Raw genomic sequence first — 72,089 nt, forward strand, 5'->3', positions numbered from 1 at the left:
GCCTGCTGCTCTGACACAGAGAATAAAGCTGCATTCCCCAGCCCTTTCTAAAACATACACATTGCACTCAGTGTGATATTTGCTACTTATTGGCACTATTCAGTGTTTTGTTCCAGTGCCCTTCCAATTATTACTGTATATTAACTTTGATTTGACAGGAGGCTGCTTTGTGAGTCTTGACTTCCTGCCAGTACAATCAAGTGTGAGCCATGGGAATGAGAAGCAAATGTTGCTTTCAAAACCTTGTGAAGAATATATTACTTCCAAGTCACAGTAAATATATATATATAATTTTAAAAAGAATAAATGTCTTTGTTGGTAGACCAGGAATTGAGATAGGGCATGAACCTTACCCTGAAAGGAGGAAGAGTATGTGAAAATTGATGGAGTATCTGTATAAACTATTTTGCTTATTTGTGCATTTTCAGTACTCAGACTTTGTACTATTTTAAATTTTTAACAGCTTTTTGCTTAATTCATCAAGCACTGCACTATAAATTAGATGAGTAGAAGCAATGTTAGGTAGGAAAAAAAAGAATGGCACAAGTTCCTAAACACCTTATTGTAAAATACAGTACAAGGAATTCAGGTAGAAATGTTTATTCAGGCAAGTTCTGTGGTTTGTGCTGTTGGGAATGAGTGAGCGCAGTGTCATCCCTCTCCTGTTGTTCCTTCCTCTACACCCTCCCTCCCCTCCCCAACGTCTTTGGTTTCATCTATAAATTTACAAATTCTGCAAGTTTAACTCTCAGAGCTCAAGAAAAAGCAATTGCGGCACATGGAGAGTTTTTGTGGGGCCCCAAAAAAATGGACTATTGAATGTCTTTTTTTTCTTGCTCTGCTTGTTTTTCTGGCTGAAGTAACTGTCCTTAGTCCCCTTGCTCATCTCACTCCTTTCTTTGGCTGGCGACTGCTGAGTTGTCATCAAACATTACTTACTCTTGAGAGGGTAACTCCTGTGGCCCTGCTTGTATGTAGCTCAGTCAGCAGCAGGTGCGGGAGGAGCAAAGCGTGTCAATATTTCATGCATTTAAAATCAAACACATTGACTCACATATGGCTGCTCCAACTAGCACTATATGTAAGTGTGCCTTCTCTATGTCGGTGTGCTGAGCTTCTCTCCCCAATGCACCTCCATCCTGGCAATATAAATGTGATTGTGAGCAAGCAGTGTGATAAAGAAGCCTTATCCAGGTTACGAAACTAAGTGTCAGAAAATTGCAAAATAGCAGATTCATAGTTGGGGGCTGAACAAGGGTTTTGTATGGATCCATTACTATGACAGAAAAACGACATGTGATTGTGGAACTACAGGATGAGTCATAAGGGGGCAAAGGTTTAGCATGGACAATTCCTAATTTTTTACCCCTGATTTTACAGCCGCAATACTACTTCAACTTAGCTTTCAGATATAATTTATGCCAATGGGAGTTAGAACACCATACACTTGTTTTTACCTTTTTCATTGTGCAATTGGTGCCCTTTCCTTGAAACTTTCCTTCAGAAGATGATCTTGAGCTCTGAATTTTTAATATTGCAGCATGGATCTCCACAGGCTGAGCTGCAGAATTAACTGCTCTAAATCTGGGGGGTAAGCAGGGGTGTAGGTCAGAGGGGACTGTTGAGTTACTGGCTGTTTGATCGAGAAGGAGTAGCTGTCTCATTGCATTCTTCCGTATGTCGCACGCATTTTAAGTATAGTTAAAATCTATTCTCTACATTTGTCAATTCCGACCTTGACTTAGCAGATTTCTGTACCTTTGTTCTTCTATAAGTTGCTATGAGGAAGGGGTCCGCTCAAATGGAAATGAAAGAATGCCTCACTTGTCAAATTGCATATCAAGAAAAGGTGCATCTGGCTAATGACTTCCACATTTTCAAGTATTTGGCAATAGAACTTAACCAAAAGACAAGCCCACCACTTTAGAGGAAACGTTAGGCTGACTGATTAGGTGTGTAGGAAATGTTAACAGTTTTTGCAAGAAGCAAGCATCCCTCCCCAAACCCCACCAACCAACCAGTCAATGACCAACACCACAAAGAAGAAGAATCACAAAATACCCCCCAAAGCCTTTTTTATTAATCATGCAGCAAAGACTAGCCTGCTGCTAGAAAAAAACCAAAAAACCCCCCAAAAAACCTAAAAACAAAAACACAAAACAAAACAAAACAACTAGGCTTTGGAACTTTGAAGACAGTTTTTAGTTTTTAATTTTGTTACTAAGGGACTGAGGCAGCTACTGAAGAAATCTGTGAATATTTAGCTACCCTGGGGAGAAATCAAAGCATAGTGCATTGGCATTTTTTGTCCTCAAATTATTCTAGCTGAATCCTTGTACCATCGATGGGCATGTAGTTGAGATTTAACTGTCTTCTGAGAATGAAGGTGATAGTGCAGAGTACATAGGAAGGGAAACAAGTGGAAATGTACTGAATGAAAATATTTTCTCTAGGAAGGTAAATTGCCTACAAGATTTTATTTTTCTGAGCTGGAATTTTACTTTAGTGTTTCTGTGTTTATAATGATTGAAAAGAATTAAACTTTATTTCCTTTCTAATGGGGAGGATATGTTATTGCCTTTTTACTAAAAAAAAAAAAAAAAAAAAAGAGAACTCCCAATTTGTTTTTAAGATACAATATACTAATTGTATTTCCTACATGCAAACTGGAATAGGTTTTTTTAATTGTCATTTCCATTATCTGTTGTAAAACTCTGCTGAAATCTTGAAACAGTCTTGCTTACAAAATAACTCTGGCAGCTAATGTTGCAGTTGTAAAGTAAAAGATGTATCAAATCTGACCCCTTTTCGATATATTTTTTTGCTTCTTTTTTCCAAATTTTGAACAAAATTACTGACTTTTCTCACACATCCCCCCTCTTCCCATTCCCTCTTTTGATCTGCCTGGCTGCAGGAGGTTTGGTAGTCTGAATAGCTATCTTCAGGGACACATACTGCAGCATAAATCATGTTGATGCTGTTGAAACAAAGTGTCTCTGCTTTGATTAAATTTCAAAACTACAGAAGATAAAACCAGAAACCAGGTAATCCTCAGTACCATGGACTGAGAGAAGGCGGCAAAGGATAGACACTGTGAATTAATGTAACAAGCAGAAAGCAGACAAAAGGGAGCAAGGTATTAGAGGCCTTATAGGCATGATATGCTTTTGGAAAAATTTTGAAAGTGTATTTTAAGGAATTTTATTTATCTCAGCTCTCCTCTGTTTCCTGAACCATGGGTGTCAATCTTTGCCTAGATACACTGTCATGTGAAAGCTCCCATCTGTAGATCCCGCCCCACTTCAAAACCTACAAATATATTTAGCCTTTCAAAATCCTTTCACAGAACCAGGAAACAGCAGCTCTCTATCACCAGCCTGCTCTTGTCTTTTAGAAGACATTTATTTTACCACCATGGATAGAAGCAATGGGTCTGATAGACGTTTGCAGGTATATTAAACAAACTCTGCAGCATATAAAATTTCCTTTTAATTTCCTCTAAGTAACAAGTGCCTGTGTAGAGGGAATTAGCAAAGAAATGCCTGGCTTTGTTGCTAATCCTTTGTTTTATTAGCAGTTGCCCAGGAGTAACAAAGATTCCCTCTCTCCTGCAATGCCCTTCATGCATTTTGCTAATTTGCTGACGTGGTCTTACAATTTATAGGCAGGACTTTCAAAAGTAAACACCTGGTATACAATTGAGAGGTATTTGTGCAACTCTGTGTACATTGTCATACATGCAGAGACCCAAAAATTTAATGTGGGTTTTTGGGTGCGTGACAGTATTGTTCCCATGACTTTCACAACTACTTTGCCAGCTTTGTCTGCAGGAATAAACCCCTGGGAAAATAAGTAGGTGATAAATATGTAAAGAGTTTACAATGTAGGTGGGGTGACAGAGATTATGGGCCTGACCTGCATTATACTCATTCACTGTACTTAGGTTTTGCCTTCCTTGGAGCAAAACCCTGATTGTTTTTATCAGTAAGTGATTGTCTTTTCTGCAAAACATGCAAACAAACCCCAAATGTGATAGAAATTTTAATAGTAATAAACCAGATATTGTCATCCCATTGTAGCTTTCTGAGACCAACCTTATGCAGCCCTAATTTTCTCAGGGTGGACTAGCAGGAAGGTAACAACATCTTTCTGGCTGTCTTTTCATGGAAATTTTCAACTATTGTTTGCCTAACACAGCCGAGGCAACTTAACAGAATAATACATTCGTTTATTATCTGTGTTCACTGAGACCACACACTCTGGAAATAATATATTCTGAAGTTTTATCAAGCACAAGGATGGTGGTTCCTGTTTGTCTATGCTCTGTAGAACAAGGAATGAAGGTTTTGGACTTTGAGTCTCTGTGTACAACAGCCTGAGGCAAGATCCATAAAGTATATCATGGAAAAGGTGTGGGATTTAAAATATACAAATAGGATTGAGCCATTTGTTTAAACCTGAAGGTGGGTTTGTACTTTAGTGTACCATAATGCAGTGGTTACAGTGCATGTCCAAATGTGGGATGTCTGGTTTGTAGATGTTAGCTGGCTTTGAGGTGCCCCCAGCAGGTTCCTGAACCTACACTTAGGTTCTGGAAAAGGCCAACTTCTAAGATGTCTCCTCCTAGCATGTCACAGTAACTGATTTAAGTGGATTTGCAGGAGCAAGGTCTGAATCCAGACCCTTCAAAACAAAATTCAGTTTACATCCAAGGATACTGAGATGCTTCAAAACAATCTCAAATATTAAAATCAGACTTTCACTATGCAAGAGTGCACCATGGCTGTAACCTTCCAATTTCCTGTGTTGGTCTAAAGCTGCTTCAAGTATTTTAGTGTGGCAATCTTTCTGAGACAGGCTGCTGTCTCATGTGTTGCATAATCTGAGGTTGGAGCTTTCCCTGAAGCTTCTGCTGGAAAGTTAGAAGCTGTAATGCTGTCCTTTTGTGCAGATGGTCTGTTGAGACTCCATTTCATCATGTCACTAAAAGTAAAGGATTGTTTAATCAGAATTGGTAACTGCTCAGCACAAGGGAGCATAAGTAAATCTTTAATGAAAATTGCAAATGGTTTGCTTTACCAGTGGATATGAATTTTGTCACTGAAGGATTCACTGAAAGCTATTTGAAAACCATCTAATTAAGTGAGAAAGACCTTTAGAACAATTCAAAATTAATTTAACAAACAGTCTAGAGCTCAACCTCAGTTGACAGCCAGTCTCATCCAAACTACTGACCTTCTGACTTCTATTCAGTCTGTGTCTTTCAGCTGCCACCAACTCCCTTCCAAAAGGTGCATGACTTTGTAAAAAGTGGTCTCAAACTAGCCAGTTAGGATCCTGTTTACACTTGAAATCTGTTCTTAGCAGTCAGCTCAGTTCTCTGACATTTGATTCCTTCAGTGTCCTACACAGCAGGTTTTTTTTTTCAGAATGTCTGCACTGTGCAAGTGAGGATCATGCAGAAGTACCTGAGGTGGATCAAACCAAAGCAGCAAAATCCTTGCGAATCCAAGCAGCGGTCTGCCAGATTCCAAAATGATCCTGAAATAGGTATATCTGTCTTTTCATGTTACCTTTTAGGTACCTCTTCCTTGGACATTGCACCACAAAGGTACGATTGCATTGTTTTAGGAACTAGAGTGGTCTGAAATAGCTCTACTGTCCATGTTATGATCACAATTTGCAGTTTAAGTGCGTTCTGTGATCAGGATAAGATCTTCTGTGAATGACAGACCTATGGGCTACTCCTCTTAATTATACTTTAAAAGGAGAAGGAGCAAATTTAAGCTATGATTTGTCATAAAATTCCATACTTGAATCCAGAACTACTCATAACTGTGCATGCAAACAAATATGTGGGGAAAAGTTTTCAAGTCCCTTCCAAAGAATCAGGATTTACTGGGGCAACACTGTGTGGCTGTGGAACTACTGGACAGGTTGTTCTAAGGCGCTGTTGTTCTGACTGCTGGGTGCATGAGGGCCAATCTCATTTTTGGCTCTCAAAATACTGCAATGAAAAGTTTATCCTTGAAATGACAGATCCCTAAAATATTAAAATCCTTGTATGTTCCCTGCTGTCCTCAGCTCACCCAGCCAGCTGGCAGAGAAAAACTGAAGGAAAATTTTTAGACACTCTCCCTCTTCACTAAGGAAGGATTTATGTAAGTGTATATTGGCACATATTCATGTATGAGCACATATACAAGGACTTGCTGAAAATACAATTGCGATGTTAGTTGACAGAAGCTCCTGGGAGTTTAGATTTGGTTTTCTGCCTCTGTACGAACATTAGAAATACTGGCTTTTCAGTGCTACAGACAGTTAGCTGTCTGTGACATTATCCTTTTGTGTGCAACTACACAACTAAAGAAGATTCAATAATTTCATTTTTAGCAAAAGGTGATTGAAGAAAGGAGTATAAATTACTTAGAAAAGCAGTAAAGATTTTCTTTTTCTTTACCAATACAGAAGATGTTCAGGAAGTCTGTGTTATGCAGTAGGATGTTTCATAGATCTCAGTAGTTATAAAAGTGTTACACTGCTTGCAGTAGGGTGGTTAGCATGCATACTTACAATATTTTCAGAAAGCTCAAGTATTGTTTTCCAAATTGATTTTAATTAAATGCACTGGGTGCTTAATCTCATTGTTTCTTACGAGATTAAATTACTGACAGTAGAGCAAAACATGAAGAGAAATGTTTATCTGGGTATATGAGGGACTGGGAGACTATGGAACTGAGAATCTTGATGTGGAAAGGAGCAATGAATTTGGGAACGGAATTGGAAAGTGTCAGACACTCCACGTGGTACCCTCATGCATGACTGCACAAGGTATGACAGGACATTGTGGAATATGCTGTGTAAGTTGTACAGATGTGATGTAGAGACAGATGGAACTACTGGTATACAATTAAATCTGAGATTAGGAAACAGTGAAGTAGAAAATTAGATAGCTAAAAGACCTTAAAGGCAGGACAGTAAATTCTGCTTTATACTATGTTTTAAGGAAATGGGGTTGCATTGATATCAGAAATAGGAATAAAGAACAGATTTATAAAAGTCCTGACCAGATTTCATGTAAGAAGTTCAGAAAGATTATCCAAGGATAGGGTGCCATTTTCACACTTACTAAAGGTCGTGGTTACTAAAAGCAAGGAGATGTTAGTGATATATGCATATGTAATATTTTGATGTTTATGATTCTTACAAATTTTAATTTTATTTGTGCCTCATGTTGTTTATGCTGTCTATTAATAACACAATGATGAGCTTTCTACATTTTGAAAGATTCTGGGAGAAAAATTTTCTTAGATATATGTACATTATTTCACTGTTACTCATGGTCTTTTTCTTTTGAATGTGAAGAATATTCTCCTCCTCATGGATTAGAACCTTTCCTTCTATAAGTTTCAGTATCTGCTCTTTGTCATACCTTCTGGCAAATTTAAAGAGGGGCAAATTGGATATAATAGAGATTGAGCTCTTTTTATAACCTCTTAAATAATTAAGTCCCCTCTACATCTGCACTGTCCAAGACAGCCTAGTCCTCTCTCTCAATAAATGAACCTTATAATTTCCCTGTGTGTCAAATTATTCCTCCAAGAGTTTTCCCTCATAACATATTTGGCAATAGACTTGTAAGCTTTCCTGAATTGTGTTTTCATAGGTTTTACTAGGTAATTGTCTAATTAGTATAATTTAAGATTACATAGTGAGAGGTTTATTTGAATTTTTCTTTCCATAGAAAGGATGCACCCCGAAATAACTTCCCTTGTTTGCTTAGTTTGGAACCCATAGAAAAAATTCAGTTCCAATTACTGACTTTATTTCAATGGCACATAAAAAATATGTTTATCTGCTGACCATTGAAAGGATTATTAGATGTCAGGGACAGAACATCAGTCAGATATTTTAGTATAAGCCGCAGGAGACAACCTTCAATATATTTGAATTATGCATTTCAAATGTTACTTTTTAAATAGGACATTATTGTGGCATGAATCTTCTTTATTAAAATAAAAATCTGGTCTTTAGAAAAGCATAACACTTTTTAAGACTTTAAAAGAGTGAGAATCCTTGAGTAGGTGCCAGCACTTACAGCAAGGAAGGCAGATGTGATTCATGTATGAAAGTTGGCTGTGAAAACAGAGGGCTTTCTCCAAGGTCTTATTATAGGTGAGTGGGGCTTCTAGACAAGTCTCATAGCATGAAAGGATAGTATTCATCTGGAGAAAAGTCATTTATCAGGGCATGATATACATAGTTCTGCTTTCCCCACAGTACCAACTTGCTGTTTAAAATGATCGTGTTTTATTCTTTTCTAGGGGCTGCCACAGAAAGAAGTCAGCAGACTGCTGTTCTTTTGCACTAGATTTAAGTACATAATATGCCAAGTTTTTCACTAATTCATTGTTAGAAATTTATCTGAAGATTTTCATTTTCTTTATTTCTGTAAGTTGAGCACTGAAATAGCATTGATAGACACTGTGCTGCTATAATTTTTATTTTAGGCTATGGGTGATATTTTGTGTGTCTGTTAGGTTTTTATCAGGCTAGACTTAATAAGAAAGCAAACAGTTTGGCTAGTTTACTCTCATTTTGAGATTTCCAGAGCAGTAAGATGCTGTTCTATCCCAGGATCCCACATATTTACTGAATTTGGCCTTATACCACACAGAAAACACTGCAGTTTTGATCCTGATATATGTGGACTGAAAAAGGAAATTTGCTAGTGGGAAGGCAAGATCATCTTTGCAGTTGCAAAGAAATAAATAGGTGATAGACAATAGGTAACGTGAAGCAAAGAAAGAGAAAATATGAGAGTGGAGTGGAAAAAAGATACTGTTTTCTTTCAACAGCAATTTACAAATAGAAGCAGGGTGCAGTGAGGAGGAAAGAACTCTTCAGAATTCTTTAGAGCTGGGAGATAAAAAAGCATTCCAAATCAAAAAAAAGGGGGGCATTATGACTGGAAAAAGGTGTGTGTTCCTCCCATCTTCAGCAAAGGCGAGAGTGACAACAGCCCAAATAGCCTCACCTTTATGTCATGAAATGTCATGTCCTTAGAGAAGCCACCTCAGGGTACATGATGGACTGTGTGGGGACATCTATCATCGATGTAATAAGGGCAAACTATACCTGACTGACATGGCTACTTCCTGTGGCGGGATTGGACCCTCTTTCTTGCTAACAAGGCAAGAACAACAGAAGTTGTATACCATAGCAAGACTTTTGTTGTGGTTTCTCACAGTATTCTTTTAGTCAAACCAAGGAGACATGGGTTGTAAGTGTGAACTACATGGTGGATGAGAAACTGGCTGGCTCACCAGCCTCAGTGGAGTGCTAGTATTTCAAAGCCTAACTGGTTGTTCTCTGGATTAAAAAGAAAAGAATTCTCCATTATTATCTCCAAGTACTGGAGCAGGGCCCAGAGTGTTTGCAAAGTCTTCATACTGGAGTTTTGACAGAACTTGACTAGACTTTATCCTGAACAACCATATCTAAAATTGAAGCTGGCCTTGCTTTGAGCAGAAGGTTGAGCTGGATGTCTCCCAGATGTCCCTTTGAACCTAAAATTGTTCTGTGATTCTCGGTTGTCTCAGTACTTTCAATAGTCACTCAAACCAAGCCTGATTGTTGAGTTTGGTCATGCCCACTCACTGCACAAATCACTCTGAATTCACCAGGGAAACAATATTAGATGCAGGTAATCACTTCAAATTCAATGTGCATGGTGAACAGCATATCATTACCAGAAACTGCATCATTAAATATGTAAAAGGCCTTGCTAATCACTGACCATTGTTAAAGATTCATATAGTCTAAATACTTTCTCAGAATTTTAACAACCTTCCTTTTTATTTAAATAAAATAAATGCATCAGAGCACTGAGAGAATCATCAAGTGCAGAAAAGTACAGTTGAAAATGGACATCCTTACTTGATTGAAAAAGTCACCTAATCAATGGGATCATTGAAGTAATGTATAATCAAGTAGCAGGGAATGTTCAACAGCTTTCCTCTGCATAAAAATTGTGAATAGAATTTAATTGTTCCTGGACTGAATTTTCTTTAACCACCTTGAGTCATATTTCAGCAACACCATTGAATGAACTCTGAGCTGTTACTACTAATCAACCTAATGAAAAATTTGCTGAAGCCTGTTACAGAAGTCTTCAGGAAGAAAAGAAGAGGTGGGTTTCATATAGGTATATAAGATTACCTTCATTCAGAGTTAGAAAAACTCCTTAAGAGCTAAAGGGTAGGACTTTAAGCTATCCAACCCAGACACACCAGTTGAGAAAATATACTGATGGGTACTTTTTGTGCTGGATCATTACAATATTTAAGAACCCCATAAAGAAATTATAATGGAGAATATCTTCTGTTGGAACTTATTAAGTTTTGATTCAGTGAAGGCCCTCTTGATAAATGCTCCTGTTCCCACCAATGGCTCTGGTGCTCCCTTTGCAGATGATTTTATGATGCAACAGGTTATATATTTGTTTACGTGACACAGAATCCTACCCTTGGAGTAAGATCTCTGGAACCAATTCTGCTGGTTTTCCATAGCTCTGCTACTGACTTGCATGAGACTTCGGATCCCCAGTAAATATTGGATTGGTACCAATGTGTGTTATTTCTGTAAGCCACTCTCTTCTGTAATGGCTACAGGAGACAACAGCAAGACTATAGTTACATTTGTCGGTTCAAGCAACAGAGATTTGTTTTGGTTTTGCATTGTGGTTGTTGTTTTTATAAGGTTCCCTGTTTTTCCAGCATTGAAGTAAGAAAAACTTCACAGTAGCATCATCGTACATTCGATCTATGAAGTCGTATTGATTGTCAGGTGTAAGCATTCTGACAGCTGTGAAATGAGTGGATGCTGTGGTGCTAAGGAATGAAGGATTTGTGACTGCAGGAGTTCTAGGGCAAGGAGTGTGCTTCTTATTGCTTTTCTGTTGAAAGTGGCAGATGTGTTTATGAGTGAAGATTACTATTACTTCAGTGTATCCACCCTGAAGTCTGTCACTGCGGACGAGGTGATATTTGAAAGAAAAGGTTGTTATGCACAATAGGTAAAGGTTCTGAGAAAAAATCATACTATAACAAGGAGTTAGCAGGCTTGTACCTGTCTGCCTTTTACAAAGTAGTTATCAGAGCTTTTAGAAGAGATTTTCAGATATGGAAATGGAACTGGGTATCAGGGGCATATACAATTTTTCAATAGGAGGACATGAATATTTGACAAACACATTTCAGTGAGGTATTTAATTTTGTCATACCTTGTCTTTCTTGTGAACTTAGCTAGCAAATGTTAACACTGTACTCAGATTTTGGTCAAAATCTTTCTCCTCAAGATTGCAAGTGGTGGACTTAGATGGTTCAGGATTCATTTCTGAATCTGAAAAGTAAACTGCAGCAGTCTCAGTTTTCAGGAAGCAAGAGAAGCCTCTTTTGTTATGTAAAAGGATATGTTTACTATCGTGATTAGATTGTTATGGAAAAGCATTGTAAAATGTAATGTAGAATCTTGTAAAATGCTAAAGCACTTTAAAAATGCCACCAAAAACTTGTTTCTAGTTCTCCAATTAAAAGTTATTACTCTCAAGTTTTACCTTGATTGTAGGGTAAATTCCTTGGAACCCTATTTGTTTCAGTCCTCTAAATTCATATAGAGTGCTCCACAACATGAATGACAGATGATCCCAAGGGGCCTGAACTTACTTTGACTGCTATTTTTACCCTATTGGAGACTTAGTGATTGAAGTTCAGTGTCATGTACTGAGAATGAAATCTGTCAAACAGTTTAGAAAAACGTGGCTAATTTAGCAGTGTTAGATAAAACAACTCCTTTCACTTTTCCCTCTGAGAGTAATAGCCTCTATTTTCAGCACAATTGGCCTTTGGCAACTGTTGGTAACATGGGAGGGTATTTTTGGAAAAGGAAGGAAATAAAAAAAGGATTAAACCACAGGGAATTGCAAGGGAGAGAGAATGCTGAAGAACAGAACTGCTAAGGAAGAAATAGCTTTACTGCAAGTTCCTGGACTATAGCTTTTTATTTCTCTTGTGTTCCCTATATGGGTTCAAAATAGGTCAGACACAAAAATGCACGCTTTATCTTACCATTGTGGTTTAACCCCACTCAGCAACTAGGTACCACACAGGTGGTTGCTTGCTCTCCACACCTCTCTCCCTACCCTTCCTTGGGGTGTGGAACAGAATCAGAAAACGTGTAAAATCTGTGGATTGAGACAAGAGTAGTTTAGTAATTGAGAGGGGGAAAAGTAAAATATAATAATAATTTCAATGAAGAGGAGAGGGAGTGAGATGATGAAAATCCAAGAAAAAAATTATGCACAGTACAATTGCTTACTACCCATTGATGGATGCTCAGCCCTCACCACAGCAGAGACTGGCACCTCCCAGCTAACCTCCCTCAGTTTTTATACTGAGCAGACAATTTATGCTATGGAATGTCCCTTTGGCTAGTACAGGTCAGCTGTCCTGGCCATGCTCCCTCCAAGCTTCTTTGCACCTGCTCTCTGGCAGAGGATGGGAAACTGAAAAATCCTTGGCTTAGGTAAGTGCTGCCTGGCAACAAGTAAACCATCAATGTGTTATCAACATTATTCCCATCCTAAATCCAGAACACAGTCCTGTGTCAGCTACTAAGAAAAATGCCAACTCTATTACACACCACAACAGTATCCACCTCTTATTCGATACCGCTTGTGGTATGCCAGTTTCCATGCTTTCTAGTACACCATCAGCTTTCCTGTCCTTCAATTTATATACGCACAGGTGTCATTCCCTTAGTTCATGGACCATCCTTACAAAATTCCATTGAGTTCATGTAGTCCATGACTTGATGCTCTATCTATCAGAAATCTCTCAGGGCAGGAAAGGTATTGCGTAGTGTTGGGCTGTTGCATGCTGAAGCCAGTTCTGATTCCATCACTGTTGTGCTTGTCCAGTTTTCATTCATTCATTAAAGTTCATCCTTCATTAACGTGGTAATTGAAAAGGAATTGTGTTCAGATCCCCATGTCTGGAATGGCAGAGACAGGTACCAAAAGGCACCCAGTGTGATGACGGGCAACTACCCACCATAAAAGGGCATAACATAATAGAAGTGTTATGTTTATTATAACAATTTTTATTGAAAAGTGTTATAATAAACATAACATAATGTGGCAACAGTATGTTAATAATGTTATAACATAATATTATTAACATAATGTTAATAATTATGTTAATAACAATCATATTATTATATAAAATAATATAATATTTTAAATAATAATAAAATATTATATTATTTTTAAATAATATAAATAAATTATAAATTTACAATAAAATAAAAGTGATAGCATACAGCATTATAGAGGAGTTAATACAATCTAATTTATTGGTTATTTTCACCTAGAATCAAGTCCCCTTGAGGCACATATTAGAATTACCCACCTAGTGCATCAAAGTCCTTGAGAAAAAGCAATCCCATGGGTGGGCAGCCTTTGCCTGAGGCACGAATAACCCAGCATATTTTTATGTGCACTGCAGGAACTTTATCCTCTCCTGCAGTATATGAAATTCTTGATTGGGCAGTGTAAGCCAGATTGGCAGATCCTGTAGTGTTGACCCTTCACCCATTGCTCTCAGTGTAATCTTTAGAAATCCATCGTATCATTACAATTTTTCTGGAGGTTGGTGTGTGACACACCTACTCCATGCCCTGTTCTTTAGCCCAGGTGTCCATGAAGTTGTTCCAGAAATGAGTCCCATTGTCTCGCTTTTTTCCTGGAGTATCATGTCACCATAAGCCTTGCTTTTCAAGGCCCAGGACAGTGTTCTGGATGGTTGCTTGGGACACAGGATCTGTGTCTGGCCATCCAGAGGCTGCTTCCACCACTGTAAGCACATGGCCCTGGCCCTGGTGGGTTGGTAGGAGTGTGTTACAGCCAACCTGCCAGGCCCTCCCGTGTTTATAGTGCAGGCACCATCCTGCACACGAGCTTGTCCTGCTTAATTGCAGCTCATGTTTCACATGCGTGGGTAACCTCTATGAGAGTGCCCATGGAGAAGTTCCACCCCTCGGTCGTGAGCCTGTCTGTGGGTTACATCCCTTCCTTATGGCCCAAGGTGTCATGGGCCCACTGAGCCAAAAGTAGTTCACACTTATGATACATCTGAGCCACTTAGCAGTCTGATCTTTTGGTTAATCTGATGTTCTTCAATGGCCCAGGTCTTGGTACATGAGCATTCATGTGATGTACCAGGTTTTCCACCTGGGCAGCAATATCTTGCCACAGTCATATAATCATTAAAGTTGAAAAAGACCTCCTAGACTGTTGAGTCCAACCAAACACCACCATGTCAACAAAAACATAGTGCTACTACATCAAGTAGTTTCTTGAACTCTTTCAGGGATTGTAACTCTGCTATGTTCCTAGGCAGCCTGTTCCAATGTCTGACCTGATCCCTCGATAAAGGACATGTGTGATAGGAATTAATGGATTAATTCCTATGGATTAATCTTTTAATAGTACATTTTTCATTGTCAGGATTCAGTATTGTAACTGGAAATGCCTTGAAAACTGAAAATTTGCAATGCAGGGTGATGACAGGAATCTTGTGCTGGTCATTTCCTAATTCTGTTTTACAGTATAGTACATCTCAAAGATATTTTTACTACTTTAATAAGTACTTTCATTAAGTGCATAGTGATGCTCATGGCAAAATCTGTTCAAATGTTGCTTATGGTAATCTCTCAGCCAAATTTAGTTCTGACTCACTAAATCTTTCTATAAATTATAATAAATAGCATGTAGATGTGTCACTTAAGGACATGGTTTAATGGTGGACTTGGCAGTGTTAGGTTTAGAGTTTTATTCAACCTTGCAGGTCTTTTTCAGCCTAAATTATTCTTTGATTATATCTTATGAAAAAAAGACCTGTGCTTTTTTCCCCCTTTTATTTGCCTTTGACAGATCTTCCAATCATAAAGAGAGTGTCGAAGGCAAGTAATTCAGGTTTGTTTCTTTTTGTTTCCACTCAGCTTTGAAGTTCATGGCAGTGTAGACTTAGTGTGGAATGTGAACAAAAAGGAAACATAAGAGAAACTAGAGAAATAAAAAGAAAGGAATGAGTCTATCCTTTGTTGTGGAGTATGCAACTAGGACTTCTTGAATTTTTAGCTCAGTAATGAACTTCTGGCTTAATTCATTTTTTATATGTTTCTTGGTCTTCAAAAATATGGATAATCTGATTTAATAAGATTAAATCTATTAATATTTGAACAGAATGTTAATAAAGAATTAAAGTCTTCTCTTGGCTCTATCAACATGAGTCCAAAATAACTCCCTTGATTTCTTAGAATATTTGTCCAGTAATGCAATGTCTCAAAGAAGCGAAGGTAAATTATGGCATACTGCTTTTCAGCTCTTCAAAAGTACTTTCTTGCAAGATTACATTTTTTTTTTTTTACTGGCTCACTAAATAATTATTAACTGCACTTCAGTTTACACTAGAGTTTTTTATGAACAGTGATTAGATTGAGCTTTCAGCCAGAATGATTCTTTCTTGTTCCATACTCAGTGCCTGTGACTGAACTTTGAAATTAGCTCAGGTCTGCAGAATGGCAGTTTAATGATATATCTACTGAGATATTCTTCCTGCTTCCATGCAGAAAAGTGGACCTGACTTGGACACTCTATGTAAATCTGGTCTGATGCCAGAAAAACTTGGATTCTTCAAAGTATTTTCATGTGAGGATTAAATTGCACTTAGGCTTTTATAAGGGTAATAAGGATCTGCCAATAAAAACAAAGCTAAACCCCCCAAAACCCCAAACCAAAGACAAGCCATGGGCAGTTCTCTTTTTCTAGGCTTTTTTTTATTATTATTTTTCTTCTATTCGTTATCAGAAGCAAGGCTTTGATATTGGCTTCCTCATTAGCCAATACAGATGAGTGTCTCCAAGATGCTCCTGGAGTTCTCCTGATTAGTTTCTTGTCATTTTCAGTTACTAATAATTTTCAGGCCTTTTTCCTTAAGGGGTCATATTCTACAGGTTAGGTTATAGAATTGGTTGGAGATGAAAAACTACAAGCGTGAGTTGCAAGCAAATAACTTCATAGGGCTGAGCCTGTTTTCAAAGTATGAAAGTGAACCTGCATGGCAGCCCAGTGCTGGCAACTCTGAGAAACACTGGCTTTTTGCACATTTACTGTCAGTTGACCTCTGAGGTAAACAATGTGAATGACTGACTTTGAAGTCGCTATTCTGCCTTATTCTACAAGCTGTGAACTATATGACCTTATAAAAATACTGTGCATTCACAGGCTATTCAACAGGATCTACACAACTGGCTTCTTGTCTTCATTGTGGATCAAAGGCATTTTTACAATGTAAATATTGAATATGTTGAAGAAGTAAATAATTCTGTAGCTTAGACAAGCAAAAAAAATGTAAACAGAATTTTGGCCATAACGAGTGACTGCTAACACTTAAAGTTGGACAAAACCATCATGACTTCAACCAGGGTAATCTGCTTTGTGATTAGAGGCAGAGTTATTGTCTCCAGTAAGAGTTAATGATGTGAAGAGTCATTAGTGCAGAGCTGGTTTTTGTTAAGAAGTCACAGTATAGTGAGGTGAAGGGGTATTTGTATATGACCTTCATTAAAATCTTCTGACAAAGTTACCTGCTATTTCTAGAAATTTAAATAAATTCAAAATAACTATAAATATGACTTGTAAAATATTTCCTATATATGTGTTCTAGATATCTGTCATAATTATGTGATGGATGGAAATGCACTGATCTTTGACTACTTCTTGAGCCTGGTTTTAAAACTGGGTGATGTCTTACTAATTTTTCTCTTTATTAGAAAAAGTAAATTCAATCCCCAAAATAGCCCATAAACTGGTTTTGCTGCTTATTAGAGGTTGTCCTAGTAGTTAGCTTCCCAGGGCTTTGCCTGAGGCTGAAGTGGTATCTAACAATCCATCATTAACTTCTATGACAACCACAGGTAGGCTGTGATTGTCAGAATTAGTCATGACATACTGTAGACCTCCTACTGTCATTCTAAAAAATGCAGTTACACCAGATTTTGTACCCTGCCTAAGTGACTGGGTACGAGAATGAATGTGAAATGAGTTTATTTCACACACTCTTGCAGGCAAATCTATGCTGTGTTTGTCCAAGCCCCTCCTCAATATCTTAAATATCTGCTGCTGGAATCATCTATTCTTCAATATCAATGTCTCATTGTTGTCCATGCATCACAAATGCTCCAGGTTTTAACCCCAGCTATGTGCAAATCCCTAGAGGAGAATCTGCAAATAAACCTGATGAACTGGAAATAGTTGTAGATATTTCATGAACTGTCACTCTCCTATTGAGAAGAAATTGTGGATACTCAACTTTAGCTTCTCACAGTTAAAATTCATTTTAAAGCATGTGCTGCTAGTAACACATTTCCTATGAATTGTTCCAGCTCCCAGAAATTCAGGCATTTATCATGCTGTATGTTAAAACCAAGACAGAGGGTTAACATTATAGACCTGAGAATTTCCCTCTCTTTGTTGGAATGTGTTTGTAAGAAAACTACGTTGTCTTCCTTTCAGTACCTCTGTGTAAGTCCCAAATACAATAAATACACCTGGTAATCTGGGTATTTATGTACCAATATGACTCCAATGTGATAAATCATATTATGTCATGCCAAAAAGATCTGGTGTCAGTTATTTGAATGGGAAACTTGCCTGAGAAAATGTCTTTATAACTGTATTTATACTGTGTCATACTATATTTTTACTTTGCCATTGTGCCGGAAGAAAACCTATACTTTTCTGACTGACTTCATTATTAAATATGCATAACATTCACACACAAGTTGAAGAAGAAGAATTTTAATTTCTGTGAATAAATGTTGGTATTTAAACTTTTTTTTTAAGTTGAGAATTTCCTCGGGGCAGAAAACTTACTATTGCTGTTCATACATTTAGTCAGGATTGACAGGAAGATGATGCCTTTCTATTCTGCTAGGATGCAGAACTTTGTAGTGACTCATTTGTTTGGGCCAGTTATGCACTCTGAATGGAAAATACCCGAATGTTAAGGAAGCTGTGGTATGATAAACTGAAGAACAACGCATGTGTTTGAGTAGAAGAGAACACTTCAAGGGCAAACTGAAGTATTACTTCAAATGATGTGCGACTGATGCAATTAACTGGAAATTATAAAAAGTAGACAGATCATGATGATACATAGCACTGCAACCCAGCATGATTCTTTCTGGGAAGATATGAAGAGGGAATGTGGATGTAAAGAGATGGCCTTGAAGACAGCCAAAAGTTCAACAGGCACCATTTTCCTATGTGTCTGTGTAACAAGTACTGAAGAATCAACTGCTTATCTACTAGAATTTTTAGTTGCAGTCCCAACTGTAGTGAGTGAAATTGCCAGTTCTGACTCACCTGAAGTTTCAAAAGGCAGCACAACAACAATGTAAGGAGAACTAAGGAACTGAAAGAACCTTTAAAAGGTCATCTAATTCATCCCTTTATCCCCAGAGTCCAACAAGACAATTTAAAATCATTCCTGAATGAACTTTATCTGATTTTTTTTAAAGACAAAAACATTTCCAGCTAGAGATTCCATAAAGTTTTAAAGAATCTGTAAAATCTACAACTACCCTTACTGCAACAGAGTTTTTTTTCTTTTGTTTGGTTGGTTTTTTTCCTTCCCTCTTTTTTCACTGTAACTTAAATTCTTCACTTACCCCATCTGCAATTAGAATAAGAAAACAATTTTTTCTTTCCTTTCTGCTATGTGTATTACATTATCCCACTTTTCAGCCTTCTCTTGCCTAGATTAGATAACTACTATTCCTTCCTTCTTTCCACATAGATCATGTTTTGCAGACCTCTCACTTTCACATTGATCTATTCTGGACTTTGTCCATCTGGAACATATAATAGAGATCTTACTAGCTGCACAATAAGCAAGATGATTACTGAGTATGACTTGCCAACAATAGTTTTATTTATGCATGTCAAGAAAATATTTGTCTTTTTCTTAAAAGTGCAACATTCTTGCCCTACCCTAGCTTGTAATTCATAATCACCGACATCCTCCTCATCTCCTCTGCAAAAGAGTTAATAAATCACCTTTCCTATGTTTGCAGCGTTTGCTTATTTTTGTAGGAAGTTGTCTTTATTGATTGGTATCCTTTGTTTTTAAATTCTAGCTTTTGAATATTTTTGAACTGTTACAAGGTTTCAAACGTGCTTAAATCAACTCTACAGTGATGTCACTTGCATGTTTGATGAGAATACTTCTTGTTGCTTCATACCAATTTGATTAGTTGTGATTTTCAGTGCCATAGGCAGAACACTATTGCAGAGTTTCATCTTGCTATACTTTGTTTTAATGCTGAGCCACTGATAATTATTTAGAGAAGTTTTTTTATCATGTAGCTATAGATGTATATAGTTATAACAGTTTCATTTAACCTGTTTTGGTTTTTATCCCATAATATAAAAATGTTATAGGAGAAAGTGTCAAAAATTCTACTAATAACCAAATGATAGCTATCTTCCCCTGTATTCCAATATTCCTATCTACATAGGTGCATATAAAATAAGATGGCATTTTCTATTTACATAGCAATTGCATAAAATAGGGAAGGGTATTCCAAGCAGAGTGTTCTTCTCATAGGGGACTTCTGGAACAGTTTTGTTGGTGTTTTCCTTTTCCAAGAGGTTAGGTGAAGTTGTTGAAATTTGCATCACACTGCTGTGTGAAAGGAAGCAGCAATCAAATAAATGGTGTCATTTTCATGAGAGATCTCTTTCTCTCTGCCTTTCTGTGTGTATTTGGAATTTGACTGAACCAAAGAGTGAGAAGTTATGGATTAGATTTAGAAACAATTTCTAATAAGCTTAAGACAAATTACAAAACCTTTTAAAACTCTCCTTCTTTTTCCTTGAGTTTGAAACAGTTTTAGCAAATAAGAAGTTGTGCAGAAAGAGTCTGAGAGATGCAGTACAGTGGGTTAAAGACTTTTCACCTTTGTACCTTTCTAAAAATAGCACACCTTGCACATTGACCGTGGGGTGTGACTGGTTTTAAGCAATGCAGGATAGACATAAAAACATAGAATCCTTTAGGTTGAAAGAGATCTCTTAGATTAACAGTTAACACAGCACTGCCCTGCCCACCACTAAACCATTACATCTCTGTGACTTTTAAATACCCCTAGGGATGGCAACTTAACCCCTTCTATGGGTAGTCTGTTTCAATGCTTGGCAACCATTTCCACAAAGAAATTTTTTGTAATATTCAATATAAACATCCTCTGGTGCTATTTGATATAATTTCCTCTTGTCCTATCACTTATTCCTTGGGAGAAGAGACCGACACCCACCTGGCAACAGCCTCCTTGTAGAGAGCAATGCAGCTGCTCTGAAGTGGCCCCAGGACAGGGACATTTGGCCATGTTTGCTGCCTCCTCGCAGCTGCTGACCCACTCAGGGGTTGCTAACTCTCCACAAGTGCATGTAATTTCTATTTGTCTGGATCCTAAAGTCTGATCTTGGTCAGGGAGCCTCTACTTGTGAATTTGTGCTGATACATCAGCATAGCTGAGCAGGGGAGTTTTCCTGATTAATTTTGCAAGGTAAAATGCTGCATATAAGTTCTTGCTCCAGATAGTCTTAATAAATATTGGAAAGGGGGAACTGTAACTATAGAGGCATGTATTTTCCAAGCCTTTTCAGAGGGATCTAAATGCAGAGCTAGCATCTTCACAGCAATCTGTTCCTCTCTAAAATTTCTGTTCTAGATGTGCTGTACTTTGTGCATATTTTTGTTAAATCAAAATATACTGTGAATTAGAATGCAAAAAAAAAGAAAAAAAAAGAGGAAAAAAGCCCATAAATATCATCTTTTTACGAAATATTCAGTGATGTAATTTGCAATTGATAAATGTAGTTACGAAATCCATTATTATTATTATCTATTTTCACTCAAGATGTACACAGCCAGGCACAAAATATTTATGGTTTTTTTTCTAATCTAGTGCTTTTGGAAACACAAATACTACCATACTCTTTCAAATTGAATGTCATAGCATAAAACTGGTCCAATCATCAATATTTATTTGGGACAAGTGGTTTGAAAAGTGCAAAATGACCTATATAAACTCTGATGAAGATAAAAGTGCTCTTGCTTATATGGTTCTAATTATAAAAATTAATTACAAGAATTAAAAACCCCAGGTGTTTCTAGAGGCCCAATATTGTTTCGCTACCATTCAAAAGTGCCATAGCAAGGGCAGGAATGTGTAAACACTGGATTATGATCTTGTTTCATGTAATATGCTGCGGGGTAAATCAGGTTGTTTACAAGGTAGTTCTGTCAAAGAGGTAAATTTATCTTTCTGCTGTGGACAGGAACATAATTTTGTCCAAGTAACATGTCAGTATTTAGCATGCGGTGGTAGTGTTGGGGGAGGACTCTCCTGAGGATGCATTGAGATGGCATTAGACAAACCTGTTGTTTTTTCTTCATTAATGTTCTCTTTCTGAAGAGGGGGTTATCTATGGGCAGAGGGCTTAGATGTTAAGGGGTAAGTTTGCTTTTTTCCCTTTCCTTGTCACATGAGCTTGCCTCAAGTATGTCATGTGGGCTTTACTTGTTTTAGACTTGGTGTGCAACAAACTGCAGGGAAATTCAGCATGGCACTTTTATCTCTCTGATATCACACAGGAGGAACTGAAGTTGTAGGATGGGATCATATCTCTGAAAGTGGTAATAAAACTGAAGAGGTTAGCATGGGGTTAAACCCTGTGATTAAACCCTAATATTGGGAGAAGGAAGTACTTCTGTTCACCTGTGGCTCTTGGGGTCCCTATCTCAAATTGTATTATATCTGACTGGTAGAATCCCTGGTGTGAGTATACCTTGTCATTATTATTATTATTGATCATTTTATTATTATTTTAAGAAGAATACTTTCTTTCCACACTAGGGCAAAACACAATTTTGGGAATGCAACACTTCTTTCAAAGTAGAATTGAGCTTGAATTTCCCACTACGCAAGTTGCTATGAATTTGCAGAGGGACTTCTATATGGAAGGAACCAGCCTCTACATGATGTTTAAAAAACGCCTTTTTTTTGCCTTTGATCCATGTCTGTATTCCCCAGACTCATCCACAAGGGGGACATAGTTCTAAACAAATACACATCTTGTGGTTATTTTTGAACATGCACATTTCTAACCCTTCTTATTATAAATGATTCACTTGGAATGCCTTGGGACAATCTCAAAACTGCGCATGCAGTCACTAAGGAAACTCTTTGACTGGAATAAAGAAAAATGCTTTTATTTTTTAATGATTATTTTTATTTTGGGGGGCCTTTTTTTTTTGTTTACTGATGGAGATGAATTTGCCCACCTGAGTGTAATAAGTGACCTCTTGATTACTTGTGTATATGCGTGTGCCAAAGAGATCATTGTGTTTTGTTGTTTTCCAAAGAACGCTACTTTGGCTTTCTTGAGAATGGATTGACATTTCTCCACTTGCTTCAGACATAGCTGGAGCTATCTGGTAATTAATCTAGAGGATGTGGTAATGAGCATATCCCCCTCCCTATGTCTATCTTCTTTCCTAATAATTAGTTCTGTGTGAAACAAAGATTTGAATTAGAGGACAGCAATATGTGGGCTTATATAACAACTTGGCTCGATTTCTGAACTTCAGAAACAGAGTTTTTGGTTTTGTATTACAACTATGTTCTAGGACTCCTGGAAAAATGAGAAGTATGATTGAGAGCGAGTTGACTGTGGCATCTGAGATTATTTCTAATCTTCTGATAACAAAAAAATGCAAGTCTACATGCAAGTAGACGCTCCTGAAAGGGAGAATAGTCAATCTGAGGATGATATCTTGTTTTATAACCAATTTTTAGTGGAAGAACTCACTTTGCGTTGTCTGGCTAAGTTTGAATTCTGGAAAGGCAATTTGGTACTTGGTTGAGCACAGCTGCCCTGATTATGACTAAAGAAAGGAAACTGTCACTGTAGCCTCTCTTTCATTCACTAGAAAGCCTTGACTTTTCCTGTAAGATGTTAATACCAAATGTCTTTTTATGCTTTGTATTTAAAATGTAATTCTGCTTGTATAGCTATCCAGTATCAGAAATGAAAGAGCAAGATATCACCTCTCTTTTCACCTAGCTGTAAATATATTGATGAACATTATTTTGCAGACTAAATTGCTGTGAGTTTACCTAAAATGACTCCTCAAGCCCACTCAGATGACTCATATCATCCACAGGAGACCAAATTAGATTGTCATAAATAATGTGCTTCACATTTATGTTTATTTCTCAGCATCTTTTTTGAAATTGTTCTTGTGAATGAGTGACATTTTTCCTATGTACATTGGAAGCTTGCTTTATTAGTTCATTTTCTACTTAAAAATCCCAAATGCCTAAATACAGATTTTTCCATCAACTCAGCCGGGAAAACACGGTATTTAAAGATTTCTAGCCATGTGAGATTTCTGGAATCTTTTGTAAGTTCTGGAGTTACCAGTTGTGTCTAGAATTGATACCACTTTGGCAAAGATTTGTTAAGTCTATTCCCAAAATCCCTGTAGGTAAAAATTTGTAGAGCCCTGAGTATTTTTTTTTTAATCCTTTGTAATCCTTGCAGTTAAAAAGCTTTTTCCAGTGGCTAACCTAAACCTTATCTGCTTGAAATTTAGCTAATCTTTAATTTCTCTGTCTCCCCACTAGACGTGGGAATGACTGGTTACCTTTCTCTTCAAAGCAAGCCTTTACATTCTGTCATCATATATCTTCTCCTGTGATCCTCTTTAGTTTCCTTTTTTCCCCTCACAGATCTTATATTTTCTGTAGCTTCCCTCTGCTCTCTTATTTGGCTTCATCCTTCTCAAATCTGAATGCAGCATTGCAACTGAAATCTCAACAGTATTGAAAAGAATAAATAATTGTCATTCTTTTCTTGCAAAGGGTATTTCTGTTAATGTATCTCAAAGTGATAGCTGCCTTTATATATCATCCTAGAAATGAGTCAATGGTCTGTATTCCTCTAACACTTCAAATCCTTTTCTTCAGAAGAGTTGCCTACACTAATTTCTCAGTTTTGCACTTGATTTAGCCTTAATAAATGCAGTCCTTTGCATTTGTCTTTATACATTTTTTTATTGGTGACATTGGATTATTTTTTCTTTCTTTTACTGTAATAGTGAACAATTCCAGCTTGATGGCATCTGTATGTTTCGTGTGTATGTTCTGTGTGTGCTGACCTAACTTCTTGAGAAAAACTTCTTGAGAAGAACAAACAGAACTGGACTTCTGCAGGGTCTGAGCTGAAACAGCCTCCCTTGAAGCAGAACTGCTGACAAAAAATGTTTTAATTTTGGCCCTTTATTATCAACAGTAAGTGCTGTACAGCATAAACAATTTCAAGCTGGCAGCAACAAATCTTCAGTTTATGTCATTTATGACATGTCGTGCAATCTTTCAAGATGATGTTCTGCATGAAAGTACATTTTATGGTCAAACAGAACAACTTGATCTAAATCTCCGTCACCAATGGGTTGTTTGCTCTGAAAAAGCATCGCTGGCAATCCAAAGACACTCAGTCAGCCTAGATGTTCTCAAGGGATTATATGATTGACACATCTGTGTAAAATGAAGACTTGGCTTACTGAAATGATTCTTCTATACCAAGTTCTAAAAAGTCTTCCACCGCTTCTGTTTCCCTAGCACAATGATGGAGGCAGCTACAACACGGGGAAATAAGGAACAGTTGTGCCAAGGTCAGGAAATGTGTTCCTCTAGCCCATGATCCTGTCTTCAGTGCTGGTCAGTAGCAGCGCCTTGGTAAAATCACAAGTACAAAAGCAAGCATACAGCAATTGTTGCTCCTCCTCACCTCTTTTCCCCAGGTAATTTCTCAGCTTACAGTGCTTTTTGGTGTCAAGAGCTTTCCTAAGCAGAGGTAATACTGTATAGAAAATTATTCCTGCTTTTGTACAGATGATTTGATTGATTCAAATCCACAATCTCACATTTATCTGGATTAAGCTTTGCTCATGTTTTTTTTCAATCTATGCTAGATTCAGAACAAAAGGTAGGATGTAGAAGTTTGGCATTTTCAAAGTAGGCACTGTCAAAAATCTTTCCACCCTGCAATTCTTTGCTCTATGCACTACATACTGCAGTCTCAAATTTTGCCTATTGATCTGTCCTGTTTTATTTAATCTGAGCACAAGGACAGCAATATTGATGAGGAGAATGTGAAATATTTGCCCTCTATATGGCAGCTGTACCAGTAACTATACTCCCTTTCTTCAAAATGTATCTGAATAGTGTCACTGTAAATCCTCATTCATTGCCAAATGATTTCATTGATACTGTTGCTGCTTTCCTCCCATTTTTTAGCAACAGCTGTAAAGGGAGTGTTTCTTATTGCATAAATTTTAGACACTACTTTGAACTTGTTTTTTCTTAGTTCTAGAACTTTTTTGAATAGTATGTGTCATGCATTTCACACTGACCTTAGCACGCAAGCTTGAATTATCTGTGAGGAACTTTTTTTTCCCCCTTTGTTTTTTCGTTGCTTTGTTTTTGTGGATTTTGGGGTTGGTTGGTTTTGGGGGCTTATTTATTCCATGGGAAATTAACAATGAGTTAGGATGACAAATGTTTGTCTCTAGCTGCTCCCACCATCGCAACCACATTGGCAGAATCCTCCTTGCAGTGCTACCACCCAAACCAAGGGAAGCAGACTGTTCTAGCACAACTGTATGCCACTTTTGACTGATATAATTTAACTAAATACTAACATTTTGGAGGTATTCCTTTACTGGTGGGCATGTAGGGGTTGGTTTTGGGTTTTGTTTCTTCCCTTTTTTTTTTCCCCCCCTACAGGCTTGTAGCTCATAAACCTATCCAGAGAAAGTTTTTAAAAAGGACCTGATATAAGAACCCCCATGTTGAATACAAGATTGTTTTCACATTACTGTCTTCTCACTTTTTTTTTTCTTATTAGTTTTCTGCTGGATTAGCTAATTGAACAGGCCCATTGAGGGCTCAAGGAAGTGTAGAGCAGAACCAAAGCACGAGCAGCAAAGTGTGATGGGGAGAAATGGAGGGAGCTGCTTGCTCCCATGTCTATTTTGGTAGCAGTAAAACTACACAGGCTATGCAATCTTGCACCCTAAAATATGCTGATTTACATGTTGGTTTTCCGAGTCACTGGAAATAAGGATCATCCAGGGAGAATTAAGCCACAGTGAACTTTAGGACAATTTATTTCTGAATGAGAGCATTTCCACAGGTATATAACATGCTTTGGTTTCTGCACATGAATTTCACGCCTTTAGCCTCCTTAACTTCTCAGTGGTCCCCCACATCCATCTGTACCAACTACATTATTGTTTTCATTGTTTTGAATTTAAAAATGCAGGGGAATCTGAAAAAAGCAAATAGGACTAGAAAAAGTGCCTCAAATGTTTGCAGCTCTTACACATCTCATCTTCCTCAGTGCCTGGGCACTGTGACAAAGTTCTCAACAGAGCAGTGGCAGATCTCTGCCATCACACTCTTTCTAGACAATTGTAGGTTTCTGTTCAGCACAGATGCACATTACAGCAACTGCTCGGGCTATTTTGACTTGATGCCATGCACCCTCTCTTACAGTGGGATTCCAAGGCAAGTTAATCCCAGCACAACATGACAAGAGCACTCCAAAGGCAGGACACTCGCTGGAGGTCGGTGTTGTGCTCCTGCTCTTCTTCCCTTGCACTGCACCCAAGTGGAGGGGGTGGGGGTGGTGGCAGCGGGTAGTGAACCATGGTGACAGATCTGACAGCTGCAGAAGCAAGAAGCTTAGGCTTTGAGACAAAGCTCTGCATCCCAGCCATCTGGGAGGCAGCTCCTTTTCCTTGGCTTTGCTGGTGGGTGTTGCCACTCCGACTGCTGGGGCATGGTCTGCTGCCTGTGAGAGTGTGCAGGCTCTTCATCTGCTATTAGGTTGTGAGTATCTGCTTGCTACCATATGGCTGCATTGAAAACAGGCAGAGAGGAGAATAAGCTGTAAAGCAACAGTAAAAATTCTGTTCAATGCTCTTCCATGGTGAGAGGGCTGCTGGCTCCCCCTCCTATTCACCCAAGTCCTTACAGCTACTGGTTTAAGTAGGTACACCTGCATGCATTCAGGCCCTGTCACTTCCCCACTGAACTGATCCAAGCCAAGGCACGCTTCCCTGCTTGACACTCAAAATACTGTATAATCAGGGTGCTCTTACCCTCTGCTACTGGAAACAGGAGGCTAAAGGAGGAATTAAGAGACATGGGGTTTGCTTTGTTTGAGATGCTTTGAAAAAGTTGCCAGGCTTGCTGGACTGATCTGGTGAAAAAGTGGAGGCTCTTCTCTCCTCTGAAAGAGGCTAATTCCCTCACACCGCAACAGGAGAGAATCATGTAGCAGCATCACCAACAACAGAAAGAGGATATTTTGCAATATAATTGTCTGTATGGCTGAAGAAGAACAAATGCTTTCCTTGTTCCCCATGGAACTAATAAACAAAGGCAAGTTGAGGAGTCTAGGATAATTATTTAGTCATCTTAAATATTTATGAGCTACAGAATGTGCTACATGCAATTTAACAGGGACTTGACAATTGCAGCATACATCATCTTGTTTCACAGGGGCTAAAAATACTTAATCTTACTCCTTTAAAATAAAAGCATTAATCCTAAATATGTCTTAAGCTAAGAATGAAACTAAAAATTGTGAAAGGAAGGAAAAGAATTTTTTTCTTATCATTGCAAAGGTGCAGGTTGGGGAAAACTCTGTAGGAATAAAAGTGTTCTTGAGAAGATTTTACATGAGCTTTCTAGGAGTGGTGATAGTGGTAAGGGGTGTGTAATTCTTGATATTAAACAGTTTTCCATTGGCTTCACCAAGATCTGGAGAATTTTGTTCTCTTTAGTAGGCTGGAAAAGGCATAGACTTTCCAGCTTTGTTTTGGTGACAATGAAATCACTGTTGCAAATCCAAAGAATCAGACGTAGTAGAAGTCAAGTTTTCTAGAACATGTTGCTTTATTTTAGGCAATTCAAGTGCTAGAACAGACTTTCTGAATTTTGGATTTCATAATTTCTGTCTGCATTATAATCTCGAAATTAGTAACAGTAGTAATAATAAAACCTCAGTTTCATGGGCTTCTAGTAGGTAGTTGTTTATTTTGATGAGAGCAACACTGATGTGGAAGAGACCTCTAATGTCTCTGTTTCTTATTTCCTCACAAGTTGCGCAGTAGACAAATTTGTGAGCATGAACAGATTTGGTCCTATGTGATTTTCTTCATTTGCAATTCTGTGCAATCAGTATACTTGAAAATGCTTCAGTACTGCTGAATTTGGCAGCCTACTTAAATTTTGGCTCTCAGTTTTGGCAGTTGTCTTTATCCATTGTGATAGCTCAAGAGTGGCCAGGATTAGAGCTACCAGGCATTTGGGTTTCCTCAGACATATCTTTCTTTTTTGGGAAATTTTGTCTAGGACTAATTTGAATGCCTTGGCTTCAGGATAGGATGCATCTCTATGTGTGCACCTAGAGTAAATTTGCTTGCTTTGTGATACCTGAGATTCAGTGTGTAGGCACATATTAAATGCTCAGAGGCATGTCCAAAAAGCCAAGTGCTCTGAGAGCATCTTTGTTTAGCAGATGTGCCTTTGCTGCTCAGTGTCACAGGACACACGTGAGCTGTGTGTGTAGCACGAGTGCTGAGGAGTTGCCTGGTACTAGAATTCTCTGACTGCACACAGCACATGCACTGGTTTATTCTCAGAAATCCATGGTCATGCTCTGAAGACAGTCTCTGCGTTGCATCAGCTATAACTTATGCATATTGAAGAATCTGCATTGGAAATGATCAAGGACAACAAATTTTCTCCACCCTAGCATCTGAAATACTTGATATCTTTTATGCCTAATGTAAAGTGTCATATGCTTTCACAGAAATGCGAGGGTTTTAATTTATTGGAATGAATATGCAGACAGTGTAAAGGGTAAGACTGATTTTGACCCAGTGTAAATTGTATAGGTGGGCTGAGCGTACTGTATATTGAACATCTCAGAGCAGCAAGCCCAGGAGGTTGCTTATGTTGCAGCTCACTTTCCATTGCTACAAAGTGGAGGGCTTTAGAAAGAGCACTTGCTTGAGCTTATGCCTGCTGCATACAATGATAGATGCTCACATCGTTATGGCTCAGTGGCAGCAGCAATACTGGAATCTAGATCTTGCTGCAAAAAAAGAGAGACAGAAAAGATGAGGGAAAGCAAAATGTGTATTCCAATTAGATAATGGTAAATATCCCACTTGTACTTGTGGAGGGTCAGAAAGGTAACAGCTGAAGGAGTCAAATAATAGACAAATTGATGATGGTAACTAAGAAAATATAAAAGAGACTCAATCTCTCTCTCACTGATAAAGCTGTTTGAGGTGCAGTAGATCAATTTAGCCATGGCTGTTGTTAGGAAATTGCTCTTGTTTGATGTTCCACAAGCAGATCATGCAGTTTCCTAGGAAACTCTTTTTCCACTTAAAATCTAATTTTCTTACATTGCTAGAACTGATGAGTCACCCTGCCTGGCTTTTGCTTACTTCCCCTTACCTATTAAAATGTATTCACCAGGTAGAAATCCAGAGATTTATTAGTCTTTATAACTTGGTTCTTCAATTAACTCTTCTGGTTCCTCTCTGTTATCAGACAGTGTGCTTGATATGACAAGACAAATGTCATAGGTTACAAGACAATCGAAATCTGAAATAAATCATGGATCTCTTAATGGAACATGCCTCCTAAATTGCGATGAATTCCCATTCTGAATAATGTTTCCAGTATGACCCACTACGTAATTCCCTGTGTTCCTTTGCCAATAATATGCCATCATGTTTTTGATTACTATTTTGTTAATTATTCAATTATTCAGCTGATTTATAAATGAGCTTCAACTTAGCAATGACAACTGTCCCAGTGACTGCCAGAAAATAGGTAGGTTCTGTTAAATATTGCAAACTATGGTTAAAATCTAAAAGCCTCACTTCTTGGTTGAGACGCTGAATTTTAGTTTTGTGTAATGATTGGCACTTAGGCTGAGTGGAAAGTTGCCAGAGAAAGAGGCAAGGCTTATTCATGGCTGTGGTCAAAGGAATAGAGGTCAAAGAACAAGTTGGCAGCCTGAGTTTTCAGTGACTGGTGGAATTGATTCCAGTTTCCCAATACAAAGGCAAATGCTACAAATTTACAGTTGCCTGTTGTTTGGGCTATATATCAAATCCTTGTTGTTTGCAGATGCTTAATGAGCCCCTGTCGCTACATCATTAATAAAAGGTTGGTCCGGCAGAATACACCTTCCATAAAAATTCTCCATGGGCTAGAATTCTTACCCTTTTTCCGCATTCAGCTGTGCCATAATCAGTATTCCTGCTGCTTCCTAGTGCCTCGGATGGCTCAGTTGTCAGTATCCTATTGACGTGCCAAACCCTAGATAGTAATGCTGTGAAGCTTCAGCTGCTGACAAATGGCTTTCTATTCAAAGGGCAATCTCTCTGCAAGAGTAAGGCTCAATGTGACTCTACATCCCAAGAAGAGGGTGGATAAAATAATTCCCCACCCTAACTTTGTTTTAAAACTCATGAAACTTTTTGGTTTAAGATTTTGGTGTAGTTATTTATTATTGGATTACATACTTGTATCTTACTGTACATCTATTTGTCTCTGCTAACACATCTTGTTCAGCTGCAGCTGGTGAGTGGGTGGCCTTATACTATAAAGCTATGTATAATGCTTAAAAATTTTGATAGGCTTATCGCTTGCATTGGCTTCCACTGTTTTTTGCTTTTATTTCCTAAATATTAAAGATTAGAAGGAATGACCACAGCTTTCAAGTAGCAGTTTCAAAGTATGATTTCAAAGCAATTTTCTAAATTAACATTAGATTATGAAGTCTGTGGAAGTGGTTCTTACACACTTACCATCTTATAGACTGTTAAAAGCTGCTTGTCCTTTCCTTAATTAAAAGCTTTGACTTCTTATGATGAGTTCAATTAAAATAGGCCTTTCAGGCTAAATTTCAAATTATTGATGATAGTTCTGAGGATTTTAGGGACTAGAAGACTGAGTTTCAGCAGGACTTGGGCTAAAAAAGTTCACCTGGCCCAAAGAGCAGCAAGTTTCAAGCCATATGTTTCTAGTTTGACAGCTGTGTTTGTACCTGAAAGGCACGTGGAATATGAACAGAAAGTTGCTATGCGACTTAGACTTCAGTGGGTGTAAATTTTTCTGGTATGAAAGAACTGTATAGATTGCACATTTGCCTTGAAACCTTGCAAATGTGAAAGATGACCTTCATTCAGAGTCTGAACTCTTGGAAAATTTGGTGTGGAAATGTGTTGGTGGTTTCGATTTTTTTTTTTTTTTTCTTTAATGAGTTACAGGAAAGTAGAGGCCGTAGAGGCGAGGGAATAATAAAAAGGACATGCTTTAACGTTGTCATTGCTAAATGAAGTATTTGTCAAACATAAATATTCACCTGGGCTCTGGGACTTACCCTTGATGACAGAAAATATGTTGAGCCATACTCAAGCCATTGACTGCAGGCATTTGCTGAGGCCATTTGCCATAAATTAACTTTCTATGCTATGCTGCAATAAACTCAGTATAACTTTCCCACTCTTTTAAACAAGAAAACAGGTTGGATCAAAACTCTGGCAGCAGATTCCACTCCTTCCAAGTAAAATGATGAAACTACTGATAATTTAGGAGAACTGTCTGCTGCACTCCCCTTTCATTCTGCTGGTGATACATAAGTGCAGTTAGGTCTTTTCATTCCTGTTTCTAGCTCTCTTGTCTCCTCCTTGATTAACAGCTGTGGTATATCACTATATGCTGCCTTATGTGGCATCTGGTCCAGGTGTCTGTCACTTCAGGGGCTGGCTGCATCTGAATATGACCTAAAATGCCAACCTGATGTCTTTTATCCTAGTCAGTGGCTCTTCGTGGTCTAAGATGAAATGAGTTGAGTTATAGGTTTATTTATTTATTTCTAGTAATGTGTTGAATGCCTCAATAAAACATTCTTATTAGAGAATAAAGGCTTTTTACTGACTTATGGGTCACCAGAGTAATTCACAGTCCTAACCTCTGATCCACTGCAGAAGCTGTCCCCAGACCACAGTTTGTTATCAAGGAGTACAGCACAAAAAAGAGGTTAATTTGTAAAACTTACGCAAAACATCAGTACTTCTTAGTTCTCCAGTTCATGTAAACTTTTTCCCTTGTTTTGATTCACATGGGTCATGTCTGTCTGTTAAGGTCAAAATGAAACAAAATTTTCTCTTGTTCCCAAAGAGAGAAATATTTTTTTTATTTGTTTCATTTCTTGTCCAACCATTTAATAAGCTCCACATTTATGTAGAGACATGCAGAAGGCCCCAGCTCTACTGAGAATATTCCTGCAATAGTTGGCCAGTAACATACCATGAATAAGTGGGTATAATTTATACGTATAGAACATCTAAATCCTGTTAAGCCAACAAAGTCTATTGCTGAAAATTCTCACTGTTTGTTCCTGTTTCTTTGTCCTCACCTGGGCAGGAAATCATTTAGCCTAACCTTAGTGTAGCTCATGCCATCTCTGTATAATCTTTATCTCTCTTGCTTTTGTGTAGTGAGGAGTCATTCTTGTCCAGAGACATTCTTGAGATTCTGGAAGTGATGCCAGACTTTGCTTATGTACGCAGTATTGCTCTTGGAGAAAAATGGAACTATGCTCACTGTGATAATGGTATAATTATGGGGTCTCTCTTCCAGGACTACGCAGAAGATATTAGTTAAAATGTGCATGAACTTGGACTTCAATGCAAAATTTATAAAGAAGATACAAATGAATCATTTCTAATCATTTCTACTAAATAAGGTAGGTCTTGGAGAATAAAAGCATGCAAAAATATGCTCAATAAATGTAACCTTTACACTCAGAAGTGCTTTTATTTATTTATTTATTTATTTATTTATTTATTTATTTATTTAATGTTTGAGGGGGAATGTTGGAAGTCTTTTGCTGTAATGCCGATTATAAGTATTTGAAATGTAGGTATTGAAATTTCATCTCTCATTTAGAGGTAGCAACAGATCATATACTATTGTTTCCACTTCCTGACTCTATTATCAGAATTCTTGTAATCTGTGGGATGTCTTAAGATTGCTACTGGGAATTTTAATCTATCCTTCTGGATAACAGAAGAAAATAGAGGATTTGAAAAAATTGTCAACCACTTTGAGTGGCCAGGCCTTTCCTGAAGCATTGCACATAGAACATTTTATTTCTTTCTTGATATACTGGTTTCACACAGAGTTTAAAATTTACCTTGTCATCGTATTTGCACAAAAACATTACATAAGCAACTCTGGTCCTAATTGAGATAGATATTTTTCTACCTTTTTAATTAGTTCTATAAAGGTCTTTGAAGGGGTTTACAAATGTAGATTATGCAGTGTCCCAATTTCATAAAATCTATTGCTTGTCTTTTATTCATATGCATGCTTAAGATTACTTGTCTTTGTGTGCATATGAGAATAGGTATTGATTCTTTGACAGTCCATGTTAAGCAAATAAAAACCCAAAGGAAATAAGTTTTCAAGCCTTTGTGACAGGTTTTGCTGTGTTTGCTGTGTTTAGAGATGAATGATTTGAGATGAAATGGGGGAACCTCAAAGAATTAGTGAGATGTAAGTATTATCCAAGGTGAAAAAGTTGTGATATCTTTCTAGGTTTGTCCTGGAAGAAAACATTCTGAGCCCCTACAACTGAATGAATAATTTTCCAATTTTAAATGGGTATGATCAAAACTTCCTACTTTTGGGATGTGTATGCATCAGCATTATTCTTCAAAATTTCACTGTTTTGTTTGTTCCCCCTCCACCCCCTATATTTCTTTCTACCCTAGGGGGTGGAAAGTAATATGAAATATGATTTCACAAGAGCAACATGCATAGGTGCCATACACAGATTATGCTACCATAATGATATGTCAAAACAAGAATTCAGAATTAGAACATTTCAGAATTGGAAATTATCAAAATTAAGAATTTTCTAAGTTATGAGGAATGACTTTTTTAACCTCAATAATGCTATTTTAGTAGAGTCCTTGTTATTTAAGACATGTTTTTAAGCTGCTTAGAACAGCATCCATTCTCTTCCCTCATTTTGTTTTTGTACTATACCATCACACAAACAGCTATAAAAACTATCAAGAGAAACATGCTCTTCAGGCTGATGGCTCCAAAGCCTGGCACCAGAACAAAGGTGTCAGTTCTTCCCTGTGTGAAGGAGCACCCAAAAGGGGAATGAAACATTTTCTGTGTTGTGGAGATCTGTGGGTGATTTGGAGTGGTGAGCTTCAGGACTCTTTTTCTCTGATCCAGGCTGAGGAGGAATGTGTCACATGACCTTCTGCTCATTTTCTTTAGATAACACCTCCATGATCCCTTGTGCTTCTGAGTTGTCTGAGTCCTTTTATTCGTTATCATAGAATGATTTGCATTGGAAGGAACCTTCAGGATCATCTAGTTCCAGACTCTTGTTCTGGGCAGGGACAACTTTTTCCTCACTAGAACAGTGGAAGGTGCTCAAAACACCATGCAGCCTGGCCTTGAACACTTCCAAGGATGAGGCATGCACAACTTCTCTAGGCAACCTGTTCAATGCTTCACCACCCTCTCAGGAAAGAATTTATTCCTAATGTCTTATCTAAATTCACCCTCTTTCAGTTTAAAGCCAGTCCCCTTGTTCTGTCTTTGTGTGCCCTTGTTAAAAGTCGCTCTCCAGCTTCCTCATAGACCCCTTGGTGTGTACTGGAATGTGCTCTCTGAAGTCTTTTCTCCACCAGACTGAGCAACCCCAGTTCTCTCAGCCTGTTTTCATAGAAGAAGTGTTCCATCCTTCTGATTATCTTTGTGGCTTCATCTGGACTTGTTTCAATGAGTCCATGTTTGTCTTATGCTGGGGCCCCCAGAGCTGGATGCAGCACTTCAGGTGGGGTCTCATGAGAGTGAAGTAGAAGGTGAAAATCACCTCTGACCTGCAGGTCATTCTGCCTCTGGGGCACCTCAGGATCCTTTTGTCCTAGCTCTATACAGAGGACCCATTTTCAACTCTTCAGTGGGTGGTTTTCATTGCTAAATACCTTTCTTTTTAACCTTGCCTTGCTCCTATGAGCCTGGAGGTTTCACTTCTGACAATCCATGTATTGTTCCCCATGCCCTTCACCAAGTTCCTGCTCCTACTTCTCTCCACTCCTTCCTCTTGTAAGATGTGTCCCTTCCTTGCTACTTCCGTGTACCGCGCTAACCATGTTTCTGATTCCCAGTTCTCTTGTCAACCTCCTTCCCTGCTCTTATTCTATTACCTCCTCTAGGGAGATCTACCTAATACGATCACCTGTTCTGTGTGTGATAGATATTTATTCATCTACTACCCTATGTAGCTGGGTCTGATTTTAGTGAACTTGAAGGTGATCAAAATAAGAGACAAAACTTGTATGAATTATACAAAGCCATTTGCTACCTCTGAGAATCTGGTTACTAGGATTTTTTTAGGGTTGTTTGTTTTTGTGTTTTGGGGGGGTTTTTTTGGTGTTTATTGGTTTTGTTTTTATTTTTTTCAATTTGGTTAGTGGTTGTTGTTTGTTTGTTTTTTTGGGTTTTTTTTTCCCCCCCCAGAGTATTTCTTCAGTTGCATCATTTTCAGATATAAATATGTGGAGGCTGCTCTTGGTGCCCTCTTTTTTCCTGTGAATAATTTTGTTTCCCAGCCCAAGATGGGATGCTTGGCAAATGACCTTCCCCTAAGGGTCTTTTAATTTCTGCTGGAAAAGGCAGAGCTGGAATTAGAGTCAATCTAACTGTCAAGGCAGTACTGCACCTAAGTTAGCAGTGATCTATTAGGTAATGTGGCTATAATGCTATTTTTTTTCTCCTTATGGCATTGTGGTGAGGGGATAGTCTCAGCTATAAAGTCTTGCAAAGTGTGGACCATGGAAATTTGCTTCACCATAACTATTCACCAGCTTTAGGGTGAGTGCAGTAGCTGTGCGCTAAATGTCCACTATTAACAAATTATTTATAGGCCAGGTGAGTCTCCAACAAAACATCACCAATCTCATAACTGTGTGACAGGGAAAAATAGAGTCAAAATCTCCAGGGCCTTCTTATTTCCTGCCTGCCAACTTCATAATTTGGAGACCTTATCACATGGAGTATGACAATGCATGTCTTTCCCCTGAGCTTCCTTCCAGGCATTGGGACTTTGGTCATCCTTTTGCCCAGGGGATTTTATAGGCTTGACACCTTCGTTGAAGGGAGAGCATATGGAAATGAACTGCAATGCAGCATGTGGTATGAAAATGATTTTAAATTCTGTCATTATCACAGTTTAGCATTGTGGCCAGAGCTTTCGCTTAATTACTCCCTAGAGGGAAAAACTGCTGATACTATAGCTAGACTGAGGTTATCTACTAAACCTAATACCCTTTTTAATTCTGAAAATCAAATATTTATTGTTCACAGGAGCATTTTGTTAAAAAAAAAAGAGAGACAGAGAAAGAAACACGTTTGTGGGGTTTAGTTCATTGCCCCAGGGGTGTGGGTTGGCAGGTATGGATATGCATTGCTTCAACAGGTCAGACTCCCTGTTGGCAAAAGCAATCAGGTATCTGGCTCCAGATAGGTTGAAAAGGTAAATTTTAGTTATATATATTAAAAGACTGCATGGTTCTGAAAGTTGAATTTCAGGAGCCCAGCAGCAGTCATTTGATCTGTACCCTCTCACTTTAAAGAGACTGTGATTTTTTAAACCTCAACTGTAGAGGATATTTCATGTGAACTCGATAGACTTCAGAGCATCAAATTTGCTCTGCATGTCTTTGTGATAACTTAGGCCAGCATATTCTAGCCTTGGTTTTAACCTCTGCTTTCATGCGTCATCCTACACGATGATGAAACTTTTCCCCAACTTTCCTATGCTGCTCTGTTCATAACTTCCATTCCTCCATATTTCCATGTACTCTTTTTCTCCATCTTCTTTAAATAGTAATACAATGAATAGCTGCCTTAATAAGGTGCATGTACTTTCAAAGTGAAAGATGTCCTGTGGTCATTAGCACTTAGTCTAGCAGATGACACTCTAACAGTGATGAGATCTTGGTATTACTCTTTATCTTGCTTCTAATTGGGTGTACAATTTTGGGCAAATCTTGTCTGCTGGCATTGATTTCTAATCAAGGGGAGATTATAATTGGCAGTGGTAACTTGATTGAGGAATGATCTGGCACACAGGGCAAGAAGCCCCAACTACAAAAAGGGATTAAACTGGCTGAAAGCAGGAATGCCAGAGGTGGAACAGAGTCCTTGCAAGGGTGGAAAATTTCCCTTGGTGGTGAGAGAAGAAACAGCTTTCAGCATTGTGTCTTGTGGCTGCTGTGGATTGCAAGTGCTCAGGGGCCACCTTTGGGCAGTAGAGCCAGGACTGGGATGGGGTGCCCAGTGCAATAGCTCTCAGGATGGGTACTGGTGCAGGAGTACATAAGAGTCTGCTTGTGACACATTCAAACTGCATAGGTGGTAGGACTCTGCCAATGCATTGTTTATTACATTTTTCTTTTATGTTCAAGCACAAATGTGTTTTTAATTCATCTCGAGAGATACCATAAAAATTTCCTAACACTTCTCTAATGTTGGTCTCTTCCACATATGGTTTTTCAGTATGTAGGACTCTCTTACTGTATGATTTTGATGTGGTTTTACACAAGGAAAACACAAACATTTCTGGGGCTTAGTGCTGGTGGTAAAGGACAACTGAGCAAAACACACTGAAATAAGATTCACAAGATGAACTCAGCTTTTCACAAGTTAAAATAAACTCCCAGTTCAGCTGGCAATGTTTTCCAGGAATTCAAATGTTTCTGCAGATCTTTTTAAGCAATATAATACTTAGTAGGCCCTTGCATGGAGAGCAGACTTGTTGCCTGTCCCTGTAGACTTTGCCTATTCATCCTTTTTTGGTTTTAGCTTTGCTGACAGAATAACAAGTCCTATGTAGATAAACCAGTTTTGCTCAAGTTTAGAAAGATTACAGTTTGGGGATTAGCACAAGTGTAGGAAGGGTCAGGCAAAGTAAAATTCTCAGAGACTTTGAAGAATTAGTGCAAAAGGGAATGAGTGCAATCATATCCCTACAATGAGAGTAGGGATATCAGCCTTGCCTCTGCAAGAGTCTATAATTTTTGTACCTCTTGTGACCTATTGCAAGATGCAATCCTAAGGAAGATGAAGGTATAAATAATTTTTATTTTATGTTGTTAAGCTGTTACTCAAAAGCCTTCTTTCAGGGTTTACCTTGAGCTAAGAGGTATACAAAGAACCTTGTCCATATCAAGGCCTTTCTATAAAAAGGCTTTGTTTTAACTAACCCTAGACTTACTCATCCTGACACTTCCAACAACCAGAGCTTGTGTGCCAGACTTAATAGGCCTTTCTGGAAGTAGAGATAGGAAAGCTAAGCTTAATTGCTTCATTTAATTTTCATAGAGCTTGGTAATTTTCAGTGAGTGTCTTTATGCCAGCTCTCAAGCCAATTTTTAATTATTTAGCAAAACATTTAAGCACATACTTTGATCCATGCTATTCATCAAAGCACTTTAGAACCTGCTTATATGCCACTTGAACAGGTTGAAAGAGCTACTTAAGTGTCTGCTGTATAAGGGAAGTTTATAAAGTCAGGACCTTAAGAGGAAGCTGCTTGAATACAGTGATCAGAGATAGCAAAAAGTGTCCACCTCTGTCAGCATTGCAAAGACCTGAGACCAGAGCTGGGTACATAGCAATGTAAATTCCCCCCTCCACTTCCCCTCATATGCTTTGGGCATATTTCACACAGTCTTCAGCTGGTTTTGCTTGCAAATTGATTTTTGTGTGTGTGTCTGTGTAATTTCAGTGTCACCAGCCTGGTGTGCCTGACACTGCAGTCTTTTTCAGAAGCAATAAGCCATGCAGTCTGATGTAGAAACAAGTCTCCATGGAGCTAATCGGCTTTGGTTTTTTGCTCTGAGCACTTGCTGGTTTTTTCCCCTTGCAGTGGTATTGGAGCACTGCGTTAACTCTAGCAGAACTACTGATTGACAAAATAATGTCATGGAGTTGTCTTATAAGCTAAACTAACTTAAATCTTACTGTGTCAGAGGGGCAAAAGATAAACAAGCTCAGTTGGAGTTACAGTAATTTTTGGATTGATCATACTTTCACTGTTCAGTGTTTTAAATGTAAATTATTTTAGGAATTCTGGACCAGGGACTTGGCTGAGGGCATATCCCTGCTTTCATGTTATGCTGTTAATTGTCAGTTCAGGCCTAAATTTTTAGGCTGCCCTGGAATACAATGTGTGTTTTTATCAAGCGGCATGGTTGCAGCAAGTCAAAATAAGCCAGGCTAAGATGATATACTGAACTTACTTAGGCAGGTTTTCTGTCTGCAATCCCTGTAGCTAAAACATATCTTCAGAGAGCAGCACAAAACAAAAATTCTTTTTGCTCTTTTAGTATTTTCTTTTGTTCTCGTGATTTCCTTTGGAGAACCAGGGTGTTGTCTCTGCATATTATCTTTAAAATTCCAGAGAAATGAAGAACCTTTATTGACCAAAACTGCAATGACAAAATTCATTTCACTAAGCAAGGCAACAGGTCCTTGGGGTTTTGGGCAAGTGTAGAGCATCACATATGTTCAGGCAGGAGTTGTGGGGTATTTTATGAGGAGGCACAGATATTTTAAAGCACACTGGGCTGCCTATGCAGACTTGCTGAAGAATTTATAATGAAACTTGAATTTCAACAATTTTTTTCACAATAGGCGCACTGTCCCTCAAAATATGAAAAAGAAAAATAGGGGGAAAGAAAAGGAAAATAAAAGATAGGTTTCCAGAATAACAAAGGAGATCTGGAAGTCTATTAGTGGGACAACTACACCAGCTGACAGGCTGATAGACTGCTCCACAATCCCAACACACCTGTGTGGAGCCACCTGTCATAGGAGTGAAAAATGTATCCTGAGTTATAGAACTGCAAACTCAGCAAAAATTCTGCAAGGGATCAAGGAAGTGAAATGGCCCTCATGCTAAGGTTTTGTTGCCAGAAGATTTCTCTCCTAAGGGGAAAAAAACAAAAACCAACCAAAACCAAAATGCTAACAACTCACTCAGAAAGTAGTTTTGTCATTTTTACAGTATTAGGACTACAAGAAAACATATTACCATGGTAATGAAAAATGTCCACATCTAAATTATCGTGTATAGTCTCTGTAAGTTGGTTGAGTCATGTAAAAATACTCTCTTATATACTGCTTTACATTTAAAAAAAACCCAACAAAACAACAAGGGAACACAAGGAAGGAAAAGCAAGCAGAGGGACCAAGGAGGAATCATTCCATATCCTGAACTCACTGTGGATGGTAAATGCTTCCTAGATCTCAAACTAATACCACAAATGTGATATGTCGAGGGCTAGAATCTACATAAGAAATCTACTGGTAAAATTTTCAGAAGATTTAGGAAACTGAGGGTACCCCAATGGATGTGAAAGCAGTTCTTATTCATAGAATCATGGAATGGTTTGAGTTGGAAGGGATATTGAAGTCCATCTACTTCCAACCCCCTCTACTATGGGTGTTGATAATTGATCCAAGTAATCTGACTGCCGGGAAAATTCTTACATAAGCTGATTTCTGCCTGTTTCCTAAGCATATGAATTCCACTCTTTGCCTAAAAGAATTTAGTGTGTTTGGCGAGCCAGTTTACCCAATCCAGTGTTTTCTGCCTAGCTGTGGCAGCTGTAGCCCACAGTGCTGCAGTGGGAAGTGAAATAAAACCAGCAGAAACTAGTTGTGGAAGTTTTTTTTTTCTTGGTAATTGGTAGAAGGTTCAAGCATAATTGCTTGTAAAAATGATGCAAACAAAAGATGATTGAATCTCCTCCGAGGCACTTGAGTTATCAGCACATCAGGTACTAAGGACTCAAATTATAAATTTAATTTCTCATTGCTGGGATTTAGTAAACAGTCCCTTTCATAAATTTAGAAAACTCACATCTTCAAACGGCATTGATCCCTTCTGATGACTCTTCTTAGTAATTTCATCACTCCCCACATGATTAGAAGTTTCCTGTATTCATTTACCTCCAGCATAGTCTAGCTATTTTTTTTGGTTTACACTTTGCTGCTGTTTTCGTATTTACCCCTAGAGTATGCTATTAAGGAATTAGCACATAACAAGTCAGCCTTTGGATAAATTTGACAGTCAGCTCATATAACTTCATGTCAGATCTTTTGTATCATGGCTGCGCCCATAACCAGGCATTATACATTTTCTTTACTTGCCATAGTGTAAATTTACTTTTGTAACCATAGCTATCCCTAGCAAGTGCTCCCAAAGATGGCAGCATCTTATTCCATGCACTGTTACTGTATGAAATGCTTTTGTTCTTATAAATATTTTGCTTTACAAAAATATCTTAAGCCCACATTAATTTTCTCACAGCTGTAGTGCTGCGGTAAATGATGGACATTTCCTTAAAGCATCCAGCTGATGAGTCCAGTCCCAGATTTATATCTTGAAGTATTTATGTTCAAAGTACATTTACATTTCTTCATCTTTGAATGGATAAATTTGTTCTTTGGGCTGTTCAGTACTACTCATTCCTTCATTCTTTTAGTTGTATTGTAAGCCAGAAGGGAAAGATTTTGTGATCTTGTTCCCGTTCTACTGATGTTTTATATAAGGGACTTCTCCCATACCTCTGGATGCAAGACATGGAAGCTAAATATTGGAATGAGAAAGACACAGGAATGGGGCACATTTTATGGTTAAATCTTTTATTTATTGAAAAGTACAAATCTTGGTTAATCTACTTATGAAGCCAAATATACTTTGGTTCCCTATCCAACATTCACCCAGAAAAAAAAGTAAAAAACTAAAATGTTTAACTGAAATAAAAAAGATCCTTAAAGCTCTACTTTGATTTTAAATAAAATTGCTTTTGCTTTGAAAAAGAGCAGTGCTTTTCTAACTCAGAGACATAATGGGGTGATTTGAGAATTTTGACATAACCACAAATGTTTGCTTAACAATGCTCTCATTTTTACAAGAAAACCACACATTTTTTTCCTTTTGGGTAACCTGAAACCAAACTCAGGCAGCAAGTGAAAAACAATGGTATTTGTACAGCTTTATAATATTAAACTACTCCTATTTCTTGTGGTGATAGCTGTGCAGAGGGTTCATAGAAATCCCAGCCCTCGTGCCTTATGTTTCTTTTTGTAACTCATTCTTTGCTTAGTAGAAATAAATTTCATCCTTTCTAAGAAATTTTCTGATTGGTAGTTTTTCATAGAAACCCAAACATTGGTCAGAAACTGTAGAGCTGCTGATTATAAAATGTCTTCTTCAACACCTCATCATTTTTAATCAACTTCAGCCAGAGCTAAGGCTGCTTTCTGAAGGAGCAGCTTTTATGTTGCTGCAGTTGCTGAATATTCTAGGACATTGTACTTAGTCAGAAAGTCTTGCTCAGAACTGGGATGTAAGGTGTGACCAGCTGCAAGTTTTCTTTCCTTATTATTTTTTATTTGCTGTTAAGGGGCAAAATATTTATATTTATACATTCAAAACCTAAGTGTCTTGATAGTTATAAAGAATAAAAAGTGTATGGAAAACACTTTTGTCTGGAACAAAGCAAAACTGGTTTCAGTTCTTGTCTATAACACTACTTTCAACTGTGTGACTTTGGTCAGCACAGTAAATCACTCTGAGCTTAGTTCCAGTCAGCTGTAATGCCAAGAGAATAGTGTTTCTTTTTTTCCACCTTTTCTGTAATTTATTACAAACTCTTTGAGGCAGCAACTGATTTTTCTTGTATGCCACTTTCTGTGGACACTTAGCCCAACTTTCTGGAAACAATTTATTTTTCAGTTCATGATCATTCTAAGTACTTTAAAAATTGTATGTGGGTGAAATAAACAACTTTCCACTGTTCACTGCATTAGCCAGGTAAAAAGTAAATTTTTGCTTGAATACATTACAAACCATTATTTTTCCAATTCAAAATTAATGTTCAAATAAACTGTAAGGAAATATAAATTTAAATAACAGTTTAAAAATATATATATATAGTATTATGTGTCTGAAAACTAAATTTGAATTAGAATTAGGAGAAAATTTTCTGACTAGAGGGATATTTTCAGGTTATTTTGTTTTTCTGGAATGAATGTCTGAAACGTTAGCATTATAGTTCTTCTATAAGAACATTTTTCAGCGTATGATTCAAAATTTGATCCAGCTGTGCCCAGGATGGTAAAATCCTAATTTTTTTATTTTATTTTATTTTATTTTTTTTTTTAGGGGACCTAGAGTTGTTCTGTAGCAGTATGAGGTGTTGACCTCTGCCCCTCCCTGTACAGAGGCAATGACGACTCAGAGTCTGACCTGCTGATCAGGTAAGGGAGTTCAGAAGCCATTTCTTCAGCCTTTAGGAAAATTGCCCTTAAATTTGCTAGTGATTTCCTTTGTGTATACATGTGCATGTTCTGACATGGCTCAAACACTGAAGTAATAAGGAAACATTGACTTCCACCCAGACATCTGCTTCACTGAGCAAGTGTTGGTCAATGGATTGTTGCAGTATTAGGAAGCATTGACTCCCTGCTAGGGGAGAACTGCCTGCAAACTAGCAGGCATTTCATTGCAGAAATGTCTTCGGTCGTGACTTCTCACTGCAAACTAGCAGGCATTTCTCTGCAGAAATGACCTTGGAGTAAAGTAAGGGAGCATATGTGATTACTGCATATCAGGAAGACTTCAGTTATCTGAAAGGCATTTTTAAAAATATATCAGTTTTAGCATTTTAATTAATTCTGGTGGGTTTTGTGCACGCCCAGATTAGGATTTGTGGACTTTTCACCCATTAAGTCAGAAATACGGCAAGCTGGTTGCAGTATTAACACCAAAATTATTCAAAAATTATATAGCAAAAGCTGATATTGCAGTAGTAATGTTATCTCCACTGGGCTATGCAAGTCAGTGTGGGCCACATTCAGCCAAAGGCATGACCAAAACACACGAAGAGTGAATATAAACTCTAAGTCAAGGGACCCCAGCTCCATCTGCTCTGAATCAGTGTAATTCCACCAAAAAAAGAAAAATGAATAAAATTGGCATAGTGTAAGTTTGTACATGTTGACCCCACACGCTTGGCTCAGTTAAAACCTCTGTTAAAATATGGATGTGGACACTTTCAGAGAATGGCCCTGCAGCATACTTGGCAAGTGGATAGATAGATAATACCCTCAATACAGAAATACTCCTTGGACATGTGCTTAAATGCTGTTGCTAATGAAACTAACGGTACTTTTACATCCACAGGAGGCAATCTTTGTCTGAGCCCCTACATTCACTTCTGAGCATGGATCATGGTTTTATTTGACTTAGACTTTGGTACTGTTTTGAGGGAGGTGCATTTCAACATGTGGATTTTCTTTGTGCATGCATATTCCTTGCTCTGAGATGGAATTTCATGGCCTTGTGTGGCTTCTTCATTGCATCTGTTAATGGTTGCTGATGTACCACAGCCTAGGAGATTTAACTGCTAATGAAATTGCTCAAAGGGTTTGTGTGCAGACATGTTAGAGAGCAGTGCCTGGCTTCCTATGTGTCCAAAAAAAAGTTGTCAGAAACAGCTCAGTGGTTAAGTCACAAGTTAGAATTGTTTGTCATCATCAACAGATTGAACTAATAGTTTTTGTCATGAGAAATGTTAAGATTAATAGGAGTGTAGGGGAGGAAAAGCTTTTATCTTTGTACTTGTATGCATAGTGTGTTAAATAGCACATCTTTTCACATGGTATGACATCCATGTATGAGGAATACCTAAAGGACTTGCTAAAATCAGTGGTCTGCAGTCTGCAGGAATTAGTACAGTTGGAAGGGAACACAGACCTTGGTAAAACACAGCATGATCTAAACTTCTTCTGGTTGTTTTAAAAGCAGGGTTCTGATGACATGGAGTCAGTAAAGATTTCGGTGCGCCTCCTGTAGAAAGAGTGTGTTAGATCATCAGTTGTGGGGAAATCTCAGCTTGGTCATTGCATTTCTCAAGTTTTTCAAAGTTCTTCCTACTTTTTCATGGGGAAAATCTTGTTTCAGTTGTGTATGGAATTTTCAGGCTCATTTTTAGTCTGTCACATTATGTGCCAGTGTTTTCTTTTGCCATGGACAAGGTTATATAGCTGTGACACATAAAAATTGTTTATTATGTGGGTACGATATGAAAGAAAAAGTGTACCTGAGAAGAAATAGATCTATTGTAGTCCTGTGACTGCATCATTTATCTTTTGCTATTGACTTTAGACTCTACCTTTTCTGGGATTTATTTCAATATTTTCTGTTCAGCTTTTCAGGACCAGTCAGTCTTGTAATACACATCATTAAAATTTACTTTCTAGGAGTCACATGTGTGTTTGTATGCATATAGATAATGATATATGTGTGTGGATATATGTATGTATGCATTTGCATACATCCTTTGTTTAAAATCTCCTGAAGTACAGCTTTGCTGTTAGGCATGTGCTCTGTAGTGTTTGCAAAGTGGCATAGCACGGGGCCTGTGGTTAGACCAACTTCACCATTTTTCAGCTGTGCAGCAAACCACAACACACACAAATGAATGAGCTGTTCAGGAGAAAACAGCCTAACTTCTTTTTGTATTTTCCTCTGTGCTGGAGTGGGGCTCAAGCATGCTCACACTGTGGCTCCAGCAGAACTTTTACAGTGTGCTGAGGGATCCAGTTTGGCTTCCCTCAGTGACAGAAAAGGTCTGATGGAAGCCTAGGAGAAGTGACTGGGTTTTTTTTTTCATTTTCAGCTGAAATATCCCATGACTTCGCTGTGATGTACGGCCAGTCAGGACCCAACTCCAGTCAGTGCCCTGGAGAAAATCTTGCTGGACTGTCTTTTCCTTTTTCAAAGTGAACATGCACTTTTTGGTGCTTTGTTGTTGGTTAGCATTTTTAAAGATCTATTTAAGGCCTTCTTGTTTTTTGTTTGTACTTGAACCTCTTACCAGTACAATAGATGGGTCTGTGAACCAAAACCAAATGTATTTTCAAATGTCTATTTACTAAAATGTGAAGGAGAAAGAAAGACTAGTGGTGCTTGAACAGTGATTATTAGACTCAGAAACATAAATCTGGGATGCCAAACAGGTGCTGACACTTCCTTCTAGCAATGGCTGTCAGAGCAAGAGGAACTCTATTAATACTTTGTGTCCTAGTAGACACTGTAATTTTTTTCCCTCTCCAGAACAGAAAGTAGTCAATCGATATTGTGTTGAGTCCTATGTAGATTAATTTGCCCACGGAAGACAATGAAATGTTTTGCTTTGAGGCCTGTCTTCTCTTTCTGTCTTACTCCCCCCACACTGGCATCCTTCAGAAACCAGTACAACTTCTGACACAACCCCTAGTGCAACTTCTGTGTTTGAAAGGGGGTGTGGATTCATTTGGGAACATACAAGCAGGCTCTAAAATCACAATGGCTTCAGACCAAAAATGCTGCTGGATGCAGGTTCTTATTATCTTCATGAATAAGAGGAATAACTAATGGGTTCAAAAATCTGAGATGCCAAGTGAAACTACCTGAAACCAGGATAAAAACATTCATGCACACATCATGACATAAAGAGAAGTTTGATATGGTTCTGGAAAAAAAACCTGAAACATCAACACAGTTGCATCTTGTAACAGAACATTTAGGAACAATTTTGCTGTTAGTATTTTTTCCATGGGATGCTACTGAAATTATTTTTTTTGTTACACCTGATATAAGCCAAAAAAATGTCTTTGACACAAATCCTGTTCATTACTGCCAGCCAAATTCTCCCTCTAAACTTTGGTTCATAGAGCAACAATGATTCTTGCTATAAGCAGAGAAAAGTTTTCCAGGTTTATTTTGTTTTGAAACAGTTGAAAGAGAAGCTGGGCCCTGTAGTGGGTCCTTGACACCACAGGCTGCATCCAACTGTGCTCAATGCATCCTCTGGACAAGTACATGCAGGTGTTCCAGCTGTACATGCCCAGAACTAGTTTTTGGGCATAAATACTAAAAGCAAAGCAAATAAACAGAGTGAATTTTAAGTATGAAGTGGTATTGTCACTACATCTTTTTAGAGACAAATGTATATTCAGCAAAGTTAATGAGAATAAAGTGATTCTGCCAGATTATTTATGTGCAAATTAGATTTACTCAAAGGCTATGTAGAGGATGACAGTGGATTTTGTATTTAGCTACGTGTGTTTCATTGAAACTTTGTCATTGATATCACAGATACTCCTAATTTTGATGCTATATCAGGACAGAATAACCAGAAGAGGGAGCAAAGGCTTTTTAACAATGAGCTGTTGGCAAGAATTGTGTGACCCTATAGGGGGATCAGAAAGGAAGAAAACTTTCTCTGTGCTACTTTCTCTCCCTCAGGAATGGAAGAAGAGATGAGAGAGGAAGGTTTGCAGACTTAGAAAAGAAATAGCATTGTGTTTTACTTTCAAACTTGAATTTAAAGCAGATCATGTTAAAAAAAATTTGGAAATTCACCCCATAAATAAAATGCTATCTCACTCTAAGGGGAGGGGGATGGAGGGAACAAAACCAAAAACAACCAACCAAAACCTACAAAAAATTAAGGATCAGTTACTATTATTTTTTTTCTATTAGTCCATGTTTTCGATGCCAAACCCATTTTCATTTAATGGCCAGGATCATTATGAAATGTATCCTGTGGTTTTGGCCACTTGCACAAAGTTCTGCCACAGAGGGCTCTGTGATGACAATTTGCTGTTAATTGCTATCTAAAAGGGCCAACCATTGTAATTTCAGCACAGTCTTATTCATAGATCGCCATCAGTTACCACGGCCAATCCTGAACATTTTGGGGAAAATATAAAATGAAAAACATGAAGGAAGAAGTACTGGGGGTTTTGATGCCACTTCTCCCCTGCTTTTTAATTTTTTTTTTTTAACTCTTCCACCTGTAGTCCTTTGGCTTTGCACGTAGATGATTAAGGTCCTGTATATTAAGATGACAGCAATTTCAGATCTGGCTAGTCTGGGCCCTAAGTCTGCCTTATCATCTCTGGAACAACTGCAGATTTTTGTGCTGAGAGACTGGACCAAACTCACTGAAGACTGCATTTGGTATGCTTTCAAAGGGCTAGACACACTCATCCCCAGCCCAGAGGCTGGAGAGGAGGGAAGGGGCAGAAACATCTCAAAGAAGGAGAGGGCCTGCTGACGTGAATCAGGATTTAATGAGCTGACCACCTGCTCTTGAAATCCTCATCTGTAAGATACTTGAGCCTATGAATTCAGACATGATATCTACAGGCTTTTCAGCTAATCTTGTTGTCTGACAGCACAGTCAAAAAGAATGTGACCTCAGGAATAGAGAAGATACCTACTTGATATCCTGGCAGAGCATATTAATAAACATTTTAGCATCAGCACTGCCTGCTCAGCATATTGGGTTGGGAGGCTAGTGAGGTTACTTCTTAGCTCTAACATTTATTCTGTTTTGTAAACTCCTAAATTTCAGTTTTAGATTCATTTGAATCCTCAGTCTTATCTGGTAATATGCAGTGTAAGGGCAGAGAGGGAGGTGTGTAACACAACATCAGCAGACTTGTACATGCAAGTACAAGACTTACTTTTGAGAACAAACAGGAAAGAGCCACAAGGACTGTTTCCTGCTGCTCTCTTTTAACCTTTCTATATCTGTCTTCCTCTGAATGTGCCAAAAGTGAATGGCTCTGCATCCAAGATAACTGTGTGGCACAGGGGCCCCCTCTGCCCTGTTATCAACAGTGCTTGTGATACTGTCATCCTTATGCAACATTCAAACAACTTAAGAGAAGCTCCAGCTTAGATTGAATAGCTGTTGTACTTATGAAGCAACACATCAATTTAGCCATGCTATAGAATATTCCTGGGGCTTAAGCCATGCTATAGAAGATTCCAGGGCTTCCTTGTCCCAATGGGAGGTGTTGCTTCATGCTTGCAGTGGGATTCCCCTGAGGGCCTTCTGCCCACTGTTTTCTTTGTAAAACCCATTGCTGTGGAAAGCCTGACTCCATCTGCTCCTTTCTCCTGAGGAAAATGTTTCTTTTAAGGTCACGAGAAATGTGAAGTCTTTGTAAGGATGTTGGAATGCAGCATTTAGAGCAAGGCTTGTGGTTTTTTCCCCACAGTGTGCCTCTGCAGAGAAGTTTAGGCATAATTTCCCTTGTTCAGGAACATTAGTCCCTGTTATTTTTCTTCTTACTCAAACTTAACAAATTGAGCTGGAAATATATCCATTGTCTGATTGAATAGGAACATTAGCAGTATGATTTCCTTCCAGAGGCTGATGGCTTTGATCCATTCTTGAATTCTGAGTGTTGCAGTATCAGCAAGCTTTCTTTGTCTATGATTTCTGACTATCTTTTGCATTTGCATCTTCACCTGTTCTTGTGTTGTTCTCAGTTCAAGAGCACACAAATACAGATATGCCACTAATAGGTGTCTTTGTCTATTTCTTACAAGTTAGGAGCACAAAGCAATCTAAGAATAAAAGAGGAAGAGATCTCCAAGGTGAGTGAGAAAAAGAAGTTGACTTTTCAGCTACCCCAGACACCTGCGACTATGAACAATCCCATTTAGGTGCCCAAGTAGTGATTTTCAGAGCCTCACAGCCTGCTCTGTAGCCTAACATCACACAGAAACCTCTCAAACTCCACTTTAGAAACTGGCTCATTATTCTGCCTTTGTTACTATTTAAAAATTTCATGGCTCAGGAGGCTGGAAAAATTCTTATAGTTTTCAGTCTAAACCCATTTTGGCAATTTTATACCTATTCTTGTACAAATGTACTTATTTCGATTAATTATTTAATTCCCTACTATTCCATCTCTCACTCCCTGATACATTTATAGGAAGCAATCATATGCCCCTTAGCCTTTCTCTGACTAGCCTAGGTTAGCCAAGTCTTTTAGTTTTCTTATGTAAAAAAAGGGTTCCTCATTTCTCTGATTATACTAGAAGACTTTCACTGCACCTGTTCTGGTAACAGACTCATCTTTCTCAGTTTGGGTGATCAAGGAAGTGTGAAATATTTAAGATTTCATTGGTTCTCTGTGCAATCATATTCACCATTTCCGTTGGAAGGCTCTCTCATGATCATATTTCATCCATTTTCTTAAAACAATGCAAACAGTTTTGGTATTAGAAATTATCATTAGAGCTGTTCCTACTGCATATGATCCTTTGGTGCAGAACAGTTGCCCTAGGCATATCCAGCTTCTGAATAAAACAAGTTAGGGACCCTATTTCTCACATGTTTTCCCCTCAATGATTTCCCTACCATGCTTTGCAAGTGAAGAGTTTCAGGGGAGGGGAATCAGGTAAATAAAAGCTGTATCACAGCAGGTGCACACTAGGGAGCTAAGTTAAATCCTGCATTTTTGATTGCTGTGTTTTGCAGACATAACGTATTTCTTTGAGCATCATGTAAAGTAGCGTAGGCTGAGGTAGTGCTGCGCAAATGCTGGCATTCAGTTGGAACACTTGCTTTACTTGTGAGGGATGAGCCTATTTGCAAAATTAGGCAGATCATCCAAATGGATGCCAATGGGAACTTTAACAGTCACCACCACACCTTTAAACACCTCACTCTGATGGATGTCACTCATTTTGTCAGTCTCACTGAAACACTTTGGTACTGAAATCTCAGTTTCACCATGATGGGTTTGTGGAACACTAAACTCTAAACTTGTTGATGGTAGAGAAGGGAAGAAATGCTGTGTGGAGTGAAGAAAATACTTTCACTCAGATCAAAAGGAAAGGTGATGGTTTATTTTATATTTTGCCTTGGCTTGTTTATTACAGTCATTTTAAATGGAAGGTCACTCATACTGCTGAAGGTCATCCAGTGAGTGTCTTGAAACTGCCGAGAAGGACTTGGAGGTGCTGGTGGATGAGAGGCTGGGCAGGAGCTGGTACTGATGGCACAGAAAGCCAAATATATTCTGGGCTGCATCAAAAGCAGCATGGCCAGCTTTGTCACCTGCATCCAGTTCTGGGGTCCTGTCATGGGTTTTGTAAAGAGCATGTTACTCTATTCCATCTGGGTGGAGCAGAATTGCTTATCTTTGCTCAAATGGGTCAGTGTCACTTATCCGATGGTGGAGTACTACTTATCTCTCTTCATTGTTTCACTACTTCCATGGGAATGTCTTCTGCTAATGGACCATTAAGAGTTCTTTAATGACATTACACATTACATTGTACTATTGTAAGCTGCTCCACACAGGGAGGAGGAGCCAAACCATCTTAACCTAGATAAAAAGGAGCCACAATCCCACTAGGTATCCAGTTCTTCCACCGGATCCGTGGAGGAAGACCGTACCCATCCCACCATTACTGGACCCTTTTTCTTCAACAGAACCATCTCTACTCCAACAGAACCACATCTGCCACTCCAGGAGGGCTTACTTTGGACTGCTTCCAACACCCTGACCAACAGGGTGTCAGGTTGTATTTCTGACTCTGTCAGGGTTTTCTAGGATTTCTTGTTTGTTTGTTTGCTTGCTTATTCTTCTGTACTACAACATCTGTATTTTTATATCCCTAGTAAAGAACTGCTATACCTATTCCCAAAATCTTTGCCTGACAGCCTTTTAATTGCAAATTTATGATAATTTGGAAAAGGGGGGGAGGGGCTTACATTTTAAGGGAGACTCCAATCTTTCCTGGCAGATACCTGTCTATCTAAACCAAGACAGGTCCCCAGCCTAGAAGAAACTTTGGCCTGTTGGGATGAGTCAGGAGCTGGGCTATCAAAATTATTAGAGAGGTGGTGAGCTCTCTCCTATGAGGGAAAGCTGAGAGAATTGGATTTGTTTTGCCTGGGATTAAAAAAAAAAAAAAAAAAAAAAAAAAAAAAAAAAAAAAAAAAAAAAAAAAAGTCTGAGGGGTGACCTAATAGCAGCCTTCCAGCACCTGAAGGGAGCCTACAGGGAAGATGAAGATGAAGAGGGGCTTTTTACAACAGCATGTAGGGACAGGACAAGAGAGAATGGATTCAAACTGAGAGTAGATTTAGACCACATATTAGAGAATAGGTCGTTTAGAAGTAGATCTTTAAGGTCCTTTTCAATTCAAGTGATGTTATTATTCTGACAAAACCTGTTCATTAGCAAGATGAGGCTTTTCAAACACCTTTTCAACTTTGAGACAAATATGCAGAAAAGTGAAGTAAAGCCCCTCCTATTCTTATTTAGCATTGCTAGTATGCACCCTAATAGATAGCACAGCCCCCCATGGGGTGAGGTCCTTCACTTCTGCATGTTTGTTAAGCTCAGCTGATGTCAGTCAAACAGTGCTAATCCACATGAGCTGAGGATGTGGCCTCTGGAGTTGAGAGGAGCTGCTGTAGAATATCAGGCTGAAAAATGATCTCTGAAGGATTTTCACCTAAGCTAATGCCTAAAACCAATAAAGAGGAGGTTTCTTCATGTGTTTAAGTCCTTTTCTTTGAGATACTCAGTAAGCAGTGTTTGTCTTGACATTAACAGAAATGTACAAATATGACAGGCGAGTATTTACCAATTCCATTTACTGTATATAGCAGAGTAGACATGTTGGCTATGCTAATGTGTGAGTTTGGCTGATGTGATCCAGAGAGGAGAAAAGTGTTTTACTAGAAGTAAAGTATAATTTAAGCTTTATTACAAATCTCTAGTTTATTGAAGTGTGACACAAAGAAGTTTTTTTGGGTGTTAACCATGTATCCAACAAAGCATGAAATAAAGCTAGGAACAAAATAAGGATGTTTTCAGCCTTCTTTATTTGTCAGAAATGCTAGAAAACCAGATTTTATTTCCAAGAAGAAAAGATACAAAAGGACCAATGGCTTCTTTCATCAAGCATGGTTCAATTTAGGACATCCATTTGGATAAAATATATTTGAAATGGTGTCTGGTTATTTCTTTTCTTTGTTGCTGTGTTTGGGTGTCTTTTTTGCTGTTAACAAACAAAGTCTTTTTTAAAAAATATTTGCTTTCTTTGGGATATGGAAGACCTAATGACTGTTAAAGTAGGGGGTGACACTTTTAGTTTAACCCACAGTTTTAACTGCAGCTAGCCATGGAACTGGATTTGGGTTGGGATCCAAGATTTCACAATTACTTCCAGAGATTTTCTTCCAATTAGTATTTACAAGTGCTCTATAGTTTAGCAAACACAGTAAGTGTAATGCAAAGAATGGGTTATATTTTTGCAGAGTTTCTTAGCAGGTTAGGATGTCTGTCCTGCTCGTTATCACTGGAACAATTAAGAAGGATATTCTGGCAGTGAGTTAATTTATCTGGAATGTAAAATGATTTTTTTTTTTTTCAATTTCAGAGGAAGAAACTAGGTTTTATAGCAGTAATCTCAAAAAACATGTCTGAACTACTGATCCCAAGGCATGCTGTGATTGTGTGAGGTGGTTTAATTGGATATGCAGATCCGAGTTCACTGTTTACAATCCGAGTTCACTGTTTACATGTGCGCAGCTATTTGGAAAGGGAGCTTGTTAATGAAAGTAGAAGAAAAACTTGAAGGAAAAGGCACGTTTGGCATTTAACTAGCAAAAGATTTGCTTTCTTCATTAAAGTCATTATAACTGAGCTCAAGAATTGCACATGAACAAGGGAATTACTTGAATTAAGTTAATAAAGTTGTACTTTATTAGGTGTGAGGGGCCTGATTATTCCATTAGTAGTGTGATACAGCCTGAGTTCAGATCTGTGGACTGGAGCAAACAGGTTATGAGGATGAAGCTGTGAAGCTCCTGTCCTGTGCACCTCTTCACCTGGGTAAGAGGAAGGCTTTTGTTTCTGTTATTATGAAATGGGATAAAATAAAATTGGTGCTGTGCTGGCTAAACCAGTAATCAATAGAGTTTGTTCTTAAGAAATTTAGAGGAGAGTCATTCAATTACTTGGTAGAAACTCTACATGTCCCTCAGCTGTCTCTGAACATGTCAGGCCTGGGGAATACACAGCAGGGTTTGGGAGTTATTGCATGTTCTTTTCAGTGCAATTGGCTTTTGTTTGTTTCCTTCTTTTTTTATCCAGTTCTTGAAGCAACATTCAAAAAATAGGTTTATCTATATAGCTGCAGAGTACAGTGGGCACTGGTAATAAGATGCTTTCAAGCATAGAGCATTATCTGTAAGGTGAAATGCTTAAGAATACCACCTACTTGCTATGTTAATATCTTGCTAAAAGGTCAGGTGCTTTTTTGGTCTGGGAAATGTTCTTAAAATTTTGCCAGTTTGGGTTGAAATATATTTGATCAGCCTTGAAGTCTGGTAAACTGCAGTATCACACAACAGTGAAGAAATTACCTGAAGTGTTGTTGAGTCTGAGTGATGAAACTGGAATCCTCCAAACCCTCTTAATGAAAAATATTGAGAACAGACAGATTAAGTGGTGCTTCCCAGTTCAGTGGCAATAGTAAAGGAGTCTAAAGATGTGCAAAGTAGGATTATTATTAATTAAGGGGAAAGTGAGTTGGGTTTTTTTTTGAATCGCAGATAACATGAGAATGTGATGGGCAGCAACGCACTTTGCATAATGGGCCCCACTTCTGTGTATTTTAGTATCATCCTGATCTTAAACAAGTGCCTCTCCTGTCATTTGTCACTAAGGGGGCAACACACCCTGAGTTAAGCAGATGAGTGTGGGCAGAGCACTACTCTTGTCTGCTGGGGGCTGAGTTGTGCTATCAAATATGTTCTGTTGGCTTTCCATCAGATTTATATTTCTTGAACCACTTTTTGAAGCATGTGTGTTAGGTTCTTTCCAGCTGTGTTCACAAGATCAATAAAATGGAAGAAAATGTAATGTTATTACTACCAATATGTTTTAATATAACAACAAATGTCCTAGTGACGACAAAATCCACTTGCCTGTTTCCACTACAAAACCATCATATTATAAAACATATTGTTCATAGTGAAGATAATGGGCATTTTGCACAGCTTTGGCCCTGTGTTCACTACTGAATGCACAAAATGGTTTAGCCTGATCAGTTAAGGAGCCAGCTAAGAAGTTAGCTTATTGGGCAGATTGTCTTTTCTGTAATACACCATTCTTTACCAAATATTCACATCTGTGGGCCAGCAAAGAGTTAATAATCAATTGCTACTTAATGAACCTATAACCACCTTATTAAATCTGCATTGAATGTGTAGTTAAGTGTACTCAGAGTATTTTAATTTAAATGTTACCATTAAATCTGCAAATGGAATTAGTGTAGTGCTTTTGAGATTACATTAGCAGCAAAACAGGGGGTGGATAGTTATTGTTAATTAAACCATACGGGCAACATACAGTAGAATCCTAACAGCATGAAGGATGTCTCTATTTGTTTAACTTCATATAGTTTCAAGACTCTTTGTCCTCCAATTCCTTTGCCACTCCTCCCTCCCCTTTTTAAATTACCAGTGGAAGTTTTTGGACTGATCTTGTTATTCTGTAAGACTGATGATATGTTGAAATGAACCTTTCCATTGTCCATGGAATGGGCTTGACATTAATACACTCCATAGAGGGATGGAACAATATAATTTCACTATGAGTTTGTTTATTAACGTATTTTATGATTTTTTTCCTTCCATCTAAGCATTCTCTGATGAAAACTCAAGATCTGATTTCCTCTAATGAAAGTGTCCCCCTTATAACCTATTCATGACCACATGAGCCATGACATCCTGTATTTTTTTGCACTTCTGTGCTTAGGTGGAATACTGCAAAAAGCCACCTCACTCCCCAGTCATTGTCCTTTCTTTTCCTTCTTTTTACTTATCTATGCTTGCAGTACATGAGACTGAGAACATAATTTCTGCGGTATATTTTTGTTTGAGGGGAATTTCTGTAGGACTCAGTGTCTAATCTGTGCTATAGTTCCTCTGCTGTTTAAAGGAACAAAACTTCTCTCTGTGATTACCCTCAGTGTGACACTCCCTTCTTAAGCTTGCTTTCAATACCCGCTGGGCACCAAGAAAGGGAATAGTGCTGCATACCTGCCCTCTTTTAGCGGATATGTTCCATTATTTCGGTTAAAGGCCTCAGGAGTCCTCCAGACCTTGCCTCCCTGGTTGTTGCCTCTGCTGACTGTCAGAGAATTGGTGTCCGTGTGTTGTGTAGACCTTGTTTTTGTCTAAAATGAAGAGTCTTGCCCAAAAAACCTTTACTTAAATCATACACTCTGGTAAAGATATGGTTCTGAAGGTTTTACATCTTGTTCTCATGGTCTTTTAGAGTTACTACCTGGTCTTTAGTGCATTTTCTTCCTCTCCAGCCCTGACACTTCTGTAATACCTTCTTAAAACTCATTTATTGGTAGCTCTTGATTCAACCTTTCTCCTAGGTGAGGAATACACTGACTGCAGGCATCTAGGTGTACAAGCTGCAGATTGAACAGCTGTCTCTTTGCACAACAAAGGGCATGGGGACCTATTGAACAGCTGTCTCTTTGCACAACAAAGGGCATGGGGACCTGTGGCACAAGCCAGGAGACATGACAGCCAGAGACATGGCAGGAGCTGCTGGGGAGCAGGAAGACCCCAGACTTTGCACGGATGAACAATTTGAGCTGTTACTGTGTTATTATGACATTAATAAATTGCTTTATGGATGCAGAGGTTTTAGACTTTGCTGTGGGAAGCTTGGGGTAAAATCAGTAAGGAAGCCCGGTCTGACTGCATGAGAGTGGGATGTGTAGGCAGTCAGGTGGGACACCCATCAGCTCACTGGAGCCATCCACTGCAAAGGGGCTTCATTATTAGCAGTGAAAGTATCCAGTAATGGGAGTGTGACTGCCAGAGTGACTACTGAATGGTCAGACAGGGAAGTCTCCTTAAGAGTCCTTATATGTGAATGCCTCATCAAAAGACTTATCATAGAGTCATAGAAGGGTTTGGGTTGGAAGTGACCTTAATGGTCATGAAGTTTCAGCCCCGCTGCCGTGGGCAAGGATACTCTCACACTGCTGTTAAATATTATCTGTCATGAATTGCCGCTTGTTCCCCAGGTCTTTTTTCCACAGACAGTTTCTTGCCTATTTCTTGTACAGATATCTCTGGCAAACAGATCAGGACAGTGCTCATTCCCCTTTATTAGTTTCTGAGGCACACAAACCTGCCTAAAGAGCAGGATTTGCAATTTTTTTTTTTTTTTTTGTGCTCCTATCCATTGTGGAGGTTTAATTTAGACCCTCTGCATCTTTCAGCATTGTTTTCACTTTTCTGTGAAGGGCCATGCACCTTCTAGGCAGCAGAAGAATATGATACAATAATAATGAACATGAGACTAGCTTTGGCTGTCGAATAGGTCTTTTAACCCCCAGCTATACAAACCACGTGGTTAACCTCCATTTTCAAAAAAGTCAGTGAGGCAACTCTTCTAAGCAAATCCATTGTACAGTGTGAAGTGTAAACACTGTACAAAACTTCCTTCACTTTCCTAATCACTCTTAAGATTACAATATGATTTGACTCATTGTTTGCTGTATTTTAATCACACAGATCCAATTCTAGGTCTTTTCCTTCTGCTTGCTGGAGGTCATAGCCTGGAAACCTGAAAGTTAAGTCAAGTGCCTGACCCCTGTGAAGCAGACAGGTCCTCCTCATGCATTATTCGGTAACCCTTTCCATTCATCCCCTCTGTGCAGCAGTGCATGTGTGTACAGGCCACAAGTAAGGATTTGCAAAATGGAGCCCTCACTTTGTCTGTAATTGAAAACTATTGTTGGAGAAACAATAACTTTCCTAAGGCTGGCCCAAAGTCTCTCTCCAGAGACTATGGTGAGTACAGTGGTAAGTAGATTTAAAAGGAGTGTGGCATTTCTAACTCTTTATGCAAGACTACTACAGTTTCAGGCTTCTACTTAATAGCTTTGGATAATGCAGGATGTCAAGCATTGATGTGAAGTGTATGTGTGCAGGGGCACATTGCATTATCATCTTATTTCTTCAGACTTTTCCTACTGCAAAAGAAAGATATCAATATTCAGATGAGTGAACAGACCATTTAAATGAAGAAATAAATGGTAGTTTTTTGATTCCCTATTGTGCACAATTGTGGTATACCTTTGGAAGCACCCACCCTTTTTACATCTCTTGGGGGAATTTTTCTTTCCATTTTCACCATTCTACTGGGCTGGCCAAATGAGAAGCTGAACAACCACAGAGAAAACCAAGAAGGTCTAGTAGGCATGGGCAGGTGGAAGAGCTTTCCTTAACTATGTATGAAAAATAAAGAAAATCTTTCCTTTCTTGAACTAACAGAATTTACAAACTGATTCAAACATATGTATGTGCTCATGTGTTCTTTAATCTCAAAGTAAAAAACCATCCCAATATACTCTGATGGAATAAAATTTGCTGGAGATGAAACTAGCAAGTATTGCAAAAGCTGACGAAAATGTCCTTAGTACTTCTATACTAAAGGAAAAGCTAAGAAAAGTGTGAACCTACTACTCAATGGACCAGGATACATAATGTCAAATAACAGGGAAAAGATGCTCAGTCCTTGACTTGTTTTTTTTTTTCACTTGTGTGTTCTGTCCACTGGTCATTAAAGTTTCTGGTTTTATTAGCAGGGCCTATGTGGAGCCTTATCCACACTACAAGAAGTTAAAGTAAGGAATGCTTCAACTAATTCACTATAAACAAATCTATGGGATCAGGTAAAATGCATTTGCGGAGCTCACCAATATAATTTTAAGGCCACTCTCTAACACATTTAAAAGATGATGGCAACTAAGAAGGGTTTATAGAAAAAAAAAAAAAAGACAGGCATTACACTCATCTTCAAAAAGGGCAAGGGGCAAAAGGCAGGAAACTAAAGGCAAGTCAGCTTTACCTTGGTCCTGTAATGGTCATGGAGCAAGTCCTTATTGGAAGCCAATTCCAGTTATATGAAATGGAGAAATCTGACTGAGGATGCAAAGAATGGATTTAGAAGTACAAATTATGCAGGACCAGACTGACAACCTTCTGTGATGAAGGAATGCTCTGTAGATAAGATGAGGTCCATGGATGCTGTGTATACCTTGATTTTAGAAGGTCTTTTATTGTGGTCTGCTAATCTCCAAACAGCCAAACTGATGATATGTAGAGTAGATAAGCAGATTATAAGGTGGGTGGAAAATTGGCTGAACTATCAGCAGCATCACAAAGCCCCAGCTGGCAGTTTGTTGCCAGTGCTGCCCCTCAAAGATCAGTATTTGGGCCAATGTTATTGAGTGTTTTTATTAATAATCTGGATGATGGGAGAGAGTGGACTCCCATCAAGTCTGGGGAGAATACAACGTTGGTGGGAGCAGTCAATATTTTGACATGGAGAGTTCCTATTCAGGTGGAAACAGACAGGTTGGAGAAATGAGATGACAGATGCCCCATGAATTTCAAGACAACAAAATCATGACCTGAGACAAAATAATCCCATACTATAGAGGAGACCAAGAGCCAGTTGCAACAGGAAGAAGCTTTGAAGGAAAATGGGTTTCTGGTGCGAGAGCTGAACAAGAGCCAGCAGTGCATCCCGTGCAGCCAGCAAGGCCTGGCACATAACAGGTTGCACTGGCAAGGGTGCAGCCAGCAGGTCTGGGGGAAGTGATTCTGCTCAGTACAGGTGCAAATTAGGTATCCTAATAGAAGTGGTGTAAACCTCATCCACAAGGACTAGCTGAGTCAATTTGGATATCAACACAGACCAGTGCTGTTCAAAATCACAAATTATTAAATATAAAAAAAATTGGGTTATTTAGGTTTTTGTCCAATTTATCCAACTCAGTCAGCTGGTATGGCAAAATAGTTTACCACTCTTTTCAAATCTGACTGCTTTGAATAATTACAGAGAAGATGGGTCAGTTGTCAGCTGGCATCGAAAACGTTTTAGTTCCATTAACTTTGTGAGGTTAAAGAAGCTCATGCCAGCTGCAGATCTTTTGACCACCCCATATATTAAATGTGCCAGTCATCAGGCTGGGCTTGCTCCCTCCTCCCATGTGGCAAACTTCACTTCAGAGGATGAGTGACAAAGCAAGGAGGGTGAGGACATCCGTCATGTTTAGTGGTTGCTATTAGAAGAAAAACACAACCTGTCAGGGAGGTAGCAAGAATGAATGAGTTCAGCCCTGACAGGAATTGGTGGGCAGGTGATGGCATCTCTTTGCATTATGTGACCAAGAGAGGTCATTTTTAATAGCTTGTAAATCAGCCCATGGCAGTTTTCTCTGATACGCCAGGACAACGTGCAAGGCACTGATATATACTTTTCTTTTATTTAGAGTTGTTTAGAAAGCAAGGCAATACACATATTTTCCTTCCTTTCTTTTCCTATGTCAGGATACATGGCCTGTTATATTTAAACTTTTGTAACTATTTGAATCATACTCAATACTAAATTTTCAACTCCTGGACTAAATTATGATGTGGAAGTTGTAAATTACAAGGGCTTATACTGTACTTTTTCCTAATAGCCCGCATTCTGTAACAATTTTGTTTGTGTTTAAAAAAGTCTTCTGCAACAGATATAGTCTGGTTCAATGAGTCCATTCAGAGTGCTTTTCACTCTGCAAGGGTAATTATCTTTATTAGTTCTGTACCTTGATAGTGTTTCAGCAGAGCATTTAGGAGTGTCAAATTCTATTAAGCATAAACTAGCTCACAAAGCAAATAAATTGAAACTGTGTGTAAATGGTGATACTTTAAGAGGTTTAAGTGAGTGTTCTGCTAGGTGGTTTTGTCACTTGATAACAAGAAAAAGATCAAATTTTTGTTTATTTGAGAGGAGGGAGCTTTGTATGTTTTGGAATGACAACCTCCCCCTCATGAATAAATGTGGAAACGCTCACTAAGACACCTAAAATTTTTCATCATTGTCATGCAGAAGTGTAATTTTGTTGGTATAATAAAGTTTGAGTCATGAAGGAATGCTATGTAAACCACAATGCTTTTCTGAAATTTCTCCTTTTCCCAAGAGCTGAACTGAAGAGGTCAGGCAGGACAAAAGCACAGCCCATATTTGCATGGCTTAGCAAGACAGTAAAAGATGCTCCTAATTTCTCTTCTATCATGTAATGTTTGTGAAAGCTGAAGTAGCTGTGGCTATTGTAGAGATACACCCACATTCAGTAAGCAGGTCCCTGGATAAATTTCAAAATGATTTGTCTCACCTGAGCTGCAGGAGTAACGGTGATAAAACCAAGGGAAAATGCTGAGACCCAGAGAAAGGATTTTGTTAGTGGTAAACACAAAAATTAAACTCTAGAGGAAGGCTGTGGTGTTACAAAGTGTGTCCTGCTTGATTTCCCTAGACAGCTCAATTTCATTGCACGCTATTAGTGCTTACATTCAACACCATGCATGTATTAATCATGCTGGAACTGCTGTCCTCAGCTCTCAGGAGTTTGTCTTTCCTCCCCCCACAGACTCTTTAGCATCTTCAACTTGCTCTTTCTCTCATTTTGTCACTGCTTCATATTTGCCTTGTGGTTAAAGGGGACTGATATGGAAAAGACTTTGTACTAGCAGAAAGCCATCAACTATTATGAGCTGGAAGACTGTTTCCCTTTGCTTAAAGTGCTGCCCTTCTCACTGCTTATCTTATTCTGAAGTTGCTTTTCTGTGGAAAAAAACCCAGAAGGAATTGACTTTAGCTAAGACTAGTGCTATTTGCCTTGAAGTCAGGCCAAGTGAAATGGTGAGGGAACAAAAAGGCAGATATTTTTTTGCCACCAGAGAAATAGCTGGCAGAAGCTCTTGCCCACAGTGTGGGAGACAATAATACAGGAGAGAAGCATTTGGAAGAAGCAGGCTTGTCTAGTTTCACTAAAACATACATCATTCTGCACTCTGCCTTTGTAAATAGTTTTATGTTGCATGCTTTGTTCATAATCAGGTAGTTTCTGTGCTTGTTTCTTGGACAAACCAGAAACACTTGTGCAACCTTTTGTCTGATTTTATGTCGATTTCTGGCTTACCCTTGCCTGGCTGTGCTGTGGTCTGGCATCCTGTTTCACTGGCACCGGCCACATGAAGACATTACTCCCTCCAGACTCTACTGATTAACCTCCAGTTACTGCTGAGTTCTGTTGATGTAATTTGATTCAGTCAGGGTGACCCGGACTGGAAAAGGCTATTATGCCATAGACTGGTAGGTCTGGCAAAATTTTCTGTTCTCTAACACAGGTCAGCGATAAGGCAGTCCAGTAGTAGGAAGGAGCTGTGATCTTTCTGTGCACACCTAGGATGAGACACATCAAAAGTAATGTCAGCATCATTCTTGACTTGCTACTTCTTGCCCTTTATTATCCACTATCTCAGAAGCCTCAATCTGGTTTTCATTCCATACACTTGTGTAGCCCTGTCTGACTGTGTGGTTTTCTGAGTCCCATGGGGACCAGAAAGGTTTCTGCCCAAAGATTCTTTTATCTCCTTCCTAGTAGGTTTGTGGAAAAGTACCCTAATCTGCTTTTGGGAAAAATGACTTGCTGTAGCTGGGTGATATTTAAATGTTTCAGGTAAAGGCCAAATTTGCCTCAAGCAGATTAAGCATCTTTAAAGTAGACACCCCCCAATTTCAGTCAGATGTCTCACACTGTCTGGGAGACGGTGACCTCCAATTGGAACAAGTACTGCTCTGACCAGCCAGCTTGGGTGTGAAAGGGAACATCTGCACATAAGCCGACAGATGATGCAAATTGAAGCAATGTGGATCGGTTTTAAAAGAGAGAGACTGTAAGTTCCACTGGTTTGACTATTTCTCTTTAAACAGTGTAATGTTATGAAAACCTATTCATATGTTAATGGAACTGATCCATCTTGCAGTAAAGAAACACTTACTTTACAAAGCGATATTGATATTTCATTTGTCTGATGGCAATTCTATTTTATGCTCCTTTAGACTACCCATTTTGAAAATCCTTTTTTATCCCCTCATGCTTTTGCTTTATTGTAAGCACTTAAAACTGTGTCTTTCTTCAGGTATATGAACAGTCATAATGAATGTTACTGGGTTTACCATCACAGTCTATATACTTAAAATCAACTACTTTTATTGTGCTAGTACAAATGCTGATTCAGTGAAACCTGAATTTTGTACTTGTCTTTTCTGGGAAATTAATCCAGGCTAATTGATGTAAATTGGATTAATTAAAGCACATTAAAGTCATGTTTTCTCATTTTGGAACAAAAAAAGAAAAGAAGAAAACCACCTTAATTTGCTTTTGTTTGATTTTCTTCCAAATCACAGAAACAATTCTGATCTAATATCACTAGATGTTCATGTTCAGTATGGTCCTTGTGTAGACAACCCATAGTCTTTATGTGAGAGAAAGAGGGAGAGGGTGTGCTACTGCTGAGGAATATCAGCTTGTCTAGAATTACATGAGGACCATTTTTTTTAATTTTTGCAGTTGAACTACTACATCCTTTAACACCCCTTTCAGACCTTTATGGCTGAAGCTTTCTTGTTGGTACCACCTTTGGAGGTGGAAACCGAGGCAGATTATGGTTCAGGAAATTGACCCTGGGTCCAAGTTAAAATATTTGCTTGTCTGGCAATTGCTGAGTATTCTTCTTTAGTTTGGACCCACCAAACACAATAGAGTCCTCATGTTCTCATTGTCCTTTCCAGTGCATAAGATCACAAAGAAAAACCCAGTTGTCCCAAACAGGGCTGAATGCAGAAGGTGGTAGTGAAATTGGTTGGATGCAAATCTAATTTGATGTTTAAGTACTGCTGAAGGACACTTTAAATATGGGATAGTGTAGTGACTTGGTGCTTAAGATTTTCTTAAGTATTTATCACTGAAATGCTCTGAAAATGCTAGAAAATGGTTTGGGGGAATTGCCTGAATATTGTTCGACCCTACCATGGTATAAACCCACCTTTCTATGATTCATCAGAATTATTTTATTAACAGTAATTTCTTCAGTTAAAATGAGAAAAATATTTTAAATTTTTCAAATGGCTCAATTTATTTACCCACATCTACTTTTGCCCTGGTAACAACAGGGATTGGTATATAAACAGTGGTTCGCTTACAATTTTTGTAACAGAATAAACTGCAAATATCAAAAGAAACTTTAGGAGTTGTAGAAGTCTATCCTAAATTCTTTATGAGCTTTTTGTGTTGAGAAAGTTCAAAATAGTTTGAGTAAGAGCAAAATAAATACCCAGAAGTACAAAAATTCAGAGGTTAAGTACAAAATTTTCTCTGGTGTCTGCTGTTCCGATTCAACCAGTGCAGTAGAATGTAGGAAAGCTATACTGTTGTAAGTGAATGAAAAAATATGATTTGGTAACTGTTTCCATCTCACAGGGACTGGAACAATACACTATCTGCAGACAATTAAGAGGACTATCTTCTGACTTAAGCCAGCCTCAAAGTATATGTTCAAATCTTTGGAAATTGAGAGGCATGAAATTTTATTAAGAGAAAAGGCACCAGGTATATACCAGAATTTTTGATCTGTGGACAAGTTTTGTTTTGTTTTTTTTAGAGTTTGTTTACAATCTTAATAAGGTTTTAAGAAACTGAAACAGTAATGAAATAAACATTGCACAAGATGTTTAGAAGTTTTTCATTTAACACATTAACATTGAACACTGAATTCAGCCTCAAAACTTGTGTGGTGAGTTATTATCCTGCCTCCTGCAAATGCTGTTTCCCATCTTAGGATGAAGCTCCATTGCTAGATTACATCTCTCTTATCAGTGCTTGTGGTTGAAGACTTTTTATGAAACACCTCATTATCTTGGCTAGAGCAAAGAGATCTGACTGGTGAGTATGGACTATAGATAAGGAAAGAACCTTGACACTCTGTGATGTGTCCTGTCAATTTGCTTTGATATTTAAATATTTGATTAATCAATCAAAATAATTCAGTCAGAAAAATATTTCCTGGAGAAAATGGAAATAAAAAATTGCAAAAATATTTTTCCTTCTTTTTTTTTTTTTAACTAGGAAGTTTCTGTCTAGTTACGTTTATCTTAAGCATCTACCTGAAAGGAAAACCTTTCTGCATCAGATTTTAAACTGTGTGCAAACCTCATGATTCCCAAGAGTGGTACCATGAACATGATAAATATCTTTAAACGTCTCTGCTACATTAGAAGTTAGACAATTTTCTTGTCACCCGAGACAGGTAGGAACTTTAGCTGTTGCACATTTTCCCTTTTCTGCGTTGCTCCTTGCCCTATTGGAGTTCTAACCTATTATCCCTCTTATCCACCCTCTTTTGCTTTGAATCATGCCTTGAAGAGTCTTGCAAGCATAATATGCCTAGCTTGGGTAAGTGTTATAAAGCAGGCCTACTCACCTCCTGATGTTACACTGGTGGGGTCCAGTTACTGAAACAAGGAGATATATTGCCTAAAATAATTGAAAGTAAATTTCTGTAGATTTCCTTTCAACTGATTTTGAATGCAGAATTTGGTGAGGGAGTGGAGGGGTTGGTATTGTTCTTTCCCCTTTTACATTGGCTTCATAGAAAAATAAATATTAATCTCTTGGTATGAAGAGCCTTGACAAATTCTCTCTAGGAAAAAAATAAAATAAACAAAGGAAGGCACAGAGCTTTGGGTATCAGAGTTCTCCGAAATGACAGAGAGGAACAGAGCATTAAGATGAGACAAATGCCCAACTACTATGTACGTAAACAGTAAGAAACACCCTTTTCCTTGAGTGCTTTGTCATCAAATACCAGCCTAAAAGCAGAGAAAGGAAAGATTACTCTCTGAATTTCACAGATACAGACCTGGAAGAAGGAAAGATTACTACCCCTCTTTCACAAATACAGAGCTGGTCTATTATCAGCCATCATTGCACTAGACTATACATCAAAAGAAGTGAAAACCTTGAGTGGATAAGATAAAAACTGATACAGAAGCAAGGGATAGAACTCAGAAGAGGCACTGATGAAACAAGGGATTTGTTTGGTTGGTTTTGTTTGGTTGTGATTTTTTTTTTTTTTTTTAAATTTCCTGAGAAGTTTCTTTTTATATACTTATAATGCAAATTGTCAAAAAAATGAATAGAAATATGAGTTATTGAGGCACACGTACTTGATCATGAAAACTGAGTCCCAAAAGGCAAATTATCCCAGTTTTTTGGAGAATACACTCTTAGGCTTTATCTGCCTGTTGGTGGTGAGAAGGTGCTTTACCCCCACTGCTGCAGCGAGGCATTCAGAACATCTCTCAGATGCCTTTTGTTTTACTTGCCATCTCTGGTACCATTCAACCTGCTTTCCCAATAATAAAGTTAGCTGTCTTTTAACAGTAAAAAATGCTGTAATAGGGATAATTTATAACCTCTGATAGCGAAAAGACTGATGTTTTCACAGAATTTAGGAAATTATTGCTTTCAAAAGTGGATTATAAAACTTCTTTGATTGAGTGACAGTGGTGCATTGTACAGATGAATCTTTCTGAGCCTTGCAGTTGGAAAAGCTGTTCAGCAGTTAGAATAATCAGTCTCTATCAGAATTTTAAGCAGTTTTTTCAGCTCAACATACAAGCAATCAACTTTAAAAAACTTTAGTGTGTTGCAGTATATAAAGCACAAGAAAAGAAGTGAAGGTGGAGCTCCCTCTCTACACTCTCTTTGCCCTCTACCCAAATGCAGCTGTCAGGCAATGTCTGTGAAAATAATTTTGGTGATTTTTTTAAAACATTTTTTTTCAACATGTTGGTTATATTATATTATATTATATTATATTATATTATATTATATTATATTATATTATATTATATTATATATTAGGTTATGAAGGTTATGGAAGATACAATGAGTAAAGGACCTCTTTATTTCTATTTTATTCTTTCAAAATGCATTTTTAGATTAAGCTGACAACTAAGAATGGTGAATAATTAATGGACAGATCCTTCTTATAATGACACAAAGACTGCCTTTCTGAACAGGAACGTTACCGCTACATTCCTTTTTAATCTTTATCATGCAACTCAGATGCCCAGTTTAGGAGTTTAAAATCCCCTGGTCTCTCTTTAAAGAAAAAGGGAAGAGTCCCTTCAAAGTAGGAGCCAAACTGGAAGTGAGTCACCTGTAAACAGAAAAGTGTCCCACTGCTGCTTATAGCTGTCTTTCTTAGCTGCAGTGTTGCAGTGCATAGGTACTTCTCTTGGAATTTGTTTTAAACCCAACCATGTGATTATGCCAAAGAGTCTGAAATCAAGGTTCCAGCATCCCTGATACAGCCTTATTCCCTGATGATGCATCTTGCCAATCCTCTGTTGAAAGAAGTCGCTTTCGCTTAAAAAATGAAGAGTTGGCTCAGAGCTGCACATATCTCACAGGAAAAAAAATCACTTGTGGCCAGGCCTTCTGAGAATTCCCTTAAATAATCACATATCTCCTGAATCAAGTATCTCCTGAAGCAATTATTTACCCTCAAAGTGGTCTTGCTGTTAGTGTTGCTCAGTGTGAAGTGGTCCGGGTCTCATGACAGTGCAAACTGTCTCTGTTTCTCCTTTTAGAAATCTACATTGTTATGAAATTGGGGAGAGGAAGAGAATGAGAATTTTGAGTGATTTAGAGAAACTCCACCATTTCATGGCTGCCACCTCAGAATTTCTTTTTTTGTTGTTATTTTACCACAGGAACAAAACACAGAGCTCTTAATAATGGTCTGTATTACTGATCTCCCTCTTGGGCAGGTTTTCCTCCACACAAGTACCCAAAGAATACAGGTGCATGTACTTGCACCTTAGTGCCTAATGAAGAAATGTGTATGCTTATCCAATGTTTCTTTTCACTGCCTTTTCTGGATTATTCTTATATTCTACTGTGGCAAGCATAATGCAGATATAATAAAAAGCCTAACCCAAACAGACAGAGAAATGAAAAATCAGGATTTCAGACAATATCTGTCCTTTCAAATGCCATAATAATAAAAGCTAGTTCTAATAGAATAAATATATTTAACCTCCAAAGCATTACCAGTGCATTACCTCCCTACCACTTATGAGAAAGAGATTCAACCGGCTCATGAGTTATCTGTGTTTTATGCTCATGACAGAAAGATAATCATCCTCAGGGGTGAAATATTCTAAATACTGCATAACTATGCCGAACTGGCAGCAGCTGCTCCCTTCTTTATGGGAGTGCCATTTGCTCCCACCCACACCATACAGTCTCTGGACAACTATTGCTTTTCCTTCTGAAACCTATTTCACTGTATTTAAAACTGTCGTTAAAAGTTCAGCTCCCCGAAGAGCTCTGTAAACTGGGCCACTGTTTGTAAACATGTTGATTCAAAATTAGTTCCTTAATTTCCCTGCAGTCTGCTAGAATGTGGGCTGATGTTATTTTATTTTCCCACCAATGCACTGAATAGATTGCACTACAAAAGCAGCAGCAGCAAAGGGTCAAGTGAGAGGGTCACCAAACTGGGTCAAATATACCAAAGTCCCTCTGATTCCTGCCACTGTCATTCCTGAAGGGCAATTTTGCATCTCGACCTAAAGCCTTAAGGGTGTGCTAGATGGCCCCTGTGGGTCTGTGTTTTCCTTTATATGTGTTAGGCTGTATTCAGTTTCTGAGATGTGTAATTTTATTTCTGTTTTGGTGTTTATTTCCTGATAATCTGAGTTGAAGAATGGCACTCTCAGTCATCTTCTTGTTTGTCTAATTAGTAATTATAAGGTTTTACAGTGCGTGGCATGTTCTAGCAGAATCAAACCAGAAGTAATCCCACACAGAGATGAGTATTTGCTTTTACTTGCCTATTGTGAAGAGTCATATGATTGTTTTGGTTTCTTTTTGACAGCTGCCATTTAAGAGAATGTAAGATTATAAATAATAAAGCAAAGGAACAATATGAATGAGGTATAACGATGAAGCTGGGCCATTCTTTGGGTTAACTTGCTTCTCATGATCTTATTTCAGCACAAAATCCAGCAAGATCTACCCATGTCAGAAAACACAGAAGTTTTTTAGTTTTATTTCTTTGTAAACCCTAAAGATTAAGAAGTAAAACCTTAGGAAATAAAATTTGTTTTTCTGATCTTGATACCTTTTTAATAATCCTTACTGGATTTACAAGTCGCAGCTGGAGGCAATGGACTACAGGGGAAACAGTTGGAGAGAGAATAGATTTCTGAATAGAAACCTCAACATGAAGCTGCTGCGGAGGCGGTTTTGTGCTTAGGTGGACTCTAGTAGGAGAGTGGAAAATTGTCTGTCACTCCAAAAGCATGATATTCTTTCTCACTTTGAGAGAAGCTGTTCCTTCCTTACAAACACCTGATAATCTGTGCTGGGAACCCAAAGGTAATCAAACAGATGACAGACCTTGTGCTGGATGATAACAGAGACTGTATTAATCGTGCCAGCCTTGCAGGCTACCCGTCTGTGCTTGTGACAACTTTATATAACTTGCATTCTTCCTCATTTCCTGTACTCATCCCACCACAGTGTAAGATATGTTACAGTGAATGAGACAAATTGTTTCCCTTTATTTTCAGAAGTGATTTTTTCATTCTTATGACTTTTCCAGTCATTCTTCCTCATGCACAATCCAGTTTGAATTGACTTCCTAAGCGTGCCTGGCCAGAGCTGGGTTTCACATGATGTTTCAGCACAACTGTTATTATTTCCTTAACTCCCGAAAAAGTGCCTTGTGTCAGGCATCTTATTTAAGATAGTGTTTCTCCCAACAACAGTACATTGGTGGCTTGTGGTTCATCCTGAAATAAATGGCTATATTTCTTTCTTTCTTTTTCTTTTCATCTTACAGGATGAACCCCCAATCCTTAGCTGAAATTACTGATATTTGTCCTGAAAGCTGTGACTTTGTACTTAAAAGTAGTTATTTTCAACCCTTAGTTACATCTATTTCTCAGTATTCCAGCTCTTCCAAGACAAAGCTAGAGTCCTTGCCACTTTGAAATGCTTCTCAGCATTACATAATTCTGGGATTTCACCAGCGTCCTCTTACCTATTATGGCTGAGTTGTTAATGAAAATGTGAAATATGGTTGCCAAAGATCCATTCTCCCTTACCGGTATTCTTATCTTGTCTATAAACTATTTTTATAGGCATTATAATATTTTTACTATTACCAATTTTCTCTAGTTTAATAATTTCCCCTTATGTCCCTGAAAGATGCTTTAATTAAGTCCAGATATATGAGACCTATAGCATTTCCTTCATTTAAAAAAATCAGATTCATTAGCAAAAGTGGTAATAGTTGGATGCAGTCTACATACATACTTCTACATTTCCTTTTTCATTTAGCATATATTTTAACTGCTTTTTACATTCAGAATTTGTTTCAGTCTCTTCTATCTTTGCAGGTAGACTAAAGGGCCAAAAAAATTTTTCATTTATTAACCTTAAAAGTCTGAATTTGTTGGTTTTCATCTACAATCACAAACTCAGAAGATGTAAAATATTTGCTCCTGGATCTATAATTTAGGTTATTAATTTCTAAGCAATTATCTACTCTGCCCAATTTTAATTGCATTTTCTAACATGCTGTTTGAATAATTTCCATGCCTATAGAGTTTTCACGTCCCTTAATTTTCCCCTTTTTGCTGTCTGCTGGTTTTTTATTACTGTTGTTTTATTTGTCTTATTCCTTTTCCATACACTTAAACTAGCCACCAAGATTACAAGTCAAATGTCTTTTGTTCTTTTCACCTTTCCTCTAAGCCTCACACTTGTCTTATCAGTCACACCAGGCTTGATTCCTAAAGGTCAGATATGCCACATACTCAGGGAATTATACATCTGTCAAGAAGGGTCCTGTGCCTATGAATACTTTTTGGGGATTGGATATCTGAAATCTTTCTCCTAGTGCAGTTCTTGAGCCTCATGTTGATCTTCAGTGTCTTGTCCTATTTCATTCTTCTTCTCTAGGGAGGAATTGTAACTACTCTTGTTAGAAGCTGTTTACCATGAGTGTGATTCTTGTAATACAAATGTGCCACTAAGTGGAAGGGATTTGGGCTTTACATTTCTTATTTCCTGTGAAATAAGTAGTCTGGGAATACAGGAGTACTTTCTTGAGAGATGGCCCTTTTATACTCAGAAAAGAAGGTTGCTGCTGAATGGATTTCTTTCAGGTGCTTCTCTAAATATGCCTGAGTATATGAAGTACCCACAGCTGCAATAGTCAAGAAATAGCTTTTTAATTTGAGTCTGACAGACACACAGGAATTGAAAATTTTCATTTTCCTTATATAATAATTGATAGATATAACCTTGCCTCAGTGCTAGAGAAAACCCACAGTATTTTGTCAAGTTCCCCAAAAGTTAATTATTTACAATAAATGCATAATTTAGTAGGAAAATAGTTGAAAACAGTGGTTTCTTGGCTTTTAGAACTGCATGGTCTGTGATGTATTAAAAAACTGGAGGGCAACTTGCATTACAACAGCAGGATCTTGTGGCAGCTAGATAAATTAGAACAACTTATTCAACAAAGTGAGGAGGACCTTGAAATTAGTAGTCTTGCATACTAAAGACTCAGCATTGCTTATTTTCTCTGGACAAAAAAATACACTCCATAGTACTTGTGATAGGAAAGTTAGCTTCAGCCCAGTTATGTTTTACATTGTCTTAAGGAGGAAGGAATGGTCTTATGTACTTATTTCTTCCTTATGACAGTAGGAAGATCCTGTCTGACTAAATTTAAGTAACTCCCTAACTCTGAGATGGTCAAAGGACATAATCTGTAACATGTGAATACCAGGGTGTTTTTTATGGTTTATTTTTTCAGATATTTTTTTCTGATAGTCCAGAAAGAAGGGCAGAGTAA

General features: G+C 38.2%; 1 long non-coding RNA gene across 1 annotated transcript; it reads left to right on the forward strand.

Moving 5' to 3' along the window:
- The first annotated feature begins 20,614 nt into the window (after positions 1-20,614).
- On the forward strand, positions 20,615-47,378 carry LOC136294242 (uncharacterized). The gene is made up of 3 exons (XR_010722344.1): positions 20,615-20,691; positions 43,565-43,659; positions 46,083-47,378. It is a non-coding gene; the product is annotated as an uncharacterized lncRNA (long non-coding RNA).
- The last annotated feature ends 24,711 nt before the right edge of the window (positions 47,379-72,089 follow it).

Source organism: Chamaea fasciata, unplaced genomic scaffold (assembly GCF_029207755.1).
Source record: "Chamaea fasciata isolate MVZ Bird 193981 ecotype frontalis unplaced genomic scaffold, bChaFas1.0.hap1 SCAF_1, whole genome shotgun sequence".
Taxonomy (NCBI): domain Eukaryota; kingdom Metazoa; phylum Chordata; class Aves; order Passeriformes; family Sylviidae; genus Chamaea; species Chamaea fasciata.